Below are 72,089 nucleotides of genomic sequence, written 5' to 3'. Positions count from 1 at the left end.
TGTTTGTTTGTTTGTTTTTTCTATTGTGGGTCTGGGCATAAGGGTGTATTCCCCAGAAAGAATTTGCATTTACTTATAGCAAGTATCTAAACTTGCCACCTTATGATAATTCTAAATTAAGCCCTGCCTCAGATATTTTTTAGATCCCTAAATCAGATGGCGATAAGCTCATAACTATGAATTTTTAGGAGGTATATGTTATTTCTCTGTGGTAGGCTGAAAATAGCCCCCCAAAGTTATTCACATATCAATCCCTGGAACCTGTGAGTGTTACCTTATTGGAGAAAAGGGTTTCTGTAGATGTGACTAATTTCAATACCTTGATATGGAGATATTATGGATTATATGAGCTGCTCCTAAATGCAATTACATGTATCTTGTAAGTAAGGGGTATAGGGGGATTTCAGTGTAGACAGTAGAGGGGAGGCATTGTGACCACAGAGGCAGAGATTGGAGTGATGCAGCCACAATCTGAGGAATGCCAGCAGCCACCAGAATCTGAAAGAGGCAAGGAGGGGGCATGGTCCTGCTAACACCTTGATCTTGGCCCAGCAATACTGATTTCAGACTTCAGGCCTTTAGAACTATAAGAAAATAAATGTCTGTGGTTTTAAGGGACCTAATTTGTGTTACTTTTTACAGACACCACAGGACCCAAAGGCACCCTCTATTTAAAGCCAATGGTACAAAAAATTCCACTTCCAGTCTTTCTTTGGAATAATAACAAATAGTAAATATTTTTTTATTAAATTTATGATGATAACTCCATTGGTAAAACATAGTTGTGGAATTAGGAGAGGGTCATGTAGCTCCTAAATCTTCATTTAGAGTTACCTCCTTTGCTCTATTCCTGCAACTTAGTTGACTTATGTCACACTGGTCCTCAGTTGTCCATATTTACAGTTTCCCAAAAGCGTTTTCAAAATGCCATATGCCAGGCTACAGTCCCACCAGCAGTGAATGAGGGTTCCCTTTTTTCCACAACCTCTCCAACACTTGTTATTGCTTGTCTTGTTGATCATGGCCATTCTAACAGGTATAAGATGGTACCTCATTGTAGTTTTGATTTGGATTTTCTTAATTACTAGTGATGTTGAACATCTATTTATATACTATTGCTTTTCATATGTCTTCTTGGGAATGTAGACTGGTACAGCCACTATGGAAAGCAGTCTGGCGATTCCTAAAAAAATTAGAAATAGAGCTATTATACCACCCAGCAATCCCTTTCCTAGGTGTATACCCCAAAATCTCAGATCATGTGTTTGCAAAGACATATGCACCCCTATGTTCATTGCAGCATCATTCACGGTGGCCAAGACACAGAAACAGCCAAAGTGTCCTGCAATAGAAGATTAGAGAAAGATGTGGTACATATACACAATGGAATACTACTCAGCCTTAAGAAAGAATGAAACACTGCCATTTGCAACAACATGGAGTGACCTTGAGAATATTATGCTAAGTCAGTCAGAAAAAGCTAAGAACCATATGGTTTCACTCATGTGGCCTACAACACTGAAACTCATGAACACAAACAGCAGTGTGGTGGTTGCCAGAGGGAAGGGGCTGAGGGGAGAAGGGGGTCCTAATATATGGTGACAGGAGAAGATTTGACTTTGGGTGGTGGGCACACAGTGCAATGATCATGTTGACCAATGTCACCCCAATAAATTTAATATAAAACTCACACAATGCCATATGCAATGGGGCCATCTAATGCTGATATTTTAACAGATCACAATACCTTATTGAAATTAAATGCTCACTGAAAATTTGTTATGTTCTTAGATTTTGTTTTTATCCAGTAAAAGTTTAGCTCCAAGCAACATCCAATTATTTGACTAGAGACAAGTTTCAGCAGCTATGCCAGTAGTGGGCTCTGCTGCCTTTGACTTGAAAAGGATCTTTATAGAATCATTGAAAAAGAAAAGTTTATTTCTACTTTATACATTAGTCTTCTAAAGGCCTTTGATCTCTTTAAAGATATTCATGGTCTAAATAACTACCACATTCTTACAAAAATAAGTGAAATCTGGATTTAAAATAATTGACACCTAAGGGAAAACTTATTAAATGTAGTAATCTTTATCCACCGTGTAAAAGTTTTTTTAGATCAAACGTTAAAGGTGAATAAATTACTTTTTTCCTTCTTAAAATGAGTTATTTAAATATGAGTAAGGATATCTATGAAATAGAAAAGCACCCTAAGAAACAAAACTAAGTGGCAGCATCTTTTCAAACTTAGCCACATTTACAATATTCCCTTCACAACTTAATTCAAAATAAAAATAAAAAACAGGTGGTGCTTACAAAACAGTGACATATGATGACAAATTAAACTAACAAGCATTTGCATCTTTTATTATAGCAACATTTTTCACTTAGGTGTACAGGATGGGGCAAAAGCAGGTTTACAGTTATATGTGAAACAGTTTATTCTTGTATTATTATTTCTTAATTATTGTATTATTTTCCAGACCAACAACTGTACACCTACTTTTTCCCTACCCTGTAAATAGATGGGTGAACTCTGAAAACCAGCAATTTCTATTTTGAATTTAGGGATGCCTATGAGATTTTATTTTATAGGGAATTTCTCAGTACTTAAATAAAAATCACTTTCTCGCAATTGCATTTACTTCCATCACTTTAAGTTCAACTCTTATTATACCTTAAGTTTGAGAAGGAAACTGATCTTGAATATAAGGAATTTCACTCCTGGGATCTCATTTCAGTTACTAAAAGCCATATGGCTAAAGAATTGCGATTTCCCAGTTTAGAAGAGCAATAGATTGTGCTTTGGAGTGACACCTAAGGGAAGCCTAGGTTCTTTTGAGGAGTTGGACTTAACGATGAAATTGAGAGAGGAGTCCTATGAAAGATGGGGGAACAATCATTTCTGTGGCTCTTGAAAGGAATAGCAGCGCATATTTACATTTAACATTGTGGTTTTTGAGTATGGGGCAGATTTTGCCTCACTCTAAACTGAAATAACTTTGTATCTCTCTGGTTGGTCTTAAAATTGTTCCACTTTATGAATTATACTGCCTGTATTCTATTATTTTGAGCAGTCAATACAAAGATGGGTAAGGTATTATTTCAGGAGCTTGGCATGCTTCCAAACTGTGACGGTGTATCTCATATTTTATATGTATAAATGTTTTGCATGACAGACCACATTGATTCCATGTGTATTCCTTTACTAAGGTAAGCGTGGCATCACTATGTCGATTCAAACTGCTGGCACACACATTTTTCCCCCCAGAAACCTGATCCTAGAGAGTCTGTGTTTTAATGACTACAGCTTCCTGAGTGACACCAAATGAAGGTGCAATTGAATTGACTAGTGATAAAAGAATTATTTAAGCTAACAGTACTAAAAATGGAAGAAGAATGCATTCACACCTTTTTGGCTAAACTTCTTTGACCATGTTGGTTTTAGACAACCTTTCAAATAAAAGAAAATATTTTCTTAGCCTATTTCCACAGAAGAAAACACAGGTTTTAATATTCACAGTGATCCCAGGAGAGAAAAAAGGATCCTTGAATAAAGGTTAAAAAGCCAGAGGAATATTTTTTAGGTAAGGGAGAGATTTTTTGAAAGAAAATAACTCAGTGGTACTCTTTAAGCAGCATCAATATAAGTAACTGGTTTTTTCTTATCTCAAAAGAAAAATTACCTGGGATAAATAAGAAACGTAGATGGAGCATTGAAATACACTCTGAAAGTCAGGTTGGAGAAGTCACAGACTAGATTTTCAAAAGCTGGTTTTGAAAACCTTGGTGGACAGCATGAGTGAAAACCTGGCTTTTTGACATCTATGTGTGTCTTACTGTCACAGGACTTCTTTCCTAGTGTCTGCAAAATGCAAGGGTGTGGTTTTATTGCAAATGGCTGCCTGCCTTTGTCTGAAAGCTGGTGGGAATTAGACATTTAAAACAAAGATTATTTGCTGTAACATAAACCATATTTTGGTCATCAGAAATTTGTAGCAGTTGTTTCAAGGTATCATGAGATTTTTCTTTGTTTCCATATTTTCCCTTAAATTATACACATTTCCTGACCCTTTGCCAAGCCCCTGGTAGAGACCCATTGTTTATGAGATCAAGCACAGATCATATGAAAGAAACGTCTTTTGTAGCAATTGTTTTTCAGAAGTTCTGGTTGCCCCAGAGGTCCACCAGGCAGTATTTTCCAATGCTGGTTTCTGTACAATTGGGGGGATCTTGGTGGCAGCAGAGGATAAAAAACTGTCAATTTAATGTTTGTGTCCTGAAGTTATTTGTACTGAAAATGTTTTGGAAGAGAAAAAAAAAATCCATGGTGACTCTTAGTATTTTTTCCTGCGCTATAGCCGACTAGGGCTAGAAAACTCATCTTTGAGAGTGAATATGGCAAAGCCAAAGAGAGGAAGGGATGGAGAGCTGCTGTTGGTTTGTTTCTTGAATTCCTAGTCCCATCCCCACCTCTTACTTCAGTCCCCAACTTGTTTCTCAAAGCCGAGCTCATTTTCAGGGCAGGAGATGCGACTTCCCAGGCCAGCATTCTTCCCTATTCCTACTTCGCCCACCCCCTGCCTCCTGCAGTTGTCAGGCCAACGATTCTCTTTTAGAAGAGGTCAAAAGAGGGAAAGTGATTTATATTTCAATGGTAAGGATTGGTCATGTGTTGGATACAGAGGGTTTATGGCTCTGGGAGGTAATTACTCAGGTGGAAAGTGCTTCATCTGTTCAGATTGCAGCTTCCACCAGCATGATGTTCTCAGTGAAACTGGTGTTGGCAAAACCATCTGAGAAATCCGGCAAGGATGTTTCACTGAAGGAGCATTTCCCTTGTCTTCAATTACTAAACTGAAAATGAATTACACAGTTTATTACTTGCATTAAAGCAATCCAACTGAAACCCTTACCATGCTGTATAAACTTACTCTGTGGGATACAACAAAGGATGGTCCAAAAAGCCCTGGACTGGGGTCCTCAGTAAATAATAACACTGCAGCTCACTGCTTCTGTGACCCTGGCCCTGTCCTTTACATTTTATTCTAGTTTGTACCACATATAATTCTATAGAATATAAGAAAAATTAGATCCCCCCTCCCCCGGGGGCAATTGGCAAGGTCTTTGACATTCTATGAGATGGGAGAATAGCAGATAAGTAGGAAAATCATATTTTTTTACTTTAAATGTTCACCTCTTAAAGAAGAATAAGCTCATTAATTCTCTCACATGGCATTATTATCATTATCATACTACTTACAGCAACCGCTTTCAAACTATTACACTATCCCAAGGGATAGGAACATTTTGTACTATCCTAAGGGTCAATAAAATGTGCCAGATAAAATGTTACAAAGAATAATAACAGCATGATGCTGATATTATAATCAGCATTTAATATAAAACTTCTAAATCTTGAATTTTGAAATAATTTTAGGCTTGCAAAAGAGTTGCAAAATTAATTCAGAGAGTTACTACATATATTTGACCCCACTTCCCAACATCTTGCATAACCTTAGTATGATTCTCAAAACTAAGAAATTAACTTTGGTACAATACTCATCACTAAGCTGTGGATTTAAATTTCATGTTTACCACTGATGTACTTCTATTCCAGGATCCAGTCCAGGGTACCACATTGCATTCACTACCATGTCTTCTTTTTCTTTTCCAGTTAGTGAAAGTGCTTTGGTCTTTCCTGACTTTTGCGATGGTGATGCTTTTGAATAGTTATTTTGTAGAATGCCCTATAGTTTGTGCTTGTCTCACCTTTTCTCAGAATTAGATTAAAGGTATGCTTTGTTTTGGGCAAGAATGCTAAAGAAGTGATGCGTTCTTAAAGTATATCATATTAAAGGGGACATGATGATATTTATATGGGATACTTGGCATTTATTTTATTCTATAGGTTATAATCTCCTGTTATTCTTTGTTAACTTTATTTCTCAAAATTTTCCAGCTTCGGCCAACAGGAGCTCTTTCAGGATGGTTTTTATGATCTTTAAATTTGAGTACTTCCTTACTTTATGCTACCATGAGACACTCTAGGCTCTGTTTGCATTTTATTGCCCCAGCTCTGGAAATATTTTCCCATAGAGCTCTGTTCCTTTTAATTAAAGGATGGTATTTAGTAATCAAGATCTGGTTGCTAGATGTGTTCACTGCTATTAAAATGTCAATGCATTTAGGCCTCACAGTGGATAGAACTTGACATTAGGTATATATAGTATCACAGCCATACACACATACACATCTTAAGTTATTTCTATATCTGTGTGTTGGCATATATGGTGTGAAACCAAGAGTTCCTCTGATTCCAATGCAACACAAGTTCACTCTCACTTTCCTATATTCTTTAATTGTAAGTTTTTCTCTGCTTTTAAGAAGCTTGACCCATTACCTATAATATACTTATTTCTTCAAACCTAATATGCAGAAAATTAGTTTCAGAATGGCAGATCCATACCCCTGCTAATATAGTGACTTATTTTCATCGATTTATTAATTCTGGACCAGGCTTGCATTCTTGAAATGAACCCCATTGGGTTGTCACCTATTACTATACCTATATATTGTTGGAATTTCTTTGCTAATATTTTGTTCAGGATTTTTGCATCTATGTTCATAGGGAATATTAATTTGTAGTCTTTTTATTGTCATGTCGTTCTTTGGTTCTGTTATTAAAACCAAAATAAAAAGAGCTGGGAAGTGGTTCCTCTTCTTCAATTTTCCAGAAGAGTTTGTATAGATCCAGTGTATGTCTTCCCCAAATATTTGCTAGAATAATCTGTAGTAACATCTGGGTTTAGAGTTTTCTTGGGTAAAATATATTTAATTATTAATTTAATTCTTTTACAGAAAAAGGGATATTATGGGTTTTTTTTCTTGAGTGAGTGAGTGAGTTTGTTAGTTTGCACCTTTTAAAGAATTTGTTGGTTCATTTAAGTTGTTGATTCTATGGGCATAGATATCAATTCTATTTTCATTTTTGTAGAATCAGTTTTGTTTTTATTGCTCCTCTCTATTTTTATGCTTCTTTTCATTTTATTCATGTCTTCTTTTCTTCTTGCTTTATGTGTAATTTTTTTCTTTCCTTTATTCTTTCTGAAGCTGAGAGATAAGATTACTGATATTTAAATTTACTAATTTTTAAAAATAAGTATTTAATTCTATAAACTCCCTCTAAGCATGATGCAAGCTATATATCCCACACATTTTGGTAGGTTGTATTTTCATTTTAATTCAGTTCAAAAACACTTTTTAATTTCCCCTGAGGGTTTCTTTGACCTATGAGTTATTTCAATGTATATCTTTAAATTTATAAATATTTGGAGATATTTCTAGATATATTTTTATTTTGATTCCTAGTTTAATGTCTTTGTGAATGTTTATTTTGTGTATTTCTAGTCTTTTTAAAGTGTTAAGGTTTTTTTGATGACCCAGAATTTAGTCTATGTTGGTGAATGTTTTATATGTACTTGAAAAACATGTATATTCTGCTATGTTCTATCAATGAGGTCAAGTTTGTGGAAAGTATCTGTTAGGTTTTTCATATCCTCACTGATTTACTTGTTCTATCAATTACTCAGAGAAAGAGGTGTTGAAATTTTCAACTATAATTGTAAATTTGCCCATTTTTCCTTTCAGTTAAATTTTTTTATTAATATATTTTGAGGCTTTGCCCCTGGACACATAGCATTTGATAAGATATTAATTAAATATAGACTGACACACAATGGATATTTCTCAAGATGATTAGATATGCTAATTGAGAACATTTACATTCATAATTCTTTGAATATATGTTGAGAAATTGAAATCCTATATCTTGCACTTTTCATTAAATAGAAAAAAATTCCTGGTCAAAGCATGAATTTTTATATATATATCATGTTTCCTAAACCATATTTGATGGTTTAAGCAAAATATATTCACACCAACTACTCTGCTAGTCAATGTATACTGATAAAGTATTTAAGACAATTATGTTTTAAAAGATGGAGGTTAAAGGGACTTAAAAGAAAGTTTTCTGTTCATCACCAAATTTGGTAAAATATCAATTACAGTAGACCTATGATGCTATGTATGTACATTTTAAAACCTAAAGCAACCATTAAGAAAATTTAAAATTCAATTATACTATAAATGTCAAGATGAAATACTAATAATAACCCATGACAAAGCAAGAAAAGAGAACAGAGGTTTGGAAAACAGAGCCAGTATATATAAAGCAAATAAAATGCCAGACTTTAACTTATCATATAATAATTACCTTAAATGTAAATAATCTACATCATATAAAACAGAGCTTGGCAGAGTAGAAAAAAAATCCAGGTGTTATGTTACCTACAAAACACTTTAAACACAATGACACAGGTACACAGGTAAGTTGAAAGTAAAAGGTTGCAATTCTTTGAAATCTAAATAAGGCTTTGAAGACTAAATAAGGAATTCTTAAACTTGAAAACAAAAGCCCGATATGTTATATGAAAAACTGATAAATTGGACAGCATCACATTTTAAAATGTTTGTTCTGTGTATTACCCTGATGAAAGGATGGAAAGACAAGCTAAATACAAGAAGAAAATATTTGCAAACTACATATTGTACAAAGCACTGGTATCTAGAATATTTAAAGACTTCTCAATGCTCAAAAGTAAAGAAACGATCCAATTAAAAAATGGGCAGAAAGGCATGAATAGACATTTCACCAAAATGAATATACAGATGGAAACTAATGCATGAAAATAAGTTTAAGATCACTAATCATTAAAGAAAGCAAATTTAAACCATAATTAAATATTAAAATATAATACCTATCATAATGCCTAAAACAAAAAAACACTGATAAGCATATAAAAATTGGACCAGTCATTATTGCTGGTGGGAATGTATAGTGATATAGTTAGTCTGAAAACAGGTTGGAAGTTTTTTTATAAAAGTTAATATGCAATGACATATTACTTAGCATTTTCTCTCTTGGGGATTTATTCCAGAGAAATAAAATTGTATGAACACACAAAACACATACACAGATGTTCATAGAAGCATTATTTGTGATAGCCAAAAATGGAAACAGTCTGGATGCTTTTCAATGATTGGATGGATGCCTAAAGGATTAAACCAATTGAGGCACTTCCATACCATGGAATACTACCGGATATAAAAAACAAACAAACAAATATTTATACCTGCAACAACCTGGATAAATTTCCAGAGAATTATGCTGAGTGAAAAAATCCAGTCTCAAAAGATTATAAACTATATACTCATATTTATATAATACTAGAGGCCCCATGCACAAAAATTTGTGCACTGGGGGGGGGGGGAGGGGAGAGTCCCTCAGCCCAGCCTGGGACCCCTTGGGGGATGTCCACCTGCTGGCGTAGGCCCGCTCCCTGGGAGATTGGGCCTAAGCTGGCAGTCAGACATCCCTCTGGTAGCCCCGGAGTCCTCGGGGGATGTCCACTTGCCAGCGGGGAGAAGGCCTAAGCTGCAGTCAGACATCCTTAGCACTGTTGAGGAGGCGGGAGAGACTCCTGCCACCACCACTGTGCTGCCAGCCATCAGCCTGGTTTGTGGCTGAGCAGAGCTCCCTCTGTGGGAGCACACTGACCACCAGGGGACAGCTCCTGCATTGAGCGTCTGCCCCCGGTGGTCAGTGTGTGTCATAGTGACCAGTCATTCCCAGTAATTCTGCTGTTAGGGTCCATTTTCATATTACCCTTTATTATATAGGACTAGAGGCCCAGTGCACAAAATTCATGCATGGGGGAGGTCCCTCAGCCCAGCCTGCCCCCTCTTGCAATCTGAGACCCCTCAGGTCAGGATCGGGCCTAAACTGGCAGTCAGACATCCCAATCACAATCCGGGACTGCTGGCTCCTACCTGCTTGTCTGCCTGCCTGATCTCCCCTAACCACTCTGCCTGCCTGCCTGATCACCACTAACCATTCGCCTGCCTGCCTGATCACCCCTAACCACCTCTGCCTCGGCCCCCACTACAATGGCTTTGTCCGGAAGGATGTCTGGAATGATGTCTGGAAGGTCGTTCAGCTGTCTGGTCTAATTATCATATTATGCTTTTATTATTATAGATAGAGGCCTGGTGCACAGGTGGGGGCTGGCTGGTTTGCCCTGAAGGGTGTCTTGGATCAGGGTGGTGGTCCCGCTGGGGTGCCTGGCCAGCTTGGGTGAGGGGCTGATGGCTGTTTGCAGGCTGGCCAAGCCCCCCAGCAACCCAAGCTCCCAGCCTCTCCTTTTTTCTTTTTTTTCAGCACCTCTGTGAGCAGAGGCCAGGCCGGCTGGAAGCAGGTATCTGGGATTTATTTGTCTTCTATAATTGAAAGTTTGTAGCCTTGAGCAGGGGTGAAGGCCGGCCAGGGCCGGCGGGAAGCTTGGCTTCCTCCATCATTGGGGCAAGCCTCTGCTCGCTCCAGCTCTGTGGCCGCCACCGCCATCTTGGTTGGGTTAATTTGCATAGTCGCTCTGATTGGCTGGTGGGTGTAGCTTGTGGGCATAGCGAATGTACGGTCAAATTGCATGTTTCTCTTTTATTAGATAGGATTCTTGGAAGGATGAAATCCTAGAAATGGAGAACAAATTAATGGTAGCTAGGGCCAAGGACAGCAGAGGGAAGGTGTATGATCGATGTGGTTATAAAGGGGTAAGGAATCCTTTTAGTTATGGAAATGTTATTGACTGTATCAATGCCAATATCTTGGTTTTGGTACTTTACTACAATTTTGCAAGATGTTACCATTGAGGGAAACTTGGTACAGTATGCACAAATATCTCTACATCATTTCTTACAGCTGCATGTGACTCAGCAGTTACCTCAAAATCCAAGTTTAATTTTAAAAGTTATGAAGCATTTATAATAATGTGAACATAAAAAGTGCCATTAATTATCATGCAACTCCATACCAGTATCCATTAAAAGACTAAAAAAAAAAAAAAAAAAATCAAGATTTAGTTAAAAAAAATCCCAAGAAAAGAATCTTGTGGGTATATCCTGTTCAGCTCCTGAGGCTTTTAAAGTGTATGTGCTAATGCATTTTACATTCTTCAGCTTACACTGAAGTTCTTTCCCACTTCCCACCAAAGCAGTTGCTCATTTGTTCTCAGCCTTCCTTCAGTGGACACATTCTCATAGATGGCCAGTCAGCTGTGGAGGTCATTATAAGTCTCCTGCTGATGATTATACAACCAAGACCACTGTCAGAGGATCACTGCCAAGATGACCAACACAAAATTTCCTCTCATCACAAATGTCTGGTCTCCTGGGGTGATGTTTGTAGCAAGCTTGTAAACACATGAGGCATATATCTCTTTGCTCTCTTTCACACTCATTCTGTATTTGCCAAATCCTCTGTAATTATCTCCACATACTTTGCCATCCTAGTCTCAGACCAGTATTTACATGGTAGACTATGTTACTTAAATACATTTCTTTTCTGGATTGGAGCCTTTGACTTTTCCCAACATTTCAAATTTATTCAGGAACAAGGGCACAGAATAAATTCTTTATTCTTTTTCTCTAATATAAGGAGGACATCTTTCTGTATATGTAAAAATACAATGAACTCCCTCTGAGAATCCAGATGGATCACCCTACTCCTCTTACACCGATGCCACCTTTTTCCTAATAAGGTTGAATTACGAAAGGATTTGCCTAAACCATCTTAGAGGAGACATGACTGTGAAATTAATTTCTTCTGGAAATTAATTTTCTTTTCCGTGTTCTGATATGAGGACTCTGATAGACTGTACAGATAGGTACTGTCATCTATCCAGAGAATCCTAATAATTTCATGCCTCCTTTTTGCAGGTCAACTGTCTCATCCAAGGTCAGCTCCTTTTTCTCTAGCTTTATCTAAATATTTTTTCTGTTTGGTTAATCACCAGATTTTAACAGTTGTTAGTGGTGCTCTGATTTTGTGGCAAATGATAGGCAAGGATTCTACCATTTAACCACCAGTGCCTGATTTTGTTGTAAATTATTCACTACCATATATATATGCTTTTATTGCCTCCCTGTTATTCCAGTAATTAGGAGGTCATTGTTGAAGTGATAGGCCTGCTCATCAGACATGAAGTATACTTCCACTAAGTTTTGGTGAGTGACTTTATGAAAGTAGGCATATATATATATTTGGGGCAATATTCAAAAGTGTTAGGTAGGTGTGCTTTACACATTTCCCAGTGAATGTGAACTGGAAGGATAAATAGTATTTATGAAGTCACTATCACAAAAATTTATCTGAAATCTGGACAACATACTAATTCTGTAGTCATATTAACCACTGCTGTAATGGGGCACCATTATTTTAATTTGCAATGAATGACTCCAATGTCCTATCCTGTTATGTAGAAAATAACAGATATTAAATGGGAAATTAGAACTTACCAAATCCTGTCTCCTTTACGATATCGGTGAGCCTGTGATATCTTCCACTCAACTAGTAAGTAATGTTGATGAGGTTTAAGCACCAAGAAGAGTGGAGGCAAATCTGGCATTTCCAGGGACCCACACTACCAACATGATGTGGGTCCATGTACACATGTTGTTAACTGCCCATAGTATACGATGGTCTGGCTACTACTAATATTGACAACTGGCCCTGCTTGCATCTTGATTTTTATGTGGACTCAAGATAAGTTATAGTCTAAAATCATCTTTTTAAATAAGAAACTAATTTCAGAGTGATCCAAATCAATTAGAATGACAGATACTTTCTTTCCCCATAGGCCATGGAACCTGTCTCCTAAACCCCAACCCACTTTCATATTATAGGTTGTTATCCCCTTGTGCAGTGGTCGGCAAACTCATTAGTCAGCAGAGCCAAATATCAACAGTACAATGATTGAAATTTCTTTTGAGAGCCAAATTTTTTAAACTTAAACTATACAGGTAGGTACCTTGTTATTAACTTAATTAGGGCACTCCTAAGCTGGCCTTTGCTAAAAACGTCCTCAATCTGAGAGGTCGACCTCAGCAAACATACCCCCACTTCTTCTAACACCACTTCTTCAAAATAGACTCGCCCAGGCTGAAAACCGACTTCTGCGCATGGGCCACGAAGCTTCAATCGCACTGTAAGGGAGCGCCCGCACGTGGTATTTTGTGGAAGAGCCACACTCAAGGGGCCAAAGAGCCGCATGTGGCTCCCGAGCCATGGTTTGCCGACCACTGCCCTAGTGGCACTGGGACACTGCCCTGGTCATAGTGGCATTTATTCTAGTTATTCCATAACATATCCCCTTTAATTCTTGTGTTTTTCTAGGGCATTATACATTCATTTATGAATATATGTGGCTTTCTTTCTGTGTTTTTAAAATTCCTTCAGTATTTTTCCACTCTCATTAGATGATAAGTGTTTTTTAAATCCCCCACAGTTCTATGTACAGTCAACTCTTGATTATCTGAGCTAATGGAGGGGAGCATTAGCATGGATGATATCAGAGGACAAATAAATTTCCCAGGGGTTCGCATCAATTCTATGAAAGCCTCTGCGTCCCGGAGGCAGGCAAACTAAAATCCAAGAGAAGCAGAGAGCAGAGAAGCATTCTGAATGACAGAGTGAGATGTCACATTCACGCAGGGCTGTGAACTACAGTTGCACCTGCTAGTAGAATTTTGTTCTATCCTGGCCAGGCTGATGGGAGATTCTCAAGGGAGAGGAGTCAAGGAGCTTTGGGTATGAATCCTTCTTCCCTGACCCTTTTCCTTTTGGCATCAGTGCTTGGCTTAGCACAATGTCAGGCCAGGACAATGGAATGCAATAAATGAATGAAAGAGGAGTAACAGAATTGTTGGCAGAAAGCCAGCAAAATAGAGGCTTTATGAAGCAGGGAATAGGAAACACTGTTGGTGGAAGGTCTTACCTTAAGGGAAGCACATGTGAATTTGCAGGGACAGTGGTCCCCCCCCCCACTTCAATGCCAGCTTCTAGCTCATACCTTAAACATAGCAGATGCTTTATCAGCGTTGGAGGGAGGGGAACAAGCAAGGAAGCAGAAAGAGAAAAGAGTGACTTGGAGGTAACAAAAGTTCCCTGAGTAGGCTGGAAGCTGCTATTCACAAAATCTACTTTCTGTGTAATTGAATATTCTGATTGCATGCCACAGTTATTTTTGGAATAATAATAATAGGAAGGCTCTCTGGGTATCTGATTAGAAATGCTTTCAATTTTTTATTGTGGTAAAACAAACCTATGCAAAAGTAAATCTGAATATTAGCCAAGGCAATTAACATTCTTTTAGTGACTACTATATTCCAGGTAAGCTCTTTTCTTTTTTCATCATGTTCATTACTTACAACAGTTCTATAAAATAATTATTATCATGCCCATTTGACATGTGGGGCAACAGAGGGTCATAGCTGTTAAGTATTTTTCCCAAAATTATCCAGCTAGTCAATATCAAACTGGACTTCAAATCAGTTTCTTTTGAAACCCTCTAGTCTTTATTCTACATGAAATTCCTGCACTTGGGGGGTGTCCCCTCAGCAGGGCCTGCACCCTCTCACAGTCCGGAACCCCTCAGGGGATGTCTGCCTGCTGGCTTAGGCCCAATCCCCGGAGGGCAGTCCAGGGCTCGTGCAGTCTGGGACCCCTTGCTCTTTACTGCTCACTTGCAGCAGAGGCAGGAGAGGCTCCCACACCACTGCTGGGCTTGGTGTGGAAGCGCCACTCAGCCAGAAGCCTGCTCCTTAGCACTGCCTCAGAGGTGGGAGAGGCTCCTGCCGCCACTGTGAGCCCGGCCTCTGGCTGAGCTGCATCCCCCTGTGGGAGCGCACTGACCACCAGGGGGCAGCTCCTGCATTGAGCGTCTGCCCCCTGGTGGTCAGTGTGTGTCATAGTGACTAGTCCTTCCACTCGTAGTTCTGCTGTTCGGTCGATTTGCATATTAGTGTTTTATTACTAGTACATAGGATTGTGCTGTGTCTCAACAGTAGCTATACATTATTGAATGCCTTCTATGTGAACCCACTATAGTTACATAATTTTTAATCATTCAATTAGCATAGACTGGTGAGTATTGATATCTTCATTTCAGAGATGAAGACAGAGCTAGAGAAACTAGGAATCCTAACCAAGGTCACTGGTAGAATTAAGATTTGAAGTACATCTGTTTTAAGCTATGCTCAGTGTTTTCCCACTATATTCTGCTTTATTTTTCTAAGTATCATGTTTTTTTTTACTTAAGCTATATATTCTTTGCTTTATCCAATTCTAAAATTTTGTTGTAGATGGTTCACTGCATTATCATCATTTTCTTATTCTTGAGTACCAGTATATTTCAATTGCAGAGTGACAACCTTTGTGTCTGTAAGCACTCACATGTACACACATATATGCCCAAACATATGGGTACACATTTATTATTGTACAAGGTACTACCTTCCTATCACAGAAAGAAATCCGGTTCCACATAATGCTCATAGAATACCTATGTAAGGAAAGGAGAAGATATCACTCGCACTAACAAATCATTACTTTGCACCAGATAGAACTAAATAGAAACCTTGTCTAGAAATTTATTTGTGGTTCTTCCCTCAGTGTGAAAATCAGGCTCAGCCTTAATGTGAAACAGAATAATCCTTAACGACTAATGTCTGCAAATGTAATATGGCGCTTTTTTATCCATGGATCTTCTAATTTGCAGAATATTGGAAGAAACTGATGTTCTGAGGATCCTAAACGTTTATTTTGAATTTACTTCCTGATACTATTGCATTTGTTCCTCACTGGTGTTTTCACCAGCAGAGAAAGGGCCTCTGTGTGCCTCCTGGGAAGGCTGTCTCACCCGGCAAGAAGGCCTCTCCAGAGTCTCCTTGGGTGCAGGAAAGAAGTGGCCGCCTCTTCTAGGAAGAAGCAGCCCAAGACCTGGGTCACATGGAGACGCATAGGAGAGGCACCTCTCCTTGCCCATGAAAGCAGCTGCTTTGGACAGCGCATGCGGCTTCCTCCAACTCCTCTTCCTCCCCAAGTTTCCTTGAGATAAGAATGCCCCAAGCAAGACCTACCAGTGCCTCCAGCGGTTGAGAGTAAGTTGGATGGACAACCTCCAGTGGAACGCCTTCCCTTTTTAGGGTCATTTGGCATAGATAACTCTCCATCCTCCTTCAGGGTCTCACTTGTGACCGTGGAGCTGGCCAACGCAGCAACTCTCCATTACTCCTTGCAGTGGTTCTCAACCTTCCTAATGCCGCGACCCTTTAATACAGTTCCTCATGTTGTGGTGACCCCCAACCATAAAATTATTTTCGTTGCTACTTCATAACTGTAATGTTGCTAGTGTTGTGAATCGTAATGTAAATATCTGCTATGCAGGATGTATTTTCATTGTTACAAATTGAACATAATTAAAGCATAGTGATTGATCACAAAAACAATATGTAATTATATATTCAATATGTGTTTTCCGATGGTCTTAGGCGACCCCTGTGAAAGGGTCGTTCGACCCCCAAAGGGGTCGCGACCCACAGGTTGAGAACCGCTGCCTTAGGGAATGGTATGTAGCCCAAGTGAGGCATATCCTGTGGGGCCCTGGGAAAACTCCAGCAGAAGCCCAGATTCTGTGTGGTGAGCCACCCCACAGTGATGTTTCACAGGCCCATCCTTCCCTAAAGAAAGGGAAAAAAAGAAGGCTAGAGTTTAGGGTGATGATTGCTTAAATCAACTTCCTGCATATTCCATGATCTGATAACTGCTTAACCCTTGCCAGCCTTGCTGTGCTAACACTATACTGTTTTCAAAATGTATGAATCTCATATTTTAGTACTGATCATACTTGCTGGGAACCCCCTGTGTTTCCTGGTTTTGAATTCTCTTGACTATCTCTGAATACAGAGGGTGGTTTTCTGACCTTTTTTTAAGGTCATTGGATTTTCTTTGTACTTTTATATCCTTTCAAAATTTTCTGCTTTCTCTTTGATTTTACTCCTTCTCAATTTATTTATGTGTGACAGCCTCAATCATCCATTTACCAATTCAGTAAAATCTGTCTTGCAGAATGTCCATTTTATCATTCAAGCCTGAAATCTGTTCTGCAATCCTTTTATTTCCCTCCTGAATTGCTTTCAAAGCCCTCTAGGGAGCTGGCCTGCAAAAATAGAGAATTCTCACATTGTTTCCATGAAAGGTGCTATATAACCACACAGCAGGACCATTGTTCCGTTTTCTCTTTCATTTTGGTCGCCCTGACTGATCTGCTCTGCATTGCAAGCCCAGTGGCCTTTTTTCATCTTAATTTTATTCACTGCTGTGGTTACTTTCTTTCAGGGACATCAGATAGGTGTTAAGTAAAAGACAGGCATGGGTGTGACAAGGAAAGTCTGGGCACCTCCCTTTCCTTGTCACTGATTTCTAACACTTTGTCTGACCATTCGGCTGAGCATGGCTGCCACTGCAATGGCCTCTTCCCTGACTAGGCTCAATTTCCCTGGGAGGTTTTGCTTTGTGCATAGAACTAGCCTAACCCAATCAAGGCAAACCACAAAATTAAATTAATTTAACTCGTTCATCTAGGTGTTTAATGTAATATTTTGACAGATCTGCATAAACGGAACTTCCTAAATTTGGCATAAGGGAATAAAATTGATGGATTCAAATTCATTTCTGTTGGTGAAATGCAGAGATTTGTAATCCATCAGCCGTTCTCCCTAATGCACTATCTAGACAGCTCATGCTGCCTTCGGTTGGCATTAAGTGAAAACACCTCGGCTTAAATAATAGTAGTTGCATAACAAAAATTAACAAAAAGCAGGTTTAAGTGAAGATCTGGCATTAAATCAATATATTTAAAAACAAACTGAAGCCAGGAATGAAGAGGGAGATTAAAAGCTGTGCTATTTTTAACCCAAGAAGGGGAATTCAATATAGCTTATAGAAAACTTTAACTATTAAAGACAGAGCAATCAAAATACCCGAAGAAAGTCTTTGTACTTGTGTGTGGGGGGGGGGGGGGTGGGGAGGTGGGCATATATAGGTGTGTCCAGATGTTGGCTCTGTGTATAAAATTGTGTGTCTGGGTGAATGTGTACATCCACCTTTTTTTCCCCCTAGAGAATTTCCTAGTATAATTAATTGAAACTATGTTCAGAATGTGGAAACACACAATAATTAAAAAATAAATGATAGAGCAGTGGAAGCCTTCCCAAATGCTTTGGGGGTGGAGGGGAGTACAGAGGCAATAAGTATAGTGTTTATTTATTTTTCAAGATATATCATGATAGTTTGAATAAATACATGGTGCCAGATTCATAAAAAGTAAAAATCTATCATGGTGTGAAAGGATATGAACAGTGGCAAACCATTCATTTCTAGGTTTTTCACAGTGTGTATTCCGTTCATGCTGAGTGGAGAAATGAAACTTCTTATTTGAAGAATTCTAGGTTGAAGACTATTTCCTCAACTGGAAAAGAATGTCTTCAGGTGAATATGTTGAGTGGCATTTTAGTTAGCCAGATTTGAAAACATACTGTAAAGATTTCTATGGCAGTTATGAACCTAAACACCCTGGGTATGTTGATTAACAGGGATCAAGTAAAAAATTCACACAACAAACACTAGTCTATAAATGTTTAGTTTTAGAAATTTAAAATGTTAGGATATGGGTATTAAAAGAAATAGCTTAGAATCACAAAATTCTGTGGCTCAAGATCTCTTTATGACAATAAATTTAAATGTTCCAGTATTAATGCTTTCTTGATCCTCCCAGAAAGTATCCTGGGAAGATTTTAATTTTGTTTATGTCACTCACTACCACATTTGACAGGGATGTAAAGTGCCATTGGTTGTAAGATGCGTCTCAATTTCAGAGAGTTTAAAATATAGGGTGGGGGGAAGACATCTTAGAATTGATAAAATAAGGTATCATAGAGATCAAACCCAGTTAAGCCATTTCACACAAAAGAAGAACTTAATTAAGGTCCAAAGTGCCTGAAGGTTATACAATTGCTTAATAATGAGGCATGGCCAGATTCCCCGGCCATCTGGTCAGGTGTTCTGATGGTGCCCTGCACCCTGCCCTATGGCATTTCCCCCACTTTTACTATGCTCAGTCAAAAAAGTTAATAAACTTTTCAAGTACAAAGAAGCAGCCAAATCAGTTAAATGCAGTTACCTGTGTGTAGTATTGGTGTGTGTTTATGTATGTATGTCCTCATATGGACAGACACATACCCTATTCACCATTCATTCTTTCCTTCCTTCATTCGGAATTTTCCAATATTCCCATTAAGATTGCCATCTTAAATGAAGGAATTGGGCATTAGTGTTTCCTAGTTCTAAATTTTCCCATTTCATGTATTCAAAAACTGCATTTATTCGTGTACTATGTTCATTACTCAATATATTTGAGCATCTGCTTTGTGTCAGTAACTATACTATATACTGAGGATGCAGCATGTTCTCTGCTTCAAATATAATTACCCAAATGATTATGTATTTCCAATCATGGCAAGTGCTATGAAGGAAAGTGAGTGCTCTGAGCATGTATAACAGGGAGGATGGTCTAATTTAGATCTCTCTGAGGAGGTGTTATTTAATCTGACATCTGAAAGATAAAGCTAGATGGAAAGTGAAGAGGGAAGCTTTTCAGGCAAAAGGAACTGCAGGCGCAATTGCCTGGAGACAGAGAAAACCTGAGTTAGTTGCTGCTGTGACTATAGAGATTCATGACAGGGTTTCAGATCACAAGAATCCTACAATGAACAGGAGAAGGGGAGAAGACCAGGTATTGATTTTTTTTTTTAAACATCAGGCCAAAACTACTAACTGGAATGCTGAGAAAAAAAAAATACTACAACAGAGAAACCAGGATGAGAATGAACTTGAGGAATTTTGTGTTGTTGTTGTTGTTTCTTGTTTATCTACTGCCCTTATCTCAGTGCTCTTGAATGCTTTACTCTTTACTTAAAAGTGTTAAGAGCAATAACATCAAGAAAAGTAGAGAAATAGTAAAGCATTCAAGAACATTGAGATAAAGTTGGGGAAACATGCTTTAAAACCTTCAGGGACAAGGTAATAAAGAAGTAAAGAAAGTAGCAAGACTTGTCTTAAACTGATAAAGCTGTGGAATTGGTAATTTCAGTTTCACCACAGGGCTTTCCTTCAACTTCGTTCGGCCTACCTGCTTAGACTGCTTGAGTTAAAATAGCAATGTCTAACACTGATGCAGCACTAACAATGAGTTGGATTTATCCGAAATGGTAGCCAATAATTGCATGTAGCTATTGAGCATTTATCTGATTTGAGATATGTATAAAAGTAAAAATATATACCAGATTTCAGAAAGTTTAAAAATGTAGAATAAATATCATACTACTTGTTAAAAAATATTACATAATGAAATGATAATAGTTTGAATATATTGAGTTAAATTAAAAACGTTATTAAAATCCATTTTACCAACCTCTTTTACTTCTTTTTTTTCACGTGGTCACTAAAAAATTTGAAATGGCACATGTGCCTCTCATTACATTTTCATTGGAGAGTGCTGGTCTAGTTTCTGGGGGTGAGGTGCATTAAAAACATACAAAGCCCCCACTTTCAGGAAGCTGACATATCTCTATTGAAGACAAACGATAAGCTGAAACTAAATAATAGGTGCTATCAAGAATGAGGCTTTTCTTTTCTGTTTTGTTTATTTATTTTGTGTTTTTGATTCCACATGTAAGTGAAATCATGTGGTGTTTGTCTTTCTCTGAGTTATTCGACTCAGCACAATACCTTCCAACCATGTTGTCATACCTGAAATTAATGCAATATCTTATGTCAATTGTAAGTGAAAAATACATTATAAAAATACATTTTTATTGATTTCAGAGAGAGGAAAGGAGAAAGCGATAGAACATCAATGATGAGAAGAATCATCCATCAGCTGCCTCCTACACACACCCTATTGAGGATCAAGCCCGCAACCCGAGCACGTGCTCTACCTGGAGTCGAACCTCAATCTCGTGGTTCATGAGTCAACACTCAACCACTGAGCCACACTGGCAGGGCATACATTTTTGTAAAGGTAAAAAAGAGGAGAGTCAAGGAATTTGAAGTTCTGACTTGAGGATTTTTTTCCCCTTCAAGTTTAGAATACTGGAGAAGTAACCTAGACATATGAGGTAGTGTTTAGAGAGTGATGTGCTTCAAATAAGATGTCTATATAGAGTGCCATTTTGTTTAACAATGTCTAGGCCATTAGATTTTAATAGGAATGATTTAAAAGTTCTTCTAATAAAATTATACTTTTTTGCTTGCTTCATACATGTGCTTACATGATCACAACTGGTAAGTTCCACAGTATTGAGAAAAAATTAATTTTATGGTAATTGTAATAATAATTACTAAAAATAATTTACACAAGATGTTTTAGTGTGTTGACCAAGGAAATCAAAATGAAATAATTTTTCTCTTCCATTGAGACAAGTTACTGTTTAAAGAATAATCAATGAGATAGAAAAAGATAGCAAAAATTAACTGTGAAATGAACTCTAGCTAAAATGAAATTTCATTACAAGTGGATATAACTTCCTTTGGATAATGAGACTTTACTGCCTGCATTTGGAATAAAAACATCATAGAGAAAATGTTATTTTTTAAATTACCAGTAATAAATATAAAGAGGTTGTCCACGTTTGAAACCCCTAAATATAATTTCATGGAAAAAGATACTCTCTGTTTTGGGGTCAATGCTTCTGCTACAGATGGGAGTGCCAGCTATGGGTTGTTGGCAATGTCGGTTTATTGCTAACTTAAAAAATTGCGCCAGGTGTTTTAGCAATTCACTGCATTATTCATGAACTACATGTAGGCCCCAAGAATTTTTTGGAAAGCTCCACAAATCAATGAATGTTTTTAGCAGTGTTAATAACAAAATTCATAATAAACTATTCAGTGACTGATTATTTCATACAGAATACACCACAATAAGAGTTTGAACAGGTTATCCTAGACACAAAGTAAGATGATTTTCAGAAAATATAGTTGAAAACACATTCTGCTCACTACTAAATACCATTTTATTTGTAAAACTCTACCAATGAACATATAAACAGCATATGATGAGTAGCTATGGCGCATTTTTCATGTATATATACTACTTGGTCACCTCAAGCTGCAAGAGAACCAAGTCAGTTTCTTTAAAATGAAGTAAATAATCATGAGACTCATCAACAAACTTCTACTGTGAATGTACGTCACACTTAAAATGATTTTGCTACAGAGAATTTTCAAAATGTCTCTTTTTGTAATACTTTAAATGTTAAAGATGTTATTTGGGAATAGATTTCTCTTATTTTTATTAATAAATAAGATATTATGGCAAGATTAAAAGATCTGAATAAAATATATAATACCAAATTGGGTGATTAATTCATTTGAAATGATTGTGGAACATGTTAGCCAAGATATGCAAAAGGAACTAATTGAGCTAAAACACAACTTTCAGACCAAATCAAAATTTAAATAGTCTAATTATAAAAAGATTTGGCTCCATTTTAGATTTTCATACCCACATCTTTGAAAATAAGTTAAATTACCAATAGGTTTTCTTTCTTTTTAACAATACGTGAATTAGAAAAGATTTCAGATTAGTAACACAATTTTAACAAAAACAGCAAAACTATTTGCTATAATGTAAGACATGGGACCTAAGGAGTTTTTTAAAAATACTTAGGACCAAATATTATGAAATTAACTTTAAAATTAAAATTATTTTAAAGCCACCTATATTTAAGAATATTTTTAACACAAGGTTAAGAAATCTGCCATTAAAATTATATATTGCACTAATTAGATTACTCATAGCATTTTCTTTAAAAACTGAAATTTTTCTCAAAGGGGGTTACCTCATAATTTCAATACAGTCTCTTCCATTATCGTTTATATTTCCAGTCCATCTTCAATTACTCTTTGCTTAAGGAAGAACACTGTCTTCAAGAATTTTTAATACAGAGACTGAATGCATCCTGAACATTTGTTGACTCCATGATAAAAAGTATGTCTCTAGGGTACTTCATTGGCACTCTCTTCCATGCTGTCACAGTGGGTTATTTTGAAAGCACATTTAGAAATAGCCTACCTTATTCACAAGAATAGTATTCTTCCACCTTTTCTTTTTTCAAATACTGATAGACCTTGGCATGCCACCTATCCTTCCTTTAAGGATTTTCCCCCATTGATCTGTTATGTTATATGAATACAACTGATCTGTCACTAGTTTATAGTGCATCTTTCATTTGCTCTTCCATTTTTCTTGACCTGCTTATATAAAATGACTTGTCATCATGCTCTTCTATGATCCCAACTTACTCATAATTAAGTAAACTGTAAAAATAAGTAAAAATGTACTGTAGTCATGAATGGACTTTAACATGCTTATTCCATTATTATAAACTAGTAGCCCGGTGCACAAAATTCATGCACATTAAAAGGGAATTAATTGCCCTAACCGGTTTGGCTCAGTGGATAGAGCATTGGCATGCAGACTCAAAGGTCCCAGGTTTGATTCCAGTCAAGGGCATATACCTTGGTTGCGGGCACATCCCCAGTGGGGAGTGTGCAGGAGGCAGTTGATCGATGGTTCTCTCTCATCAATTGAGGGTAACTCTCTATCCCTCTCCCTTCCTCTCTGTAAAAAATCAATAAAATATATACATTTTTTAAAAAGAGAATTAATTAGTGGAGATATTTTAATATTGCTATTTGCCCTTTCTCTATAATAGAAGTGTGAGAGATGAAAGGAAATTAGTAAAATGTATATGAAAATAATATATACATTTATTAATAAATAAACAGTGACAAAAGGATATAACAATAACAAAGGCATGATATAAAAATGACAAAAACATGATATGAAAACAATAAAAACATGATATAAAAACAACAGTGATGCAAACAATGACTGATAAAGTGATTAAACTTATTCTAATAGTAGAGGCCCGGTGCACAAAAATTTGTGCACTTGGGGGGTCCCTCAGTCCAGCCTATGCCCTCTTGCAGTTTGGGACCCCTCGGAGGATGTCCACCTGCTGGCTTAGGCCCGCTCCCTGGGAGATCAGGCCCAAGCTGGCAGTCAGACATCCCTCTGGCAGCCCGGCAGCCCTCGGGGGATGTCCACTTGCCAACGGGGAGAAGACCTAAGCTGCGGTCGGACATCCTTAGTGTGCTGAGGAGGCAGGAGAGGCTCCCGCCACCACCATTGTGCTGGCAGCCATCAGCCTGGTTTGTGGCTGAGCAGAGATCCCCCTGTGGGAGTTCACTTACCACTAGGGGGCAGCTCCTGCACTGAGCATAGTGACCAGTCATTCCCAGTAGTTCTTCTGTTAGGGTCAATTTGCATATTACCCTTTTATTATATAGAATAGAGGCCTGGTGCATGGGTGGGGGCTGACTGGTTTGCCCTGAAGGGTGTCCTGGATCAGAGTGGGGGTCCCACTGGGGTGCCTGGCCAGCCTGGGTGAGGGACTGATGTCTGTTTTCAGGCTGGCCACAGCCCCTTCAGGGTGGGGTCCACTGGGGTGCCTGGCCAGCCTGGGTGAAGGGCTGAGGGCTGTTTTCAGGCTTCCCAAACCCCCTTCAGGGTGGGGTCCCCACTGGATTGCCTGGCCAGCCTGGGTGAGGGGCTGATGGCTGTTTTCAGACTGACCAAGCCCCCACCCCCCGCAACTGAAGCTCCCAGCCTTTCCTTTTTTTTGTTTTGTTTTTTTTTATTCGCTCCAGCTCTGTGGCCATGGTGACTGGAAGCAGGTATCTGGGGTTTATTTACCTTCTATAATTGAAACTTTGTTGCCTTGAGAGGAGGCAGCAGCCGGCCGGGAAGCTTGGCTTCTTTCATCACCGGGGCAACCAAGCCTCCTGCTTGCTTCAGCTCCGTGGCTGCCGGCTGACATCTTGGTTGGGTTAATTTGCATATAGTCACTCTGATTGGCTGGTGGGTGTGGCTTGTGGCATAGCGAAGGTACGGTCAATTTGCATGTTTGTCTATTATTAGGTAAGATCTCCCTGTACACCACATTAAGAGTGAAAATACTTTCAGAGTGCTTTACTTATTTCCCTTGTGATGAAGTACTTAGAACTTTAACTATAACATCACATGCTCTTCAAACTCAAGAGAAAGCTTAACCATGTGCAAAAACGGGTTCATTTAAGAATACGCCTACTTTGTCTAGAGTTTGTCCTTGTGATTTATCAATAGTCATCACAGATGCTGGCATCTCAGGAAACCGTCATCTAATCAATTTAAATAGGAGGCCAGTGTCAGATAGGGACAAATTAATTCTTGGAATCAGAACAAGATCCTGTTAATACTTCAGCTTCGATAATGTTAGGTTGTAATCTTTTGATAATAAATCTGATAACATTACAAAGACCCCATTTACTATTGAGATTTCTCAATAGTGTGATGATTGCACCCACTTTCAATTTTAATTTATGACACAGTATTCCAGAAGGAGTAATACTATTAAGAAATTCGATGGGAAAATTTTCCTTTTCAGCATCATCTGTGGAATCAATGGAATTATCACTCAAATATGTGTGAAAATCTCCATCACATATATCCAAATTTTCTTCATTTAATTTTTGAACATGCTCATTTTTTGGACAAAGAATTGCACGTTTAGATATATTTTTAATATTATCTATAGCAGTGGTTCTCAACCTTAGCTGCACATTAGAATCACCTGGGAATATTTTTAAAATCCTGATTTCTGGGCCTCATTCTCCGGAAATTGTTTCTTTGTTATGGGGTTGGGACACAACATTAGTAACAAAGAAACAGAATTTCTGGAGGATCAGGCCCAGAAATTAGGATTTTAAAAAGCTTCCCAGGTGATTCTAATGTGCAGCCAAGGTTGAGAACCACTGATCTATAGATATAGTATTTCCATAGTTAGCTTCAATAATAGATCCATTACAAATCATTTCACTTCCATGCTCCACTCCGAGGATGGGTTCCTGCCTGAACCTCACCCTCCAGGAAACAGCTGGGCGACGGCACAGCCATTTCCAAGACGACTACTGCAGGACTGACTTCCTTCCAGTTGGACGTGCTTCTGGCAGTGATGATACACCCAGGGTTTTTATATAAGTAGATTAAAACTTTATTGTGGGGAGCCGCTACAGTGTTTTGGACAGATTCAAGCCTTGAACTGATAAGAGGGCATAGTCCTCTCATTGCCATGTGCAAGCCCCAGCTTGGAGTGCAGGGCCCTCCCGGCACAATTATAGCCAACAGCTATAGTTTAAGCTTGAACCTATGGTCCGAATACGTGGCCCCATGAGCCTGAGTGATGTAGGCTTGATAGAGCTCAGGTGCAGATAGTTGAGTAGGATTGAAACACAGGAGAATGTTGTAAACATCTTGGTCATGCCCTTACTTTGCCTCGTGGCATCTGCTATCAAATAAAGACACGGCTGTGGGCATGGTGGCTGTCTCTCAGAGAAGCAGCATCCCGCTGAGACCCGGCTTTCATTCTCTTGTCTGTCTTTTCTAAGCCTTTCAGCCGCCCCCAGTCAGGTTCACCCTTGGCCGTGCTGGCACTGCACACTTTATAAAGATATGCCTCCATGCTCTGAGGGTGGGTTCCTGCCTCAAACCCAGGCCTCACCTGAAACAGCTCCAGGAAACAGCTGAGGGAGGGTGCAGCCATTTCCAAGACAACCCCTGCAGGACTGACTTCCTTCCGCTTGGTCGCCAGACCGGTCATGATGTTACACCACCCAGGGTTTTTATATAAGTAGATTATGTTATTGCTTATTTTAAAATTATAGTAGGAAATACATTGTGCCATTTGGAAGTTAAGGGGGATCTACAAAAAAATGTTTTTAAAAAGGAGGTGTTTGTCAAACTGCAGCAGGAAAGCCGGGGAGGGTAGGGGGATGGGGGGGGTAAGAGATCAACTGAAGGACTTATATGCATGCATATAAGCATAACCAATGGACATAAGACACTGGGGGGTAGGGGAGGCCAGGGGATTGTCAAGGGTGTGGGAAAAAAGGAGACATACGTAATACCCTTTGTAATACTTTAGGCAATAAAAACTAAAAAAAAAAAAAAAAAACCATAAAAAAACAAATACATAAATGGGGGGGGAAAAAAGGAGGTGTTGGTTCTGAAATGGTGGGTATGGCCATAACTCAGCAGCAGTTGCTGGGCACTGAATTATTGTTAACTTTGCTAGTTCTGATCTATGTCTTCTTTGTAGATCTATAACCCATTCTAGGCTTTGTGTGTTAGGTGTAATATTAACCACATTCCATGTAACACACCATATATTGATATTCAACAGCCTATCTTGCTAAGATAAAAGAATTCTAGATGAGCAAATTCTTAGTAGGTTGTCCTACCCCCTCTCCCCCGCACTCAGACACTAAATCAGTTTGAGATAGCCTATATGGTAAATTCTCTAAATGTGTTGCTTAAAGATTGGAACTCATTTCTTAACCATGACACATTTTCAGGACTCATTTCAAATTAAATCTTAGGCTATCATTAGAAATGTATAGGTATTCTCAGATTTCTTTTATAGTCTCCTGTTTTGATGACCTTTTCGTACCTCAGCCCTTTGTTTAATTTTATTCAGTTAGAAAATATGGTAATTATGAACAACTTCTTGGTAATTCTGCAAATAAAATGGAAGTTTAAAAAAGAAAGATTTTAAAAAATGAATTCATTTGATTCCAAAGCTGATATTAACATATTTTAATGCAGAGGAAAGAGCAGGATGCTTCTTAAGGTTATTAGGAGTCTGTCAAATTGCCCTACATCAGCTCACAGAAGTTACATGTTTGCTGAGGTCAAGGAACTGTTTCATGACCTTGAAGGGTATATTATTATTTCTATTTAAGTCATTACATTTTCAAACATTGGAACTGCTCAGATTTGGTTCAGTGCACAAACCAATCACTTAGAATGTTAAAGAGCATGACTTTGGTCTCCTGGAGACAGCTCTTCTGTAATGGAGCTCTCCTTTGCATGGCCTGCCTACCTTTCCTGTTAATTTTTTTTTCTTGGTGTTTTTTTTCTTTTTTTTTCCCCTCTTGGCAGCCTACATTATGAATGCAACTGATAGAACAAACATCAACACCTAACATTGGAAATTCTCTCTCCAGAACTCATTTGAAACACATGCTGAGGTTCTCAAATGGCAAGTTTTATAAAATGTCAGAGCATTTTAGAGTTGGAAGTGATTGTTGGCTGCATATTACAATCACATGGGGAGCTGAAGCGAATACTAATGCTTCAGCCCAATCTTCAGCAATTCTGATTTAGCTTGTTTGGGGAAGATTGGAGGCATCTATATTTTTAAAAATCTTTCCAACTAATTTTAATGTCCAGCCAAGTTTGAGATCTACTTGGCCTGTGTCATTCAATCAAATTAAAAAAAAAAAGATATTCAGAAAAGATTTGACATATCCAATGTCACACAACTCAAAAAGCTGAGACTAAAAGTCAGATTTCCTGACACTTTAAAAAGTCTTTACACTTTTTTGAAACTAGTCTTTAAGAGGTGTCCTTCCACAAAAACTTCAGTCATAAGTCCAGCATGTACTTCAATTTTGGAGCTTTATACAGCTAGGTACCCCTTTCTAAGGGACCAATTTCATCTGATATAATATGTTGAAAGATAGTCACACTTAGAAAATGCTAATACTATAGTTCCCATAGAAAGGGGGAGGGGTTGTGTTTTGTGCTGATTTATAACGATAAGCATGGTGAGGCCAAATTGTCTCCATCCTTGATGAGAATTTTCAGAAAAGCAGTATAATCTGTACTACAGTTCAATCTGTTATAATCCTGGGACATGGGGAAAAAATATCATGCTAGGAATTTACACCAAATCAATTTTCAACTGTATTATTTACAACACATCATTACTGTTGATTGTACAGATAAAAAAAAGTCCTCACAATGGCAATGAATCATCGGCTTTTACAGTGATGGAATTTACAACAACAACAGAAAGACACACAAAAAAGAAAAGATTTAAGAGTTGACATTTAGCCATTGTTTACAGTATTCTTTTAATATGGATATTGATTTTCAGCATCTAGAGCTCAGAGGGACAATCTCCACAATGGCAGTTGAAAATTATGCTTCTTTTTAAATTTTGTGGGGTTTTTTGTTTGTGTTCATATTATTGCAAGTACTGGAGTTGACAGTATTTTATATTTTCTTCAATGATGTTTTGGACAAAGAAAGAGCACATTTATACTCTGAATGAACATCTGTCATGTAGAATTATACATAGAATTATTGCACATTGACATGTCATTATGGTTGCTTTACAATAAAATATTTCACTTGAGCATGCTCTCCCCCAACCACCTGAAAAACAATGGGTTTTCAACTATCTAGAAATTGGCAAATGTTTAATTTTGCTGAACTACAGAAGTATGCTCAGCTTGAATATTTGGTGCATTATCATGGAGTTCTAGAATCTGGCAAACTTGTGAATATAGGAAAGAGCAAATCAGAAAAAATAGCTTTACCTCCAGATGATAAAAATTCATGAATAGCTGAAAGGAGAAGGACATAGGATGAAAGGGTAGAAAATCCCAGAATATTGAAAACAAAGATTAAATAATATGTAAATGACTATGCAGACATTTCTGAAGCTTGTGATTATTTTTTAGTGACTAGTAAAAGGGATTTATTAAAAGTTCAGTTGAATATTCTGAGTTTAAATATCATACACAGAACACAGTTATAGTGAGTTATGTGAAATTGAATACCAGGAGAATTTAAACTGGTTTCTTTTTAAGAGATGATAGAGGACAGACAGAAAAGAGATGCTTTTGTTTAAAGGCAGACACCGAAAGCACTAATATAGGATAAGTAGTCATGAATAAAAGAGTTGAAGCTTGGAAATATATATATATATTAATTATAAAATATAAATTATTTGATTCAAAACAACAGAAACAAAAAATGTATACTTTTCATTCAATGTGAAGAAAAATATTTAACTGCTTGGAAATGGACTGAATATCTTATCAATAGGGGATCTAACTATGGGTTACTGTATTGGAACTAGGAACAGGTTTGAAAATTACCTCACCTACTCTATCAGCCAATAATGCTTGACATTGATGCAACTTAAACAGCAAGTTCTTTCATGTGCAGTGAGTGAATTATCTTGGCATATTTCATATTTTATAATCAGTAGAAACGTAGACGAAATTTTTTGAAAGCATAACTTTCTCTTCTGGGTTTTCTGTTAACAAAGTCCTCAGATATTCTTATCTTTCAAATTTGAAGTATTTAGAACAACCTAATACAAATGACTCCCTTCTAAATAGTAATTTCCTCAAGGGCCAGAATCAGGTTTCTTTTTTTTTTTTTTTTCTGTTTTCTTCTAAATATATTTAAAACCTCACTCACCCTTCTCTCTAAGTTCATTTCCACACTTCAGATCCTTATTGCTTTACTCTTTTATGCCAGCATCCTTTAAGCTGTGCAGAGCACTTAGCATAAGGTACATTCTCAATACACATTTGTTTAATAAATCAGAAATTGAATGAACAAGTAAATCATTTCTATGCATTTTCCCCCAAGATGATGTGCACAGAAAGTATTTGTATATTTTTGTCTGTATTTTTCTCCTTCCTATCTCCACTTCCTCCACTGACAAATAGACTCAAAGGCTGCCCAACATAAGTGATTAGTATATACAGCTTCATGGCACTTTTTCTGCAACTTCAGACTGGAAAAGAGAAGGAGAGAGAAGAGGATGAGGCATGATGACACACAATTTAGAAGGAAATTGAGACTTTCCCTTATTACATTCTTCAGTAGCTGTTCTTTGATACTCTCAAACCAAAGCAAAGAGAAGAACTGCAAGGAGTGGGGAGGAAGGTAACAGTGTATAGAGAGATCTTAGCTTCCTGAACAATGGAAGACTAAAATAAATCATAGATGTCATATATTTCATCATTAAACTCTTTCTTGATAATCTCTATGCTTGCTATGGGCAATCCCATGAATTCTTAAAGTTTTAATTAATACATTATTGCTAACGACACCCACTTTGCCTTTAGCCCTAATTTCTCTGCTGCATTCGTTCTCATATATTCAACTATCTGTTGTGTATTTTTCCTCTGGTATCTGGCATCTCAACTCCATATTTCCCAAACTAAACAATAGGTTCATAATAAAACAATTTTCTGGGTTTTTTTCACGACTTACTTTTTGGTTGATAATGCCTCAACCTACGTAAGCAAACCAGAAACTCCATTCTAAACAGAATCCTCCCACATCCTCGCCAATCACATCACCAGATTCTAATTTTTTAATCTTCTCAACATGTTTCAAGACCTGACCCTTCTAAATTCAGTTCCACAGTTCAGATTCTCATTGCTTTAATATTTTATCCCAGGATCCTCTAAGCTGTTTCTCAAATTTTTGTTTCATCTTCTTCAATAAGATCTTCTTCCCTGCTACTGTGACTTACTTAAAATGGAAATCAAGCTGTGTCATTCTTCTGTGACAATTTCCCCATGGCTCAACTTCAACCATCTTGACAAGTTCATGCTCCTTCTTATCAGCACACACACTGCTCTCCAGGCTGGCTAGTGGTTTTCGAGATTTTTCAAACCTCTTCTATGAATGTGCCTACTCCACTCCTCTCACTCTATCTTGGGTGTACGCGGGGAGCAGGGAGAGAATTTAGGATGGCATGTCTTCTCTCAGGTCCGCAGAGTCACACCAGGACCTGAAATCTTCCTGTTATATTTCCCTAAATCAGTGACCTGAAATGCTGAGGTATTAGATCAAGCATGTCAAACTTGCAACCCGCGGGCCCCAGGCAGCCCACAATGAGTATTTTTGCGGCCCAGTCAATATAACGGTATGTAAGAAACGTTTTAATAAAAATTTCATAACTTAATTTTTACAATATCCTGTTATACATAATTATTAATAACGAACTACAATGTTTGCTAATGACTGATTAATCATGTTGCATTCATTTCCCTTACACACCTTACGTGCAGGCGCACCACTTCTCTCCACTAATACCAGCAGCGAGTATTTTAGCAGCCAATTGCCACATCATTAGTCTTGTACTGACTTGTTTGGTGTGCGCAACAGGAAATATTTCGCTTTCGGATAACAAGAAAAATAGGTTTATATGCGTTACGTTTATTAATTTGCACAATTATTCTGTGTCTGGTAAGTTAATGTTCAAGTAAAATATTAATTTTTATTAAAATGTTCTATTATTTTATGTTAACAATTACTCATTTATTTCAGCCCTTTGTATTCAGCATGTCTCTATCAAAATAAACCTTGTTTATTTGGCCCATATTAGCCTTTGAGTTTGACATGCTTGTATTTGACGCAAGCTCCAATTCTCTCCCTCCCATAGGAGATGTCCTAAGACTGTGCACCTTCTCTCTATCCTGCAGAGCTGTGCCAAGTGCTGAGAGCCACTCAACTGTTTTTTCTAAGGCAGTGAACCTTCCAACCTCCCTCCCCTCTCATAACCACTCATCTGTTCCCCGTATATATGAGTTTATTTTTATTTTGTTCTGTTTGTCTGCTTTTCTTCTTTTAGAGTCCACATAGCAGTGAAATCATATCCTATTTGTTTTTCTCTGGCTTACTTATTTCACTTAGTGTAATACCCTCGAGGTCCATCCATGTTGTCACAAATGACAAGATTTGCTTCTTTTTATGGCTGAATAATATTCCTTTGTATGTACATACCACATCATCTTTATCCATTTATCCATCAGTGGACATTTGGGTTGGCTCTAGTGCAGTGATGGCGAACCTATGACACGTGTGTCAGAGGTGACACACGAACTCATTTTTTTGGTTGATTTTTCTTTGTTAAATGGCATTTAAATATATAAAATAAATGTCAAAAATATACATCTTTTTTTACTATGGTTGCAAATATCAACAAATTTCTATATGTGACACGGCACCAGAGTTAAGTTAGGGTTTTTCAAAATGCTGACACGCCGAGCTCAAAAGGTTCGCCATCACTGCTCTAGTGAATAACATTGCAGTGAACACAGGAGTTTCTATAATTAGTGTTTTTTGTATACTCAGAAGTGAGGTACCTGGGTTAAATGGTAATTCTATTCTTAATTTTTTGAGGCATCTTCATGGTTTTCCATGGTGGCTGCACCACTTATATTCCTCCAACAGTGTACGAGGGATCATCATTGTTGGGGCCCGTTTTTCCCCCCTGGTGAGACGAAGTTTCTGTCTCTCCTTTCCGTCTTGAGGCCAGCCTTTTATCCTTTGTTATGGAGGCTCTCATCATCCAATCTTCAGGCCCCTTTAAGAGGGAATTATTCCACATGTCGTTGTAGATTTTCTGTGTCCCTGGGAGGAAATGAGTTCAGGATTTTCCTACACTGCCATCTTTGAAAAAGGCTGTCATATCGTTTTTAAAAAAGTAGTAAGTTAGCAAGTGATTTTGAGACCAAGACCAAAGCTCTTGTGTGAGATGTGGTGAGCTCTGTTCTCTATTATTATTTCTTTCCTAAGGAACAATAAAGAAAAACTTGAAGATGATTAAGATACTTCTGAACATTACATAAATTATGTTTGGCAATGTCTATTTGTGATTAAACTCCTAATTAAGATAATAATTTTGGGGAAGATTTCTTGAAATAATTCATGTTCATTTTAAGTAAATAAAATTACAATTTCAAAGGGAAAATGGCATAATGAACATATTCAAAATAGTGGGTAAAAAATATGTCAAAAACATTTCCTCTACTTGTAGCTGTTTAGCGTGAAACAGTGCTATTAGACAAAACACAAACACACCAACTCATTTAAAGAGGAACGCACCCACGGGACTGTGTAATGACATGCCTTCAGTTTCTGACTTCAGCCGGCTTGATTGGACTGTCTTTTTAGAGTACCACGTGATGACTGAATTGGTGCGGACATTTGATCACACAGCTTGTGCAGACACCTACCCATCAGTCCATAAAATTCATTTAAACAAGCAAACCCTTTTAATTATGACCAGGAGCTTTGCATATTTTCCTATTTGATCTTAGGTGCTTCTGCCTGTACTTTGTTTAGCAGAGAAACTAGTTTTATATTAAACCATCGGGTCCTGTAACTGTTTTACTATCAAGCATTTATGTAGCATTTTATGGCCTCCAAGGTATTTTATAGCCCCCGATCCAGTTTTTTTTTTTCTACCTAATCCCTTTGGGCAGTAACCAAAATGTTGTCATTTCCATTTTTACAGACTTCAGAAAGGCGGTTATGTGAAGGCAAGGAACCAGCAGGTCAGATGATAAGTTAATAGTCAAAAAGGTATTAGATCTTTGGATTGCCAGGTTTTTTTCCGGCTATACTGACTCTTTCCTGATTTGTCTGTGAAGGATTTCTGAAGCTCAAAAAGGATGGATTTGTTAAGTCTTAGATCATACCAACTGTAAGAAAGCAGCAATAGTAGTATAATTTATTGTGAACTTTCAAAGCATATACATGGTTAGTGTAGAAAATAGTATCATATCCAAAAGCATTGAAACTGCTTATGCATTCTTAAATTTGAGTAGCCAAGATGAATTTATTTAAAAAGTATGAGTCTTATGTTGTCAAGGCAGTTAGATTGGCCATCTGGTTAGATTCATAATATTCATTTTTTTTTGGGGGGGGGGAATGAAAATCAGACTACAATGTCATCTCAAATTACATAAACGGGAGAAATGGTGAAAACACATACAGCCAATAAAAAAAATTAGTAAGAACTTAATAAATGTGAATTTTGTATTTGTCAAATAGTGGTGTTAAGTTAGTAGCTATAGCGCTCTCTGGAATTAAGACTATAAGGGGCTATTTAAAATCCTCCTTTTTAGTTGACATCTTAAAACATAATCTAGTTAAAATCATAGTCTCTTAAATACTTGGATGGTTCAGATGCTTTTTAAAAGGCATTTGTTCACAAAAGAAAGTGCTCACTTTTATTGTCAGTTTGCTATTAAGTTGAAGGCTTGTATTTGCATGAAATTCTTTTTCAGAAAAATGTTAATAGGAACCAGAATGCAAATAAGAGGAGGAAGCTGCCCAGATATTTCTCTGTGGTTCTCCTTGACAGGAAAGTCTTATGTACATATTCAGTGGATGAGCTTCACTTGCTCCTCAGCTCAATTTTCAACTAATTAGTGTCACTCAAGCATTATGTGCCTTTGCATTGGCATTTGATCGAATTTCAAATCCTCTATTTGAAGGAATAGCACCTTGAGAAGAATTCATTTTTGTATTTTATTTAGCCTAGGCTATGTTTACATTTAATCTCCATTCTTTTTAAATACATTTTTACTATTCTTTTGGAGCAAGGCAAAGTCTCTCTGTCTGTGGCAAATTTCTTTCTTTCTTGACCCTTACCTTATATGCTTGTGTGTGTGTGTGTGTGTGTGTGTGTGTGTGTGTGTGTGTGTGTTTGGGGGATAGGGGGGCAGATAATTGACATGTGCACAGACGTGATTGCAAAAAGCTCTCTATTAACTAAATGACTCTGCAACTTATAAAGAAAATAAAATATATTAACTTTGTTCACATTAAAGCAATGCTAATATATTGATAGAGTCACAAGACATTGTTCTGGGACCTATCCTTGCTGGTTATTTCTATTTTCTTCAATTTTCCATATGTTCCAAATCCCCAAAAACAAACAGGACATAATAAGAGCTAAAATGCATCAAACATTTTATATATAACTATACATGTACTGTCAAATTTAATCTTTTCAAACACTTTCATTATTATTATTACTATTATTGCCAATTTACAGATAAGAAAACTGATGCTCAGAGGACACAGAATACTTTATCCTAGATCAGATAGATAGGAAGTGATCCAGGAGTGATACCAACCTTTGACAGAGTTGAGAGCCTGAGATCTTAATACCTATGCTGCACTGAATAAAAATTATTTTGTAAAGAGAAAATAAGTAAATGCTATATTTAAAAATGTATATCAAGCCCTGGCTGGTGTGGCTCAGTTGGTGAGAGCATCGTCCCATGCACTGAAATGTTGTGGGTTTCATTCCCTGTAGGGCACAAAGGTAGGTTGCTGGCTCAGCTCGATACCCGGTCAGGGTACATATGGAAGGCAACCTATCGATGTATCTCTCTCTCATTGCTATGTTTCTCTCTTTCTTTCTCTCTCAAATTAATTTTAAAAATGTATATCCATAAAATGTTTGGTAACAGACATCATGGAGTTGAGGCAAGCCATTCAGCGGTACCCTCCCCAAATTCCTGATGCCCCAAATACATGAGCATAATTAAGTAGTTATTGTCTTAGTCTCTAAGTGTGGAGTGTCTTCTTATGCAGTAGTCCCAACCAGAAGAACACTCACCTTGCTATCCTGATTTAAGCCCACGCCATCTCTATCTGGGCTTTATCAGGAACGGCTCTTCCTGATTTCACTGCTCTTCCCCATAGTCTTGTCTCCGCCTAGCAGCAGAGGTCAGTTGATGATACTCTTCCCAAAGTCTTCCAGTGACATTGTACTTTTCACATAACAAGAAATGGAGTCTCTAAAGCCTTCCATTATCTGCGTCTTAGGCTTTTGCCCTTCATCTGCCACTGTTCTCCCCCAGGCATCCCTTGTCCTAGCCATAGGTGCATCTGTTCTTTCTGGAACACTCCTCCTTATTCAAGCATGCATCCTTGTTCTCTGTGCTCCAAGTAGATTTCCCCCAGAAACCTGTGTTCCTTACATCCTATTCCCTTTATCCAAATAAGATACATTTAAACTTACAAAGAATTTTTATGAGTTTGAGTCAAATTGAGGACTTGCCAGGAAGCAAGATCTCAGATGCTCTGGAGAATGAGTTTGGAGTTTCTTTTACGCATTTGGAAATAAAAGGATGGCAAGGAACATTACATGAAGGTAGAAGAAAGCAAGGTGGGGATTGGATTACAGAATGCTTAATAAGATTATGGGCTCCCTTGAGGGTAATTTCAAGGGGTCTGAAAAAGATAATTACTCTGGCATTTCAAAGGTGTGTTAACCTAGATGCTCAAGACAAATGGACATGGCTTGCTTAAAAATCTTTCACTTAAGAAGTTATAGGCCTGGGGCTTGACTACTCACCATGACCGCCCAGTTAGGAATTTATGAGTATCAGATCTCCCCGTGAGGTTCATTTCTGTCACTGGAATTGCCAGTTTTATTACAGAAACCCCTCTTTTTTGTCCATATCTTCATGCCTTTGCTTAAAAGTCACCTTATAGAAGGCTTTCATGGACATTGTATATAAAACAGACACCCTACCATATTGATCTTATCCTGTTAATTTTTCCTCATAGCTTTTACCACCACTTAACATATCACATATTTCTTTGTTAATCTGTTTATTATCCATCTCCTTCCATTTCTTTTGTGGGGTGGAGTCTTTTGGGAGTATATGTTGGTTTTCTTCCCTGAGGAAATTTGTTTTGTTCAGATCACTAATCCCAGTGCCTAAAATATGCCTGTGACAAAATGGGTTTTCAATAAATATTTGTTGGTTGAGGTAATTTGAACTGCAACAGTTAATTTAAAGAGTTATTTTCTATATTCCTTAGGGTAACTTTTTGTTCTTAGACATTATAGAATTAGGTACAATTTTAATTTGAGTATCTCCTTGTACTTTCAAAAAAAAAAAAAAACAACAAACCTCGTGGACAATGGAAATGTTATATAGGTAATGATTTTTCAAAGATTACATTTTACATTACATGTTTAATAGAACACTATAAAAGGGAGTTCACCATATCATTTGGAGAAATGTTGGTCAAGTTTTATAGGCCAAAGTGTTGTGCAAAGGTTGTGGTATGCAGGTTTTTGGAAAGGGAAGAGAGTGCACGTTCAGCCAAGGTGTCAACTTTTTATTAATGAAGTAAATGAGCCATCAAATGCAGTTAGGAAAAGGGGAAACCTGACCTGTGTAAATTATTAGTTCCTTTGTGCCTCAGTTTTCTGGGATTAATAACATATGTTATAAATGTAAAGGGGATAACTTTGTGTCAGAAATTAATTTTACCTTTTGGATCATAGTTGATTGCAGCTACTCAACATTAACCAGGAGCGACTGGTATTTTATTCCTAAGCAAAACAATATGCTTGAGGTACAGGTTTGTGGAGTGGTAGGATTGGCTGTATTCCTTTAGCAATTCCTTCCCCCTCTTCCCTCTTATTCCATTAAAGAAATCTGGAGTTGACCTAGGTCAAAGAGTTCTGCCAAAGTGTAGAGAAAATGGCTTTTCTGCTTTTAATAACGAAGCCATAAGGTTTGGTTCTCTGATATTAGGAGCATATGACATGGAAAAGGTAAAATAGAAGTTCGAAGTCCTGAAGGATTATGGAAAGGAGGAAAAAGATAGAGTGAGAGAGCGTCAAAGGATAAAGCAAGTGTAGTCTTAATTTCCTTTCTTTGGGCTTGAAGAGGACATATGTCAGATGAATTGAGAGTTATGTCTAGCATGAAAAGATTTCTCTCCCCATCTTAACTTTGGAATTCTAGAAGGAACAGGTCACATCACAGGAAACCCTAAGTAAAAGAGTGAAATGTTGTGTGTGATCAAGCTGAAAGAGGACCTGGTTGGCCTTCCCCAGCCTCTCAGATTGTATGTGGGTGCATGCTGATGAGAAAGCCAGGGTCTTGCTATAGATCGCACAGTGTGACCACAGGGAGTTGGGGGGCAAGTGAATGTCTATTGACTGCAATCAGGAGAGCTGAAGGAAGTTCATGTTATTTTATTCCAGGGGTATTGCCTAGGTCAAAATAAAAAGATTGCAAATACACTAGTCACAGATTAAGCCTCAGAAGTCAGCACATAGACAGGAAGCATCGCCCCAGAATGCAGTCGACAATTGCTAGTGTCGACCCCGAGACTAGCACAAGGTCAGGGCATTCTTCCACCCTTCAGAAGGGCAAGGTCAAGTCACCCACACTCTCCTCTGGTACCACATTTTTGAGAAAAGACAGGAGGAGAGAGAGGCTCTCTGAAAGACTGAGTCATTTACCCCAACTAGAGACCAGGACCTAGAGCTGATGTTCACATGATCAGATTGCTTTACATTTAAATTGAGCATTTAGTTAGGGTTTTTTTGTTTTTTTTCTTTTTTTTTATGATAACCAAGTGTAGGGAGTTCTCCCAATTAATTACCAAAACTAAATGACGTTTTCTTTTTACATCTGACTTCTTATGAGTTTTCTTCACCATTATAGAAGATTGTTGAAAGAATTTGAAGTAATGTTTATAGCGCTTAGAAGTGCTTGGTACTTAATAGTTCCTAATAAAATGGTAACTATTACTATTTTAAAAAGTAAAGCAACATTCTTGTAGGGGGAGTCATTCCATAATGGCCAAGGGATTAATAGCAAAACTGTCTGCTCTGATTGGACAGTGGTCCTGGCTTTCAGGAAACCCAAACTCCCCATCTTTATGCCCCCACCCATTTCTCCTTCACTTTTAAAACAAAACAAACAAACAAACAAAAAAACACACTCCAGTAAGAAAGGAAGTTTTGGAAAACTTGAACCTTTAAGCATAACCTGAAGATACCATATTTGTTATTCACTTGTACTAGGTATTCAATCACTTTTGATAATCTTGTATTAACAAGTACTTAAGGTAGATGGGTTTAAAAAGAAATATTTTTTGCACTTCTTATGGCCATGATGTTTCACATGTGTCATCTCATTAATCCCTACAATTCAATTCTGTAAATACAACTATGCTCCCCATTTTGCAAATGGGGAAACTAAGGCACAGAGACATTACATAACCCTTCCAAGGTTACATAGCTAACAACCTGCACTGGATTTTGAGTTCACACAGTGTGAGTTCACAATGTTGTTCTTAATCATGCTATAGATATTTGTTACTTTGTTGAGGACGGTCTGCTTTGAAGCTTACATTTTGCAATTAGAGTAGTTGATTTCAGTACATTTTCACCAAAAATAAAAACAAAAAACAACTTCTGCTCTCAACAAAAGAAATATTTTAAAAATACCTCACAGATAAGGTTTCAACAGTTATTTTAATTTATTAGTTTGTAGATCTATCACACAGAAGTGCTTTTGGTATGGACATTTGAAATAGGATTTTGAAAAAATTTTAACAAAATTTTATCAGCAGGTTCTTTGCTTTAAAAAAATCTACTCATCAGGAGATATTGTAGATATTTTCACATTAATGTAAGTGCCCACATTTCTTATAAAGAGAATTTGAAGGTGCTTTTTACCCTGTAGTGTCAACATCTATAATTTCATTTCTTTATTAAAGTAGTTGAACACAATGAGCAAAATTCAAAGCTGATAGAGCATTAGAGAATAACCGTCACATTTCCAAAATGAAAGCACATTTCTGAATGTTTGAAGAAATTTAAATAAAAAAATTATTGCTTCGTGAGAAGAAGAGCTAATAAAATCCTTCTGGAATAAGAGTGTAATTTCTGAAATTAGACGGGAGGCCCCAGGTGCTCAGTTTGGTGGATTAAAAAGGAATTCCCAGGTTTTCAGCCAGGTGGATTACAGGGGAGGCCCCAGGTGTTCAGCCTGGTGGATTAGAGGTGGGCCCATGGTGGTCAGGATGGTGGGTTACAGAGGAGGTCCAGGTGTTCAGCCTGGTGGATTCAGGGAGGTCCCAGGTATTCAGGATGTTGGATTACAAGGGAGGCCCCAGGTGGTCAGCCTGGTGGAGTATAGAAGAGGCCCCAGGTCATCAGGGTGGTAAATTAGATGGATTATAGGGGGGCCCAGGTGTTCAGTGTGGAGGATAACAGGGGGACCCCAGATGTTCAGCATGGTGATTACAGGGGAGGCCCCAGATGTTCAGCATGGTGATCACAGGGGAGGCCCCAGGTGTTCAGGATGGTGTATTAGAGGGGAAGGCACAGGTGATCAGGGTGGTGGATTACAGGGGAGGCCCCAGGTGATCAGGATGGATCAGGGTGGTGGATTACAAAGTAGGACCCAGGTGTTCAGTGTGGTGGATTACAGGGGGGCCCCAGATGTTCATCTTGGTGGATTACGAGGTGGGGATCCAGGTGTTTAGTATGGTGATTAAAGGGGGGCCCCAGATGTTCTACTTGGTGGAATAGAGGGGAGACCTCAGGTGATCAGGGTGGTGGATTAGTGGGGAGGTCCCAGGTTTTCAGCATGTCAATTACAGGGGAGACCCCAGGTGTTCAGATGGTGGATTAGAGCGGGCACTTGGTGCTCAGCGTCTAGGACAGTGATGGTGAACCTATGACACGTGTGTCAGAGGTGACACACGAACTCATTTTTTTTGGTTGATTTTTCTTTGTTAAATGGCATTTAAATATATAAAATAAATATCAAAAATATAAGTCTTTTTTTTAATATGGCTGCAAATATCAAAAGATGTCTATATGTGACACGGCACCAGAGTTAAGTTAGAGTTTTTCAAAATGCTGATGCGCTGAGCTCAAAAGGTTCGCCATCACTGGTCTAGGATAATAGAGGGCCATTCAGCTTGGTGAATCAGCAGAGCAGGCACATGGGCACCAGCTGCAGAGGAGAATGGGGGCAGATGCTGGAGAATTTGTGGCTGGCAGTTCTGGGCCATGGGGAACCTGGGATTTAGTGACATCAGATTAGAGCTTGGTCAGCACAGCCTATAGGTGAAGCTGATGGCCTTGAACCTGGAAGGCCACAGGAGGGCCACAGTGGGGGAAGGCCTGACCTCTAAGTCATTGTGTTCAGCCACCTGTTTCTATTTCACTTGTTCCAAGATAATAATAATAATATTATTATTATTATTATTATTATTATTAAAGGAATGTAATTTCTATGTGAAAAAAAATATTTTTTCTTAAGAAATTTTGAAAGTAAATGAAGTAAAAACATATTAAGTTGTCCATTTTGTTTTTTTATACTGCTTCCAATTTTCCTTTTATCATTAAAATGCTTGTGTATGTTAAAAAGAAAAAAAGCCCTGGCAAGTGTGGCTCAGTTGGTTGAATGTCGTCCCCTGCACTGAAAGGTCACTGGTTCGATTCCTGGTCAGGGCACATGCCCAGGTTGCAGGTTCTATCCCCAGTTAGGTTGCATGTGGGAGGCATCAGAGAGGTTTTATGCTCTCACATTGATGTTTCTGTCTCTCTCTCACCCCTCTTTTCCTCTCTCTCAAACCAATAAAAACATTTTGTTTTTAAAAAGAAAATTATCATAAATTGGAGATTTATCAAATTCTTACTCTATTTTAGGCACTCTTCAAGACACTTTATATATATTAAATCATTTAATTTTTATGACAGGCCCATAAGATTCCCCTTTGATTGACAATGAAACTGAGGCAAAGAGATTAAGGAAATTGCACAGACATGGCTTAAAACTGTCTTATCTGTCTCTAGAGTTGTCCCACTTAATTGCTATGTAAGTTTGCCTTTAATAGATTCAAGAATATTCTGTTTATAATATATTTTATATTTTCAATTTTTTCACTTATTGAATATTACTTTGTCAAGAATAAATCTCAATTTTGCACGATTTTTGTAGAAAGTATAAAACACATCTATCTCAGATATAGTATATATTATTTTTCAAGAATATCCTGTGTTTGAAATAACTTTTCCCCACAGAGATATAATTTGTTTTAATTAGGCCATCTAAATGTCAATTATTTATGTTGACTACAGCAATTCCTAATTTTGGGATTTCACAGGCCTTCACACTTGCCTGGCACTCTGGGAATCTCCTCTGTTTTGCATAATCTTAATTATATTACTTTGTTGAAGAGATGCAAGAAAAATGACGCTCTTCTAAAGTGACTTCTCAATTAAATCAAAGAGATCTGATAAGATTAAAGAAAATGCTGGCAAAGCAATGAGTGGTAAAAAAGAGAGACTCTCCATGTTAAGTGAGTTACCAGGAATAAAGTACAGAATTATATCAGTACTCTGTTCACTTAGCATAATTAGTAGGTTGTGTTTTTTTTGTTGTTGTTGTTGTTTTACTAATGTGCTAAATGATTTATTAGCTGTCAATGATAAGTTGATGTGCTATAATAATTATTTCAAAATATTATGTTTTGATTTATGCAGCAAATGTATTTACCAAAACCTTTAACCCTATTTAGCCCTCACCGTATTTTGGTAAAATAAGCAAGAAAAAATATAATACCAAATTAAACATAGAAACTGAGTCCCACAGATGCTAAGTAACCTCAGAACAATCTCACAGCCACAACAGTGAGTCTGGAGTTTTTAAGTCTCTAAATTCTCAGCCAGTGTTTGATGCCTAAAGCCATGGTCTCTGCATAGAAATAGTTTCATATTGAGGAGAAAATAGAGAAGAAAAAAGGAAAGGGAGAGAAAGAAAATCTAAAAATTGCATTACTAATTTTAAACACTGGAAAATAGATCACCTTTTACAAAAATAGCACTGGTTATAAATAAAGGAGAAGATAAACGGTTTCATTTCAAATGCCCCAGTTAGTATTTTTTAAGATATGTGGGAATAAACCTTAAAATGTAATTTTTCCTTAAGGAATTTTGTCACATAAAGGAGAGGTTATACATTACAAAATGTGTGATTTCCTGCTAGTGAAGATGTTTGACTGTTATAACATTAAAATGCTCTGAACTCTGAACAGGACTACTATAGTTCCTCTAGTTAAGTATGGTTTGTTAGGAGTAGAAAGGCCATGGGAACAGTTGCTCAAATTTATGGGCTAATGTCTGTGATGCTTCGTGGTAGGTAAAAGAATTATGTAAGTGATACATCTGCTCCTAGGAAGTCATCTGTGAATGTTTCCTAATTTTTTCAATTCACTGTGTGTGTTTTGTGAATCCCAATGAAGTGAATCCCTGATAACTTCCTCTATTTCTTTTGTATTTGGGATGAGCACTTATATTACCCAACTGGATGCTCTGGGCTGAAAGTCCACATGCACTAATTTCTTTGTTTTTCTCACATGCACTAATTTGTTTACATGCTTCTGCATATATAAAATGTGTGATTGCTGTGAATTAGGATTAGACCTGTGCTTTGTTAAACATTAGTGAAATCGGATCCAATGTGAAATGATCATAGAACCCATACAGTTTAATCTCTGCTATATGTGTATGTACTAATTGTTATTCAACAAAAGAATGTCCCTTTAAAGAAAGCTATTAAGAAGTCTAAACAAAAAATAAGTTTTTAATAATGTTATTAGAAACTTAAAATCCTTGGGTTATCTTGAGACCCAGGCTCTGAGCCAAGCCACAAAGAACAGTGCCCACTACCACACTGCACTTCTGGTCTGTGAAGAGCCATTGATGTCATGGCTAGTGACAAATGTTTCTAGTTTGCACAGCTTCCGTTTGTGCCCCAGGAACTCAGTGTTACAGTCAAGCCTTTGCTACCTGCTCCATTGCCACTTCTCCATTGCAAACTTGATTTTGCTGCTGTTGTTACCTCTGCCATGGCCACAGAAAGAGTGCCCACAGCCTCACTGCTGCTTGTTATTAGCTGACACATTAAAGTCAGCACAAGGTACATCTGTTTGAGGAACCTAGACTAGCACTTTGCTCTAGTGCTGGAGAAGTAAACATATCACTGTTAGCTTTCATTTTTTAAGGGTGGTCTTTGCCTCCCACTAAGATTTCTAACAGGAAGGGTGCTAGTGGGGGTGGGGGGAAAGCAATATCCACAACATAGAGGAACAAGAAAGGCTGATAATGTCATTTCTCTACTCTACACTTACCATCTGGATACAGTAAGATCAGGAAAAGAAATAACAACTAAATCGATTGGGAAGGAAGAAATAAAGCCCTCCTTATGCACAGAGGGTTTGATTGTTTAGACAGAAAATTTAAGAGAATCTATAGCAACCATTTGAATTAATAAAGTTTAACTTTGCTGGAAACAAACCAGTATATAAGAAGTCAATGATTTGTCTATACCCAATAAGTTAAAAATGGAATTTTAATAAATATACATTTGTAATAGCAACAAAAACAATTAAACACATAAGAATAAATCTAATAATTGTTTTTTTTAAGAACTTGGAAATATGACTTTACTGCAGGACCTAACTGAAGATCTAGAAAAAGAGGAGATAGTTCTTATTCATATTCAGGCACAATAAATATATAGTAAAGATAGGAATTCTCAAATAAGTTCATATATACAATGCAACCCCATTTAAAATGCTTAATGTGATTTTAAAAAGAATAATTTAAACTCAAAACACTGAGGCTGAAACTCAAATGAAAGAGTAAATGGAAAATAGATGACTATAAAACAAAATAAAATTGTTTGGTAATTGTATCTGAAAAGTTGTGTGCTTATCCCAGTACTTTTATGCCTGTTGAGTTTTCTTAGTCCTGTCCTGGTGGGCAGCTCATAGAAGCAAAGAAACATGAGCAAACAGAAAATTCTACAGAGTTCTAATAGACCAAACTGAAGAGCCTGCCTTAACTGTATCAAAGGAACTTCAAGTAACAGATCTTTTCTGAAAAAAAACATGAAACCACCCACCAGACAGGCAGTCAGCTTTAAATACAGAGCAGGTCTGGGGAGCACAAAGTCAACTTAATAAAAATACCCATCAAGTAAGAACTTTTCTGCTTTCACATTTCCTCCCTTCTCATTCATGCCTGATGGGATGTGATAAGACACCCTGATGACTAAGATGAGGGGAGGGCCTGAAGCATAAGACGGGAAGAGAGAGAAGAATCAAAGCCCTCTCCACTGACCCACTGCTCGATACAGGTCCAGATAGAGTACAGAAAAAGATTGGACTTCAAGCTAAGTTTGGAATTTTGATTAATTTTATGATTAGATATTTTTGATAACTGTATTGAGATGGAATGGTGATTACACCATAGAAATTTTTGTTGTCTAAAATTGATCAAAAAAGTTATAGGACCAAGGGAGTTTTCAACCACGGGCAAGAAAAAATTTCCAACTAAATGCATTTTAAAGAGCCCTTGAGAGAAAAACAGCATTGTTTTACTCTTATATCCAAGAGTCTTGCTTTTTTAAATATATCTTTAACACATACTTTGGACATATTTTTAAGAGTGTGGTTCAGGTTTTAACTTACAATCCTTCCTTCCCTGTGGATTGATACAAACTCTTCAACAGGAATTACGAAGAAAAAAATGGTCTTCTGTGGTGATTCATATTTTTATTTTGGTTTTTTTATTTGTTTTCTTTGTCCCAATGGATACAGCAGCATCAGGTCAGAGGAATAAACTGATATGAGTAGCTTGTATTGCATTCCTTTTTGTCTGAATGACATACCTGCCCTGCATTTACATTGGATGCCCCTGGCATGACCTGAGCATCAAGTTTGCAGAAGGGCCCTAGGCCTTGTCAGAGCAGAAATGGTTATCATTGAAACTTTAGGGACTTGCTCTCAAACTCCTTATTTCTTCCTGGAAGTGTGTTCTCTTGGGGATTAAAGCAATCACTCTGAGCAGAATTGGATGATAATGGTCCTCAGTATAATGAAGGGGGAAAGATGCTCTGAGAGGGATTTGCAGTGTGGTACCATACTGCATCATAATTACTGGATTTTTCAGTGGGCCCTTGCAGAATTAAGGAACATTCTGAAAGATAGGAACTGTGCCTTTTCTTTTTTAACTGCCAAGGGTGAGCTATGAGTTTAGGTTAGTCTTTTATCCCTTGAAAAAAGGTGAACAAGCCCTAGCTGGTTTGGTTCTGTGGATAGAGCATTGGCCCACAGACTGAAGGGTCCCAGGTTTGATCCTGTCAAGGGCACATACCTCAGTGGCAGGCTCAATCCTTGGCCCTGGTCAGGGCACATGTGGGAGGCAACCAATTGATGTGTCTTGGAAAAGAAAGTCAGGCTGTGGCAAGGAGGCTGTTATTAATCATAAATATACGAGGTCCCTCACATGGAAGAAGTTGACACTGATATTCTTTGGCAAGTAGATGCTATGAATACTTACCTGAGTAGGGTTAAGTTGAAGTGGAGTTGAAGTCATGTGGACTGTGTGACCTCCAGTCAGATACCAGTTCTCAAAGTTGATTCATCAGTGACCGGTGGGGCCCCACAAATAAAACCTACTTCTGAGTTTAATTATATCAATAGAGCCATAAATACCATGTTTATAGATTCAGGACTGATTGTTGATGGATTTTTCCTATACTAACCATTTAAGTAAGATAATTATTTGCCATTCCATGACATTTAATTATAATGCCATGACTGATCTAAATAGTTGAAGTGAAAAATTGCTTTATATGTCACTTAAGAACTGTATGAACACATTTAAGCTGCAGACAAGATTGCTTGGAAAAATGCAGAGGTGGCTCCCAAGAACTCTTGATTACCTTCTGTATCAAGATCGTTTTTTAAAATTCAGCTGAATTAACGTAGCATAATTTCAAGGTGACCATCTGTCAAAGAGCTGCTGGGGGAAAAGGCAAAATGTCTCTCTGCATTATTTGTGCATTTATTTTTATAAACATTTCTAATTTTCCAGAGGGTATTAGAGGCTAGAATTTTAATGGGATTGTAATAGTTAGCAATGAGTAAATAACATGAATTCTCAGTTGACATAAATTTCATGCCAGGTTTGAATGATGAAAGGAAAAGCTATCATGGCGACTGGAAGCACATTTATTAGCAGATGTTTGTTGTGCAGGATTTATCTACATGAATAACAAAGCTCGCCCCGTTTGTCCTGAGAGCTCTCAATTTCTTCTTTGCCCAGGAAGTGCATGGTCCTCTGGATTGAGTTGAGTCATCATTAAACTGTGCTAAGAAAACACTCAAGTGACAATGATTTGCAAATGATAAAATTATTCTGGGTTATCTTAGGGCTTAGCCAGCTGGAGTGATTTCTCTGTTATAACCATATGTTTGTTAATAATTTGATTCAAATGTAAAACAATTACTGATATTTTAGAGACTGGGCAGAACAATTAAAAACAAATACGGTTATTCTTGTGACTTGGTCTTAAAATGAGTGAAAAAACAAAAGTGACAACATGATGACTCTAAATGTTGCTTGGCTAATGATTACAAGATGAGAAAAAGCAGTTAGCATGTTTTGAATCTAATTGTCTCAGATATTGTGTGTTGACCCATCACACAGGATGGCTTAACAGAATGGAATTTAAAACACATTCAGTACTGTGCAGGCTTCAAAGGAATTTCTCTGTTATCTTCCTGAGTTTACTTTGTAAATGTCTCAATGAGAGGAGAATAATCATTAGCAAAGTGGAATTATGGAGTAAATCATATGGGCAAAATACTATACTGATTTTTAAAAGAGTAATGGCTTTGGTAATGATAAAGGGAATTTCTAGGATTATTCTTTCATTATGGACTAGTCTGTGGTCGGCAAACTGCGGCTCGCGAGCCACATGCGGCTCTTTGTTCCCTTGAGTGTGGCTCTTCCTAAGCCTTAGGAGTACCCTAATTAAGTTAATAACAATATACCTACCTATATAGTTTAAGTTTAAAAAGTTTGTCTCTCAAAAGAAATTTCAATCGTTGTACTGTTGGTATTTGGCTCTGTTGACTAATGAGTTTGCCGACCACTGGACTAGCTTGTCTCTTCAACAGCGAACAGCCTGTATTTTTCCAGGAATTTGTGAATTTTCCCTCTTCCCTAAATCTGCTCTTTGAGCTACATTAATCTGCAGCCTCCCACTGTCTCCTATCACACATCCCAATTTAAATTATCAGAGTGTTGGCTTTAGTTCTGTGCCATTTTTATAAATTCATGATCTTACTGAAAAGGATGTTACTGAAACTGCTGACCTCTCCCATCCTCACATCTTACAACAACATTCTCCTGACAGCTGGATTAGCAAAATTGTAAATCTAGGAAGGAACATATTAATATGGAAAGGTCAGTACATGTCAGAAATGGTAAAGTGTGGACACCTGGTAGAAAATTACAAATTGGGAACTGTTTTGAAGAAGACAAAGAAGACTACTGTCTGCTTCAATAGATTTGAACTTCTGAATATCTGTTTAATGACTTCAGTCATTGTGAATCCTTTGGAAATTGATCAAATCATTTATTCCTCTTTGAGGGGGTACTTTTACTTCTTTATTTCTTCTTTCTAACAAACTGATTTGTTCCTTTCTCGGATTTATTTTTTACAGTAAAGCACTTATTTCTACATTGTAGAAAACCAAAATGGTTTCTGGAAGGAGCAGTTATTATTCCAAATATTGGAATTTTTGGAGGGGTGAATAAATATGCGAGGGAAGAAGCCATTATTGAATATTTTAAAAAACACATTGACTTCTATTTTTAAAAACAATAATATATATGGATTTATAAAATAATATAAAATTTGCTTATTATCAAAAGAGCAGCCTGTGGACATAGTGAATATTTAATAATTGTTTTTGAACAAAATTTTTTTATTTTAGGAACTAAAGACAAGGATGAAAGGGTATCTCCCTGGGTGAGATAAATTAACAATTGTCTTTTCCAAGAATAAACACCATGCGGCTCTTATTTTGTGTTCCTGATCATTTTAAAGAGTGATAACTCCAAATTTTAGATGACAATAATCTTTTCCAAGCAGTCAGTAGCTAGCCTCTGAGGGTGAGGCTCTGGATTCTGTAAGGTCATTGGAGTGCTACTATTCCATTGGGATCGTTTCATTTTCATGTGAATTTTCTCACTGTTCCTTAGAATAACTGTTTGGAATTTGATTATATGGGCAGGATAGTTAATGTTGTCTTTTAAACAGATAACAAAACAGAGGCCGTGAGAAGTAAAAGGACTTGCCAGTTTTCTTCAACTAGAAGGTGGAAGAGTTTGGATTGAAACACGGGATGTTTGACTCCCGGTCCAAGGCTACCTAACACACCAAAGGCTGCAGCTTCATTAGACAGAGGCCAAAAAAATGTAGACGTTCACAAAGGATTTATATAAACCCTCAGATGCCAGACCCATAACAGATTAGTAAAGGTCATCAGGTGTTCTTAATATACATCTCCTGCTTCCTCAGGCTAATGTCACGGAGAGCAGCCGTGCAGTCCTCTATAAAACCCTCTGCCATCACTGTCGGAAACAGAGTTCCAGACTCCGGGGCCATTGGCCTGTCCCAGTGAGCCCTTTCTCAAGTTCTTATCTTTTGGCTACAGAAGCATATTACTAGGGAGTGTGAAGGGGGAGTTGACTTTAATCTTAATTGCCTGCACAACAGTATTTTTAAAATGAGCTCACTCTGTAAAATATAAAACCCTACCAGTAGCACAGAAGTCAGGAGTCCTAGAACAGAGGAAAGGTTATTAGAAAAAAAAACAAAAAAAAACCCACACTTGCAGTTACTCTGTCTTCTGTCCTGAATTTGCCATCAACCCAGCTGGTGTGGCTCAGTGGTTGAGCATTGACCTATGAACCAGGAGGTCACAATTTGATTTCTGATCAGGGCACATGCCAGGGATGTGGACTCAATCCCCAGTGGGTGGCATGCAGGAGGCAGCTAATCAATGATTCTCTCTCATCATTAATGTATCTATCCCTTTCCCTTACTCTTTGAAATCAATAAAAATATTTCTAAAAAACACACACACATATGCAGTTTCAAGCAGACCATAGCCAGATTTCAGAGGGCAAGTCTGCTCAACTGCTTTGTCCCTGGTCGGTTTGCATGCCAGGACAGGTCCAGTATTTTTCTAAACCTTATTTCATTTTTTTTCCTTGATGTTAGAATGTCCCTCTACAATCTTTGTTCAAATAACCTGTCTGTGAGAATGGCTCAGTGCAGACAATGAGTGCAGTGCACTTGGCTTCCTGTATAATAGATGTCTTCTTAACCATCAAGTATATAAATTCCACACCATGTTAACTTTCTTTTCACACATACATTCAGTGCACATGTGCTTTGGAGACAGAAGATTTGGATATGAGCCCCGGCTAGTCCTGCAGCTTATTTGTCATCTTGGGCGATTATTTTAGGTCTTAGATTCTTAGTTTCTTCATCTGCAAAATGTGAAAATAAATTGTGCTTTGATTAACTTATACATCCCCAAGTGTCTAGCAAAATTCCTGACAGGAAAAATAATTATCATTACTAATATAATTCTATTGGCATTTATTATGACAATACATGTGAAAATACTTTGAAAACTTTAAAACACTATGTGCATTCAGTTACTACTATATTTACTGTTTCAAATAATGTTAACATCAATATTTGCTGAGAAAATACACAGATAGAATTTTAGAATATACATATATAACATTTGAAAGTTAGATTTTAAAGCATCACATGAAAATATTTTATATATGTACATGTCTAAAATATATGTGTACATATACATAATTAATATCATTTAGCATATGAATATAAAATATTATTGTGTGATCTTGGGTAAGGTACTTTCCTTTTATGATCTGAACAGTTTTTCTCTTTTTTTCTATTTTATCCATTAAATTAAGATTCAAACAATCTGTATTATAAATTTGTGGGGAGAATTAAATGAAACAAATATACTTAGAAATAAGCCCTCAATAGACCCTCAATAATTATTAGTTGAATATGGATCTGACAAAGTGAACTACAGCTAAGTTAACTTTTTAAAAATCCCTTTTAGCTCTACTACTCTATCATTCCACACATTTCTCTACATGGAAAAAATAATATACATATCAGAAAGGATAAATTGATGTGGGTTAGAGGTAGAGCATATGCTTTTTATATTTTAGGACCTGAAATCTTTAATTTTCCACTAACATGCATGCAACTGTGATTCTTTGGATTTTGTAATCCTGTACACCCCTAAACTCATTTAATGAGCTGTGTTTATATGAAACACTGCTTTAATACTATGTTCCCAGAACCTGGGAAATGGATAACCTAAATGAGACCATTCCTAAAAGATGTAATTGCTGCAGGCCCAGCATTTCTACACATGGTGGGTTAAGGAAAGCTGCCATCAGCCTACTGTTCATATGACTTTTCCAAATTAAACTCTCTCATTCTTCAAAGATGCCAAGTTAGGACAAAGAGATAAACTCAGATCTTTAAATGTTTTCTTCATTTCATCTTTTCTTAAACCCGAGCAGCATAGATAGGTCTCTTTCTTTATCAAAAACCATATTTAACATATGTCTCTTTCATTTAGATTCTAATCTAAAGTAGAAACATGTTCTCTAGCAATGATCTATGCTGCCTTGCGGCCTGGGTGAATTTAGTCATTTATTTGGATCCACAGATAATTGCCTAGCCAATACACTTTGGTGAGGGAATATAAGTGATTGCATTTGAAGACTGTATTTGAAGAGTTTATAATTATGCCTAAATTTTAAAATTTCTGTGAATTCTTTAAAGTACATGCTGGAACAGAATGTTTTTCTAAAATTCACTCTTTCAATTAGCTGTTCATTGGGAAAATAGTGAATCCCGGAAAAAGAGTGAATCCATAAAACAGATTTTGCTTCTTTCCTAGTCAATTCTGAAGACCAGAAATGGCAGGGTATGATTGAGCTGGAACTAAAGCTTCAGAAATGCATACAACAGACAACTTATGACCTAAGATGCTAAAACTAATTGACCACATAACTGCAGCCTATTATGTTAAGCAAGTCTTCTGGGGATGGTGATTAATGGAATAAGATCGTTCTAAATGGAGGCCTCCAGTGGACAGGGTATAGTTATATGATCACATTTGTATCAGTAATGTGGTGAGTCAATATAGGGCATTTTCATCAGACTTGTAAATTAAGTCATAATAGTTACTACCAATATAAGCGCCACCATGCATTGAACAATTTTATCCTAGGCTGTCTCATTTTATTTTCACAACCAAATGATGAACTAATCATTAGATCCTCACTTGGCAGAGGCATAATTTGAGAGGTTAACTTTTCTTTGGTCATTCATCTTAAAGGTGGTAGAGTCAGTGCTTAAACATATGTCTGTTTGATTTAGAGCCCATGATATAGCCTCTCTTATGACTTATTCAAGATTAAAAAAAATAATATTAATAAATAACAGCTTGGAGTGCTGTTATGATGAACAATAACAAGAGTGAATTAAATTAAAATAAATATGAAGCTTGTGCTTCAGCTCAAAAATTCAACTGCAAAATGTATAAGATAAAGAGATTTGACTTAGTGAAATGTTATGTAAAATTGTGACGCAGCTTCCTAAAGCTTTGACTATGTTAACAGTCTTTTTCCACGGGCCTACTGTTAGGGTTTGGTGCAGGATAATTTTTCATCATACAGAACGGTCTCTGTTTGGCCAGAGAATTAGCATCCCCAGTGCTTATGCACTAATGCCAGTGGTATACTTAGGCAGTGAGAGAATGACTCTACAGATAAATCACCCTCTACATCTGTACTGCCAGGATTGCAAGCTGCTGCATTTGTATACATACACAGGTTAGAAATGAGGAGATAGTAGGTAAACTGGTCAGAAATTATTGAGGCTATTTTCATTACATTTTATTATCTTTACTGCCAAAAGAATGTCCAGAGGATAACTGATTCAAAATTGTTGGGTTTTGTGAAACATCCCACTGCTTGTATAATACATTTTCCTCTTTGCCTAACTAATTTCAATTGAATTTCAGTCACTTGCAACTCAAAGATCCTAACTAATATGCTAGCACAAAGTTCCTAACACTTGAAACCATATAACACAGTATTTCACATGAGAAATGCCAAAAGAATTGGGATATTTAGAATGACAAAAGTTGACAAGATAAGTGTTGTCTAAAATTTGGTAAATTAATATGGCTGAGAAATTAAACTTGTGTTATGGGCCCTAGATAGCAGAATTGAGACCAGTGGTTAGATGATAAAATCGTTTAAATGGCCAAAAATAAAAGAGCTGTCTTGGGAGGTGGGACCTCCTTTATCATTCTGTGTTCAAGAAAAGGCTCCCTTCTGAGCTGGTGACTGTGAATTAGAGGGGAGGTAGGGCTCTTGACATCTTATTCAATTACTTTAGACCCTGTGATTCTGTATCTTTTTGGCATATGGTCATTGCAGATCCACTTACTTCTAATATCCCTCTTTTTCCTTCTACATTCTTAGAATATATATCAAGTAATACATTCTCTTGAAGACCTATTTTTAGATGCACAGAAACTGAATAGATGTCGACAGAGATCAAAATATTCAAGCAGCACATCAGGGTCCCCAGAGCTTTGTGCACCTGAAAAGAAGAAAAGAAAAATCCAAACACTTTATTAGCAACTGTACACTCTCCTTAGAACACACAGGCTTAGCCTGCTGTGTTCCCAACACTTAGTTTTCCCTCCTCCAGGGAGGAGCTCAAAGCCAAGCTCATCAGGGCTGCAAAACATTCTGGGAAGGAACAAAGAATTCATGGTTAATGAACTGGTCCAGCAGGACTAGCCTGCTAATGGGAAACTGGTCCCCTTTAACACTCAGGTGAAAGATTTCCCCTGATCTCTTAGCCCCCCACTTTTTCCTTTTTAACAGGAGAAGGAAAACCTCTGATTACTATTAAGTTCTTGTGAGACCATGAAATCTCCTACTAGAATCATTATAATTCTGTGACACACAGAAATGGCCCCATTGTTCTGTAATCAGCAAGGATTACACAAGGCGCAGTCGCTCTGCCCCCACCGCCCTTGGCTCAGGGTGTGTGTATTTCCTTAAAACTACATATATCTGAAAGAGGAAACAGAAGAAAACATCATGAGAGATTTGGCTTAAGAATTTTTAGTATTTTACTCCTAGAGTAAGTACGTGAGTGGGATAACTTGGATCTTAGGCCTCACTAGGATTCTTTATCTATAAAAATAGACCAACCCTGCTTGCCTCCCCTGTGGGAGGAGCATGCCTTTTTTCAGCTGTGCAATTCATCTCACCCTGCGCTCTATTGCCATCTCTCCTTTTGGCTGCCCACTGATTGACTTTTCCAATGGGAGTCCCATTGGTTATCCCGTAGATCAGTGGTTCTCAACCTTCCTAATGCCGCAACCCTTTAATACAGTTCCTCATGTTGTGGTGACCCCCCAACCATAAAATTATTTTCGTTGCTACTTCATAACTGTAATGTTGCTACTGTTATGAATCGTAATGTAAATATCTGATATGCAGGATGTATTTTCATTGTTACAAATTGAACATAATTAAAGCATAGTGATTAATCACAAAAACAATATGTAATTATATATGAGTTTTCCGATGATCTTAGGCGACCCCTGTGAAAGGGCCGTTCCACCCCCAAAGGGGTCGCGACCCACAGGTTGAGAACCGCTCTTGTAGATCCTCTGCCCTTTCCTGTATCACATAGTCCTTTATGATACTTTGTCCTTTGATAATATTTCTATGATAATTTTACCTTTTGGGAAATATCTCAATTCTCTATCACACATAGTTAATCTTTATAAAGCCCTGCATTTCGTGCATTCTTTTTGACTCTTTCCCTGGGATGTTCTTCCGCAACCTAAGGAGCCATCAGCAAGCTCACTTCCCTTCCAGGATCATCACAGCTGCGTCTTTGTCAGTATCAGGACCTCAGGTTTTGTTGCTCCTAGACTTGGATACCTCCCTCATGTACATGCCACAAACACTCTTCCAGGACAGCAATTTCAAACGATGGGGTTCACTATCCATTTCCTGGACACAACCCTAGTCCAGGACTAATTTCTTACTGCTTCAAAAATGGATTTCAACTCTCATTGCCATACAGTGAAACAAAATGGTGGGTTTTTATTTTATTTATTTTTTATTTTTTTTAAATATATTTTATTGATTTTTTACAGAGAGGAAGGGAGAGAGATAGAGAGTTAGAAACATCGATGAGAGAGAAACATCGATCAGCTGCCTCCTGCACATCTCCCACTGGGGATATGCCCACAACCCAGGCACATGCCCTTGACCGGAATCGAACCTGGGACCTTTCAGTCCGCAGGCCGACGCTCTATCCACTGAGCCAAACCGGTTTCGGCAAAATGGTGGGTTTTTAAATGATATTTTCCCATTTACTTTTTTAAAAAAAATTTATCTTTATTGTTGAAAGTATTATAGATGCTCCCGTTCCCCCCCACCCCCATTGAATGTTTTAATGTGTATCACAAACACTGAAAAAAAAGAGCATTAAAAGTTTGATAGGAAACAGTTATCTGTCCTCTGAGGCTAAAGAAAACAAGTATTTCCATATCAAAAGTTCATTCTCAGATATGTATAAAAGATAAAATGTCCCATCCAAGCTCACCAGTACTGCCCTCACTTGTCAATAATACCACTCCTCTTGTTCATTGCCCTTAGTCTTGGCAGCAACCTCACACCCAGGAAAATTGCTAACCTTCATCAATTAGGCTGTGAGATGTTTCCACAGAGAAATGTTGCTTGACTTCGAATACTTGATTTATAAGCTACAGATTGCTTGTGATATTCCATTTCTATCATGTAATCAAAAGACTAAATAAAATTTGCAACACTTAGCAGATGCACCAAACGTGTAAAATTTAAAAGGGTCACATAATGTACATTGATGTAAATCAAGAATTATAAATAAGAGAGAGAGATATGGGGAGGATCAATGAACAAAGCTGTGGTAAACGATGATGAATAATGTGAAAAAGTTAAAATGTTATAATATTATTCAGAAAAAACGTTAGATCTGGTTTGTTTTAAATATAAAACTCTAATAATATATCTCTTGGAGCGTTTGTAATTTGGTTAAAGTTTAGCATTTGGAGTTTTGGGGAAACACTGCATTGGAATGGAACAGACTCCTCATGAAGACTCTGAGTTCCTGGATAGATGACGTGCCCTCTGGGATCTTTCTTCATCTCTTACGCCTAGGAGCTGTCTACAAGCCTAGGGGCAGCCTTCCCTTCAGCTGGCCTCCTGGGCATGGGAAAGTGCTGCAGAGCCTATCAACGGAGCTTTGCCTGTTACTGAACTAAGATTGGTGGCAGCTGGATCAGTCAAGCTGGCTGCTCCAATTCTGTCTGCTGGGAGGGTTCTCTTTTTTCAGTGTTTTCGGAGGTCAGTCCTGAGAAGGTTTTGAGTTAGGATTTCTCATGCTGTCGATGTGGCACATTTACAGTTAGTGGGAATGATGGTGCATGAACAATGGCTTGTTTTTCAATCCATCACCACTCATATTTAGCGAACATGGGGTGTATTTTTAAGCTATTGGCTGACCCTCAGTTTTGTTTTGGGGGGAGGGGGTCTTGATTAGGAAGTGGAATCATTTCTTCAAGCCCGTGGTCAAGATTCCACAGCATCTGAATGACTTCTAATTCTAGAACCAGGCCTGTGAGTTCCCCATATCAAATTTTCTCTCTGGTTAATGGTGCCCTCTTCAGAGCATAGGTAGAAAACCATCAGCTGGTGTAGACAGAGTGGGTTCTCTTTCTTTTTTAAAAAAAAAAAAAACACAAACATTTTTATTGATTTCAGAAAGGAAGGAAGAGGAAGAGAGAGATAGAAACATCAATGATGAGAGAGGAGAATCATTGATTGGCTGCCTCCTGCAGGCCCCCGACTGGGGATGGAGCCTGAAACCCGGGCATGTACCCTGACCTGGAATGGAACTCCTACCTTCTAGTTCATGGGTCAACGTTCAACCACTGAGCAACGCCTGCCTGGCCAGAGTGGGTTTTCTTACTCTGCCTCTGAGCAGTGTCCTTACTAGTGTGACTTTGTCACTTTGGGTTGTGCATTTTAGGTAATTTGCCTGAACAGCCTCCCAACTGGCGCGCCGGCTTTAGGGTACAATAGAGTTTAAGATTGCTAGGTTCCAGGAGGCTTTTTATTGTTGAAATATCGTTTAACCTTATCAGCGTTTAGATCTTAGACTATGTCAGAACAGACTTTTGTTAAGAGGTATACACAGTTCTTCTCCTATGCCATTTCAATTTTTATGAGAACTAGCTTTGATATAATTTCTAGAGAAAATACAAATATACTCTACTATCTGCCGTTTTTCTGCTAAATCTTCTAGAGCATGCTAAATCATCTGAGAAATGGAAAAAGATAGTTTAAATAATACATTTTCTCTCATAAGGATGATTGGCCTTGGTTCTAGATGCTGCCTAGCTAATCTTACTTTAGCCACTTTCAAATGTTAGGGCTTATCCATTTTAACCCCCACTCCTGACACTAATGTATCCATTAGTTTCAAGGAGCAGGAATACAATTCAAAACTATTTACAGTGTTTCTAAGCAAAAGGGGGCATTTATTTTAAGAGTACAACACTGGCCCTAACTGGTTTGGCTCAGTGGAGAGAGCGTCGGCTTACGTACTGAAGGGTCCCAGGTTCGATTCCGGTCAAGGGCATGTACCTTGGTTGTGGGCACATCTCCAGTAGGGGGTGTGTAGGAGGCAGCTGATCGATGTTTCTCTCTCATCGATGTTTCTCACTCTCTATCCCTCTCCCTTCCTCTCTAAAAAGAAATCAATAAAAAATATTTTTTAAAAAAGAGTACAACACTGTTTCCACAGAACCCAGGGACATGCCTATATGTTCTTTAGGAACAAATATTACTAATTCTTTCAGAAAAAAAAAAATCTATTTGTCTCAGAAGCTCAGTGTAAAAGTTACGAAAGTCCAACCAGAGCCTCCCAAGAAGAGGTGAACGTTTGCGTTTTCCTGATAATCTTCCCCAGGTTTACTCCTTTCAGTCATGCCAAGGCTGCCTGTGGAGAAAAGAATCAAATGATAGGAGGAGATGTGAAAAGTTGTTATAATTTTGGAGGTTACACAGTTTTGAGAAAGCAAAATTTTTAGGTTGGATGGAGCATTACTTAATTCCTTGGCATTAATCGTGCAATTAAAGCAAACAAAATTTTCAAAGATTCTTCCAGCCAAACATTTCTGTCTTAATTTACATTTTCCAAGGACCTAATAAATTATAATTATAGATGCCGGAGAATGAGAAACAATTAGCCTCACATGTTTGTTTATAAATAAATCTATAACCTATGGCTTTATTTTACATTGAGATGAGTATTTCAGTCAAATCTATCTTAGTCTCTTTTATTTTGGTCTATTCATAGAGATCATTTATTGGAACCCAAAGAAAAATGCCATAGTTTTCATTATGAAAATGATTGGCTACCTTAGTATTATTGTATCACTAAATGAGCTATTTCGTCTGAGAAATATTCCTGGTTTTTTTTTCTCTCTCCTAATGTGGAACAGTATTTGTATTAGTTATTGCTGCAATAATTCTGCTTAATAAAAACCCAAACTCAGTGATTTATCACAAATTCATTTTTCTTGGTCCAAGTCCCCAGGGTCAGCAGAGGCATGCCTGCTTTGGGACGCTGGTCATCTTGTGTCCATGCTGAAGTTGGGTTAAGTCTGCTCCATATACTTTTCAATCCTTTATGGACCAGCAGCGACCCGAGATTTATCCTCAGTGCAGTGAATTGCTGGAGTGAATAAAGATAAGCAAAAGTATTCATTGTCATCCATGGCCTTTTCTGGAACTAGCATGTTCTCCTTTCTCTGTTGTTCCATTGACCAAGTATGTCATTCAATTCCAACATCAGTGGGAAAGAGAAATATACTCCACGTCTAGTGAGAGAATTATGAAGTCATGGCAAAGGGTATGGATGTGTAAACCTACTTACCTTAAGGGAGGTCATCAAGAATTGACAGCAATGATTCAATACCACTAAAGGAAGAAGTATTTTGCTGCCAGAAATGTTTTACTAGTATATGTTCTTCATTTCTACCACTTTGGTGGCAGTAGCATTAATATGACTTTGTTATGTGAAAAACACTTTCAGGAACTTAAAGATACAATGACATCTTTACAGGACATTGCCTTAGGACTTACCAGCTATCAAGGATAATGCAAAGGAATGTAGAAACTTCACATAAACAACAGCATGTGGGTGCAGGCAGAAAATTCAATTACTAGTATAAGTCTGCTTTTAAAAAGTCAGCTTCGTAAATGATTTTAAGTGTTTAATTATTGAATCAGTATTCTGTTTCTATCTACTTGATGTTCCTTCCAAAATCCACTTACCCATTTTCAAGGGAAATCATAGCTCTGATACAACTTTCCTTTCAAGGTCAAGAGCATGTACCTAGATTGCAGGCCAGGTCCCGGCCCAGGTCGGGACTTGTGCTGAAGGCAACCGATTTATGTCTCTCTCTCACATCGATGTTTCTTTCTCTCTCACCCCACCCTCCCTTCTAGCCTCTACAAAAATCAATGGAAAAAAAACATCCTTGGTGAAGATTAACACAAACAAAAGATTAACACAAGCCCATAGAGGTAGTATGGGCTTCTGGGTATTTTGGTGCAGTTCAGTTGAATTCATTTTGAGGGTACCTGCTGCAAGCCAGACTCTCTTTTGAATTATAAAGGACCCAGAAAAGAACAACACTCTGTTCAGAAACCTTAATAAACTTACAATGATAATAGTCAGTTGAAAAGGCAAGTGGTTTTTATTTGCGTGGAACAAATTTGGTTTCTCACTATTTTAGTTAGAGACAAACACACAAAGCTACCGAAGAGCTGTTATAGAGTTGTTTTGCTAGATAAAATGTCATGGCAATGGGAAGGAGGCATCTCCTGGGGAAGCGAGTTTCACAGACGAAAGCTCTTGACTGAGAAAGTTTTAGCTTTCACTGGCCTACTTATTCCATGAGTCGGGGAGAGGCAGTCTGTGGTTGCAGAGCTGCGACGGGAAGTGGAGAACAGGATATGTGTAAATACTGAGCCGCCCAAATTTCCTATTACTTAAGCTAAATCGTGTTGGCTTGATACCTTTTATAATTTCTAAAGTTTTTGGAAATGAAGATTATAAAACCAGGTAATTGCTATATAATGAAATCAATGAACTAGAACCAAAGTAACCAGAGAGCCCAAGAGTGAAAATCAGAAAAATGTCTGAAATTGATTTTATAAATTCAGCTTTATTTTAGAGTTTTAGCCCCAAACAAGCTTTCCACTAATGACTTGCAATTAGTACAAATTCAGTGTGATTTCCTACGTGGTTTACTTCTGCAGAGTGCAGGCCAAAGGAGCATGAATGTTCAGAAGGTGAGGACCCCAAGGCTCTGAAAGCTTTTCAGCTACCCAAGAAGTTCTAGTCACATTGTATGTTTCCCCTCACGAAGGCAAAAAATAGGACTGTTGCATTTGAGGAAAGTTGTGGATGGCAAGTTGTCATTTACAAGTTAAATAGACGATAGCACTATCCCAGGTATCAGTGATTGCAGTCTAGCCTTGATTTAAATATTCTGTATACACCATTACACTTTGAATTTCATGGGTGTGTAAATACTTCTAAGTTAACAGTTGCATAAGACTGTAGGATTCTGAGACCCTTTTGGATGTCGGTAATGTTTAAAACTTACTGGATGTTCAGAGTTAATATTCATTCCCCTTTGGGGCAGTTTGCAACCATCCTGAAATCTGTGGTAAAAAGTATGAAAAGAAGGCACTCACCTCCAGCCATCAGCATTAACAACTACTCTTCCAGGCCAGGAACACGCCCTCTTCTCATTATGCTCAAATAAAGTATCACCCCTTCCCTGTGAGTCTCTGTCCTCCCAGCTGGCTTTGCTTTTCTTCATCCTGCTGGCACCTGCTGTGTTCATTTGCTGGATTCTTTCCTCTTGTCCCCACTAGAATGAATCTGCATAGGAGCAGGGTCTTTTTTTTTTTTTTTTTCTGTTTTATTCACTTCTATATCCTCAGCTCCTAGAACAGTGCCCTGAGCAGTGTAGTGCTCAATGAATATATTTTTCAGTGACTGAATAAACTTGGAGAGTAAATGAGGCGAGTAAACTGCCCAGGCATAGTCCCTACTCATCCGTTGTTATGAACATGGTAGCTTTCATTAGGGGCTGAAGAGGTAATATGGGTTTTTCAAGTCTATTTGACTGAATTTTATGAAGGAAACTATTTGCTATGAAGGTGCCTGAGAATTCTCGGAAGTTATAAATATCCTGACATATATCTCCAGAATAAGGCTCCACTTTAATGAAAAAGAAAATGTTTATCGTTAGGTGCATCTGTACAGTGATATACACATGTAAATATGCCATGTCAATATTATCCTAAAAAGTTCATGTTAGATATTTTACAAACTAAATTTATAGTCATTTCTTTCTTTAAACCTATCTAATATTTATTTCTGTTACCCTTTCTTTCTTGCACAAACTGAACTTTTTACACTGTGTGTTAAATTGATCTAATATGAAATCCAGTTTAATTATTAAATTTAGTTCAATATTTAATTTGGTTTAATAAAAGTGATCTTGCATATAATGTATGCATTTAATTGATATATTTAGGACAGAATAATTTTGAATAGGTTAAATATTTAATGTAGAGTAATTTTTTAAATTATTCAGGATTAAAAATAGAATAGATCTATGTTATCGAAGTAGTGAGCAGATAAATGTCATGATTTAATAAATTTCTGTTCACATTTGTGAAATGCTTTCATTGCTTAATTTCTGATCACCAATTTATCTTTGCCTATGGTCTGAATATGAACCCTATTTTATTAAAAAGGAAATAAAGATCTTCAATATTACAAAATCTTTTTTCCTTCTCTTTGAGATACCAAATACCAGTATTATTTCACCAACTCTTTTTTTATTTATTCAGATTCTTATTAATATATCATGACTATCATTGTGTCTTTTGTTTTATTTTTTAATATACATTTTTATTGATTTCAGAGAGGTAGGGAGAGGGAGAGATAGATAAAAACATCAGTGGTGATAAGGAATCATTGATTGGCTGCCTCCTGCTCACCCTCTACTGGAGATTGGGCCCTCAACCTGGGCACATGCCCTAACTGGAAATCAAACCATAATCTCCTGGTTCATAGATTGATGCTCAACCACTGAACCACACCAGCTGGGCTGTCATTGTGTCTTTGAAAATAGAAGATACAAGGTGGAGCAAAAGTAGGTTTACATTTGTTCATATGGAAAATAATGCAATAATTAATCCTATCTAATAAAAGAGAAACATGGTAATTAGAGTACAACCGCTACCCTTCTCATTGGCTAATCAGGGTGATATGCAAATTAACTGTCAGCCAAGATGGTGGCCGGCAGCCAGGCAGCTTAAACTGAACATGAGGCTTGCTTGCTTCAGTGACGGAGGACTTCAACGTTCCCCGCCTGCCTTACTGGCCTCTGAACTTGCAGTTTGAAACATTGTAACAAATATAGAAGCTAAACAAAACCCCAGAAACCTGCTTTCAGCTGGCTGGGGTCTCAGAGCTAGAGTTGATACAGTGTTTCGAGATTATAGAACCCAAACAAACCAGATACCTGCTTTCAGCAGCAGAGGCCTCAGAGCTGGAGCCAGAGCTAAAGCTGGCCCAGAATAAAAAAGAAAAAGAAAAAAAGGAGCGGTTGGGAGCTTCAGTCACCTGCCACCCTGAAAAAAGCCCTCCGCCCCTCACTCGGACTGGCCAGGCACCCCAGTGGGGACCCCCACCCTGAAGGGTGTGTGGCCAGCTGTAAACAGCCATCATCCCCTCATCCAGGCTGGCCAGGCACCCCAGTGGGGAGCCCCACCCTGATCCAGGACACCCTTCAGGGCAAACCAGCCAGCCCCCACCCATGCACCAGGCCTCTATTCTATATAGTAAAAGGGTAATATGCCTCCCGGCACTGGGATCAGCGTAAAAGGGGGCAGCGCCCAAGCCCCCTGATTGCCCTGTGGCTCTGTGTGTGACAAGGTGCGGCGCCCCCAACCCCCCCCCCCCCCCACCCCACAAGCCCTGCTCTGTGTGTGACGGGGTAGAGCAGGGGTGGGCAACCTTTTTGACTCGAGGGCCACAATGGGTTCTTAAACTGGACTCAGAAGAAGGAGCTGCCTCCGTGTTTCCCAATGTTGCCATGTTAACACTGCTGCTGGTGAAGGAGCGGAGGGGAGAGCAAGAGAACTCTCTGCTCTTTCAGCTCCGCGGGCCGGATAGAACAGCCGAACGGGCCGGATCCGGCCCTTGGGCCGAAGTTTGCCCACGGCTGGGGTAGAGCCATAACCTCCCCATTGGCCCTGCCCTGAGTGTGAGAGTGGCGGCGCTCCAGCCCCCTGATTGGCCCTGCTCTGTGGGTGATAGAGGGCGGTGCCCCAACCCTCCCCTCCTCCCACAGGCCCTGCTCTGTGTGTGACGGGGTAGAGCCATAACCTCCCCATTGGCCCTGCCCTGAGTGTGAGAGTGGCGGCGCTCCAGCCCCCTGATTGGCCCTGCTCTGTGGGTGATAGAGGGCGGCGCCCCAACCCTCCCCTCCTCCCACAGGCCCTGCTCTGTGTGTGATGGGGTAGAGCCATAACCTCCCCATCGGCCCTGCCCTGAGTGTGACAGGGTGCGGCACCCCAACCCCCTGATCCGCCCTGCTCTGTGTGTAACAGTGGGCAGTGCCCCAACTCCCATATTGGCCCTACTCTGTGAGTGACGGGGGGAGCTCCTCAACCCCCTGATGGGCCCTGCTCTGTGCATGACAGGGGGAGCTCCCCAACCCCCTGATTGACCCTGCTCTGTGCGTGACAGGGTACGGAGCCCCAACCCCACTGATGGGCCCTGCTCTATGCGTGACAGGGGGTGGCGCCGCAACCTCCCCATCAACCCTGCCTTGAGTGTGACAGGGGGCGGTGAACCAACCCCCCGATCAGCCCTACCCTGAGCATGACTGAGGGTAGCATCACAACCTCCCAATCCGCCCTGCTCTGTGCATGACAGAGGGTGGCGCCCCAACACCCCAATAGGCCCTGTTCTGAGCCCAACCAGGGGCTGCACCTAGGGATTGGGCCTGCCCTCTGCCACCTGGGAGCAGGCCTAAGCCAGCAGGTTGTTATCTCCCGAGGGGTCCCAGACTGCAAGAGGGCACAGGCCAGGCTGAGGGACCCCCTCCCCCCCGAGTGCACAAATTAGTATATTATTATATACTAGAGGTCTGGTGCACAAAAATTTGTGCACTCGGGGGGCGGGGGGATTCCTCAGCCTGGCCTGTGCCCTCTCGCAGTCTGGGACCCCTCGGGAGATAACAACCTGCTGGCTTAGGCCTGCTCCCGGGTGGCAGAGGGCAGGCCCAATCCCTAGGTGCAGCCCTTGGTTGGGCTCAGAGCAGGGCCGATTGGGGGGTTGGGGCGCCACCCTCTGTCATGCACAGAGCAGGGCGGATTGGGAGGTTGTGATGCTACCCTCAGTCATGCTCAGGGTAGGGCCGATCGGGGGGTTGGGGCACCGCCCCCTGTCACACTCAAGGCAGGGTTGATGGGGAGGTTGCGGCCCGACCCCCTGTCATGCACAGAGCAGGGCCAATCTGGGGGTTGGGGCACTGCCCCCTGTCACACACAGAGCAGGGCCCATCAGGGGGGTTGGGGCTCCGTACCCTGTCATGCACAGAGCAGGGCCCATCAGGGGGTTGGGGAGCTCCCCCCTGTCACTCACAGAGTAGGTCTGATAGGGGAGTTGGGGCACCGTCCCCTGTCACACACAGAACAGGGCCTGTGGGGGGGCGGGGGGGGTTGGGGCACCGCCCTCTATCACCCACAGAGCAGGGCCGATCAGGGGGTTGGGGCGCCGCCACTCTCACACTCAGGGCAGGGCCGATGGGGAGGTTATGGCTCTACCCCGTCACACACAGAGCAGGGCCCGGGGGGGGGGGGGCGGTGTTGGGGTGCTGCATCCTGTCACACACAGAGTAGGGCCGATCAGGGTGTTTGGGCGCTGCCCCTGTCATGCTGATCCCGCTGCCGGGAGGCCTCTCAGCTCTGCTGATCCCGGTGCCGGGAGGCATATTACCCTTTTACTATATAGAATAGAGGCTTGGTGCATGGGTGGGGGCCGGCTGGTTTTCCCTGAAGGGTGTCCTGGATCAGGGTGCGGGTCCCCACTGGGGTGCCTGGCAAGTCTGGGTGAGGGGCTGAGGGCTGTTATCAGGCTGGGAGTGACTGAACTCCCAAACGCTCCTTTTTTCCTTTTTTCTTTCTTTATTCTGGGCCAGCTTTAGCTTGAAGCTTGGCTCTAGCTCTTAGGCTGCCTCCGCTGCTGAAAGTAGGTTTCTGGCCTTTGCTTACAATGTTGCGAATCTGCTGGCTTAAGTCCGGCGGTATTTGTTACAATGTTTTTTAAACTGCCCGCTCAGAGGCCTGCAGCGCAGGTGGGGATCGTTGGTTTCCTCCATCACTGAGGCAAGCAAGCCTCATGTTAGTTTCAAGCTGCCTGGCTGCCAGCCGCCATCTTGGCTGACAGTTAATTTGCATATCTCGCTGATTAGCCAATGAAAAGGGTAGCGGTCATACGCCAATTACCATGTTTCTCTTTTATTAGTGTAGATAAGAATGAACTCTGTGTTTCACATCCTCACAACTGTAACCTACTTTTGCTCCACCCTGTATTTCAAATGGGTTAATACTTTGTTCCCCTTTCCTAATCCTAAATTATACTTCTTTCAAAATTCCATCATGTCCTTTTCTTAGCCACGACTCAAACTCATTCTTGTACTTTTTAAGGTGTAAGCTTTCTTTTCAAGTACACAGATAAGTGCCAATTAGCTCAGGGTTATCTTTGATTGCTTCCCTTTCTCACCTGCCCACTCCAGAGAAGTCCAAATGTTACCTTCTCAGTTCCCACGGGTTTGCCATGCAGTGTTGTTCCAGGACTCTCCTCCTTGCTGGCCGAAGTAGGCAGCTATGTTGGGAAGGCCCACATGGCCAAGAGTGATAGTGGCTTTGGGAATTGCAATGGCCTCCAGACATGTGCACGGCCTCTAGGAGTGAGGCTAGCTTCCTGATGTCCACCAGGAAGGTGGGACTCTTAGTCCTATAGCCATAAGGACACAGATCCTGTCAAGAACCTGAGTAAGTTTAGAAGGGGATTCTTTCCCAGCCTAGCCTCCAGATGAAAATGCTGCCTCGCTGACAACTTGGTTACAGCCTTGGAAGACTGAGCAGAGGGCCCAGTTATGTTGTTCCCAGACTCCTGACCCACAGACACTATGATAATAAATGTGTGTTATTTTAAGTTGCTAATTTTGTGGTGATTTGTTATGCAGCCACAGACAAGTGACAGAGCTGTGTATACCAAATAATTTAGGCCAGGAAAAATCCTCCAAGTATCATTATATCTCCCAACATATACTTTACGTTCAAGCCATAGTCTGCGTGGCTTAAAGAACCAAAGTTTACTTTCTTACAGTTTTGGCTGAAAGTCCAAGATCAAGATGCCAGTATGGTCCATTGCTGGTGAGATCTCTTCCTGGCTTCAGGTGGCTGCCTTCTTGCTGTGTCCTCACATGGCAGAGAAGAGCAAGCTCTCTTGTGCCCCTTCCCATAAAAACACGAATCCCATCATGAGGTCCTTACCCTCAGGACCTAAACCTAACTATCTTCCAAAGGCTCCATCTCCAAATATCATCACCTTGAATTTTTTATCATATGAATTTTGTGTGGACACAAGTCAGATTATAGGATCCTTTTGTTATCTCTTCAAACAAGTATCTAATTTCCCTAATGTACCATGATAAATTCCTTTTTTAGGAATGAATAAAGACCTGGATTGAACCCAACTGCTCAGTTTCTTTGGTAACAACAGCAACTAAGTAAAATATGACAATTTTGTCTGTTTTGAACATAACTATTTTTTTTAACTTCACCTGCTCTTTGTGTCAGATGATACTGGTTTTTCATACGTGGAGGCATATTTATTTAATATATAAAAAAACCTGAGAAAAATGTAGAAAAATATGAAATAGCTGTTAAAATAGGTATTAACATTGGTCTCAGATGTGTTTCACAATGACTAAACTTTGGGAAATGTCATCATTTGTATTATATCTCTCCTTCCTACTTGTTCCTCAAGATCTAGCTCATATATGCTCTACTCTTTAAGCCTTCCATACCCTGCCTTAATTAGTTACATCTTAGTGGTCCCAAATGACATAGTTCAAAATATTGTTAGAGCATATCACTTACTAGAAATTTGTTTGTATTAATCCTATATAATAAAAGGATACTATGCAAATTGACCCTAAGGGCAGAACAACTGGTCACTATGACACACACTGACCACCAGGGGGCAGACGCTTAATGTAGGACATGTCCCCTGGTGGTCAGTGTGCTTCCACAGGGGGAGCGCCACTCAGCCAGAAGCTGGCTCATGGGCCTAAGCCAGTGGTCGGCAAACTCATTAGTCAACAGAGCCAAATATCAACAGTACAATTGAAATTTCTTTTGAGAGCCAAATTTTTTAAGCTTAAACTATATAGGAAGGTACATTGTTATTAACTTAATTAGGGTACTCCTAAGGCTTAGGAAGAGCCACACTCAAGGGGCCAAAGAGCCGCATGTGGCTCGCGTGCCCCAGTTTGCTGACCATGGGTCGCTATTAGTCGGACATTTCCCAAAGGCTCCAAGGCTGCCAGAGGGATGTCTCACTGCCAGCTTAGGCCCGATCCCTCAGGGAGTGGGCCTAAGCCATCAGTTGGACATCCTGCAAGGGGTCCCAGACTGTGAGAGGGTGCAGGTGGAGCTGAGGGACCTCCCCACCTCCCTCCCCCAAATGCATGGATTTTCATGCATTGGACCTATTGTAAATTCTTTGTAGACAAGAAAAATCATGTCTCATTAAATATATATATATATATATATGGTTTTTTTCAGCCTTTAGCATGGTGGCTTGAACATGGGAGAAATGTGTGAATGATTTACAATAAGATACTACTACTATATACAGGATGTAATACTGGCCAGTGTGGTGCTTACATAAACAAATAAGACACCTTACCTGCACCCTATGACCTTAAAATAAAGCCACCTGAATTTCATTGGTAAATAGCAAAAGATACAATTAAATAGGAGTGCATGACAAATGACAAAAGCACATGAAATATTGCCAATTAACTTCATTTTACTTCACTGTCTTCATTAACATTTCCAATTAAATAACTTATTTTACTTTCTAAGAACTTAAGTTATAAAGCAAAAAGAAATAATTATATGGCAAAAGCTTAGCAAGTTGGTGAAGCTGTTTCCTGTTCCTAATCATTTCTTTTGTAATAAACTTAAAAACTTTTAAAACTTCATTACCTTTTAATTTAATTCATCAACCACTTATTGTATTCCTACTAGGTATAAAAAAATACCAGACTCTTTAAAATTCTTAATGTAAAATATAGTAGCAGCTGATGTAGAATAAATAATTGACATGGGAAAAGAATAAGTAAATATAATTTTATTTATCCTTTTCTTAAAACTATTCTTATTAAACTATTAATGACATCTAATGTGTTGATCTCAATTAGGTTGAATGTATTAATTTCTTTCCTCCCTTCCTTCCTTCCTTCCTTCCTTCCTTCCTTCCTTCCTTCCTTCCTTCCTTTCTTCCTTCCTTCCCTCTTTCTTTCTAAAAAAAGTCTCATGTGTAACTAAATAATATGTAGTGTCTAATAACAACAACATTTTTAACTGTCTTGTTAATTCTCAAAGAAGCAAAAGGAAAATGATTTCTTTTTGTCATTTAAATCTAAGCTGTCTACTAGTATATCAAATATTTTAATAAAAAATGTATATAAAAACATATGTATGTAAGTCAATGTGCTTTCCACTATTAAAAAGAAGAGTGTTATCTAAATAAATTCAATGTTCAGTGGAATGATTGGCTGCAGTAGGTGTCTGTGGAAGAGAAACTATTTGTACACGCCATGTCAACAGCATAGGAGGGGAGAAAATATGCTTATATCCAAATGCTTTAGCTGAACAAATGCCAACCTTAATCAAAGAAAAATATCAAAAACCCAGCTATATTTTTAAAATTTAGAGACCAAATATTTTAAACCTGAGTCTTTCTTTTTTTCTAGATCCTGAATTCTTCTAATTTTCATCTTTAGATTTTATGATCATGAGACACTGAACTGATTCTTTCCATGTTGAGAAAAAAATGTGGCAGCATTTTTGAAATTCTCATTATTTAAGAATGTTAATTCAAAATTGTCATGCTATGATTGGTTTAGCCATAATTAGCTTGCACTTGATAATATGGATGCAGTTTGAATAAAAAGGCTGCAGATATTCTCCATTATAATAAATGAAAGGGGGATTGCCATAGAAATAGTAGTATTTAAAAGTACTTAGCTTGAGCAATGAAATTAAATTATTATAGTGTTGCTCTGTAATGAGATAGGGAATTTTTTCCCCTTAGTATATAGGTCTATGTGGAGACAAAGGGCAAAATAAGTGAGAAATGTGGTTCAATTGACCCTGGAAGGGAGAAGTTATTTCATATGTCGGTAGAGGTTTAAAACCCATTTGCCATGCATTCTTGTTATTGCATTTTAATTATAGTGAGTACACATATGCTGACAGTGCATGAGATCATATTTGTTAAATGGACCTCAACTTATGCAGCACTCATCAGAAAGCCTCCGGGACTACACAACACATAGCCTTTGTTATGCTTGCAAAGTAAAGGACAGCTCTATTAGGTATTATTTCAAGGATAAGAATATGAACTAAGGAAGTAGATTTAAAAACTCTAAATAATTAGAAAAGAAGCAGACCTAACCATTCTCTTCAAAAGAAAAGTAGATAGGTTACATAATTTTCAAGGGCAAAAAATCACAATAGTCATTTGATGGTAGACATCTTTAATATCTACATAAATATAAACGTCACACAATGGAAAATGTCATGCAGGATATTCACATTTACTAAAGCGAGTTCAGTTTCAGTTTAAGAGAGAATTAGGCTAATGAGATCAAAGTTGAGGACTAAATCTCTGTGTGGACCAGTCAGCTCTGCTCTGTTCTAAAGCCACACACTGCCCTGCTATCCCCAAGTAACTTCCACAGCTGTTGCTCACAAAACAAGCATTGAAAACTGGGAACTGATAAAAAATGTGCCTATGGCCTGGCAGGCATGGTTCAGTGGTTGAGCATTGACCTTTGAACCAGGAAGTCATGGTTCCATTCTAGTTCAGGGATCAGGACACATGCCCTGGTTGTGGGCTGAATCCCCAGTATAAAGCATGCAAGAGGCAGCCCATCAGTGATTCTCTCTGATCACTGATGTTTCTATCTCTCATGCTCTCTCCCTTCCTCTCTGAAATCAATAATAAAAAAAAAAAGATGTGCCTTATCAATGAGGCTTGCTTAGTGTTCCTTGATTGACAGGGTCAGGAGAATTATTTTTATATGCGAATGGTTAAATTGTTTTGTTCCCACTTAGAGTAATCCATAGAGAATGGTTAGGCCATGGGTCCAGAATTATTCCAAGGTTATTGGTGGTGGTGATATATTTTGTTTCTTATTACGAACTATTTTAGATATTCACAAAGTTGTAAGGAGTGATTCAATGGACATCTATGTACCTTTCAGGTAGGTTAAGGCGTAATGCATTACAAATACAGTTAAAGCCCTCTATTGTCACACTCCACACTTCCCAGATACCTAGTCTCTATTTGAAAATTTTATGCTACTGCATAAATGCGCCGCCAAACAATAAATAAGTCATATTATTTCAAAATTTACTAAAATTGCAGTCACATTTTATTTTCTCTGTGAAGATCCTGTGTTTATTATTTTTTATGAGTTTTTCCTGATTCATACAGGTCTAATTTGCAGTGGTATATAACATACCATCCAATACTTATTTCAGTTGGAATTTATTGATTTGCTTCATCATGGGTAGTTAGTTTTTCCCTGTTCCTCCCCACCCCCCAACTCCCTCAGCTTTTTATTGTTCTAAACAAGGCTCAAGGGTGCATATTAGAACCACCCCTGAGCTGTTTATTCTCTTTTGGCCACTTCAGAGGTAATCCTGGCTCAGCAGGCTGGACTTCTACCAACTGCATTGATTCTGACTTCTCAACAGGTTTGGTTAATGGGAAGTACCAGCATGAACTCCAAGAGTAGAAGGCAAGAGGGAATAGGTTAAGTATTTTTTAAAGTTATATTTAAAAGATATTATTAAATGTACAAATCATTCATTTACAGCTTGATGAATTTTTACAAAGGGATCGGGCCTAAGCTGGTAGTCGGACATCCCTCTCACAGTCCGGGATCCCTCACTCCTTACCACCTGCATGCTCGCTCCTTACTGCTTGGCTTGCTGCTCCTTAGCACTTCTGCAGGGGCGGGAGAGGCTCCTGCCACCACAGCTGCACTGGTTAGCCATGAGCCCGGCTTTTAGCTGAGTGACCACTCCCCCTGTGGGGGTGC

This window comes from Myotis daubentonii, chromosome 6, assembly GCF_963259705.1.
Source record: "Myotis daubentonii chromosome 6, mMyoDau2.1, whole genome shotgun sequence".
Taxonomy (NCBI): Eukaryota; Metazoa; Chordata; class Mammalia; order Chiroptera; family Vespertilionidae; genus Myotis; species Myotis daubentonii.
The sequence above is the reverse complement of the archived record's forward strand: the minus strand, read 5'-3'. Positions refer to the sequence as shown.